Here is a 72,089-nt window from a genome sequence, read left to right on the forward strand (position 1 = left end):
CCTCTAACACTAACAGGGATCCGCAGCTGCAGAGACAGGAAGAGGAGAGATAAACATCTGAGAATAGTTTGGAATGATCCATTAATGGATCAAGATTGAGAACATTAGACTGGAATGCTGCAGCAATGGACAGGAGTTTATCCTGGGGTCTTTTCTATCTTTCGTGGTATTGGTCAACATTACAAGATCGGATAGAAGCCGTACTGATGATTATCCAGGCGGGTTACTATCCCATGCTCGCTATTATTGGTGTTCCTGGTAAGTCTTTCCATCTCTATCTACTTATTAATCCTATAAACCATGCTGAACTTTATTGTTATTTCTGTACCTATATTTGACAAAGACGGAAACTATTGTCTTCAGTTTCAAATACAAATTGCACTCATTACCATAAACGTCTGAACCACCCAACACCCCCAGTCCTCACAACCATCTGAGAACTAGACTGTACACCATCACAAATTAACTTTTGCCTTGAATTGATTTATTTTTCTTTACTATCTCCATCACTAAACATACCCACTACCAGATCCGTAATATTCCCAGTCCCCAACTTGACGTCAGTGCAGGTCCCAAATAAATCATTATCTATGCCTTGATACAATTCAGACTTTATCTGTCAAGTTCTCTTCTAAGCGCTCTGTCTGTTACAAAAGGCCATCAGAACCTTGTTTGTGTCTCTAAAGTAAATTCATGACGGGGACAGTGTCAGAGAAGGAATGCCGCTGGACATGTAATTCAGAGGCCCAGATTATTACACTAAAGACACTGTTTCAAATCCAACCTCAGATTATGTCAGAGCTTAAATTCAAATCACAGGAATTTGAAATAAGAGCTAATTTCACTTATATCAACAGTAACAGCACCAGGTTTTGGTCATTAAGTTTATCTATTTCATTGATGCTCTTTTGTAAAGAAATCTAGCATTATTACCTGGTCTGGTTGAAGACTGATGTCAGACCCAAAGCAATGAGCTTGGCTGTTTACTGCCTAAAGTAATGACCTGACAGTAACGGATATTTAGAGAGGTCAACAAATGCTGTCCTTACCAGCGATGCAGACATCCCATGTCATAACAATATTGAAATTTAAACAAAACAAAGAATGCTGCAAGAGATCGGAAACAAAAAATAAATCGAGAAACTGCTGCAGAAACTGAGCAGACTTGGCAGCCTTGGGTCGAGGGAAAAATAGAATTGACATTTCGAGTCCAGTATCCATCCATCATAACTGAACACAGCTTGAAAAGTTTGTGATTGATGTTGGTGACAGGGATGTCTGTTATGAAGGGGAGAAGGAGGGAGTTGAATAGATAGAGAAAGAGAGAGATAAAAGAACATCTGTAGTAAAGGGGAGAAGGAATGAGTTGAATAAATAAAGAGAGGGAGAGAGAACAAGAAGCAAACAACGGAATTTTTGATGATCAGCTGGAAATGAAATAAAAAATGAGAGTAATCTTATTTATTTTTTCTTCTGTTCCTATATTACTGAAAATCATGCCATGTCGGGTATAGACCAAAGTCGCTGTTTAAAGTGAGTTATGTCCCTTTGTCTCTCTTCCCTGAGTGTATTCGTTATCTTCCCTTATTCATTAGTGGGATGCTGGGCCAGTATTTAATTCGCTTTCCTCATTATCAATGAGAAGGTGTTGGTGAGCTGCCTTTCTGACCCACTGCAGTCCGTGGGCTGCAAAGAGTCAGTGCTTAGGTACGTGTGGTTTCATTTCTTTGAGACTTTGTAGTGAGTAATGTAGCTGAGTGGCTGCCTTATTAATTTCAAAGGGCAATTGAGAGTTAAATGCATTGCTGGAGTCACATGTAAGCCCGACCAGCTGAAGGTGGTAGATTTCATTCCCTGAAGGACATTAGAGTGCTTGATAGGATGTTCTGACAATTGACAATGGTTTCATAGCTTCACTTGATTTTATTGAATTCAAGTTTCACCATTTGCCGTGGTGGGATTCGATTCTGGGGTGGGGATCAGCACATGGGTTCCTGGATTAATAATATCACAAAGACATCACCTTCCCTGCATCTCCAACCATCGCCATTAGCAATAGTAATGTTGATGTATGTGTGGCTATGATTGAAACACAGCTATTCGCGATGCGAAGGGATGATTTTGCAAAATATACCTTCCTTCTTAATTTTGTCTTTATTAGAAGATTAGAGGATCGGAAGAGCCCTTGGCGAAAGTGAGTGGGGTGTCTTTGATCATGAGTCACTAGCAGAATTCACACCATGCAGCAAGTAATCAACATAGTATATTGTATACTGTCCGTCATTGAAAAATGATTCAAGTATAGGAGTGAAGACACCTTCCTTCTGTCGTAGAGAGTCGTTCAGAAAGTAATTGGGGCACTATGTATAGATTCTTTCTCCTTTATAAGGAATTATCAGCTTGCCACAGAGAGGCAGTGTAAATGAGTTTCACCGGAATAAGCTGTGTAGTGATGGCATCACGAATAGACTGTGAAAGAAAGGATCTGTATCACTACAAAAAAGAGATGCTTGTATTAAAACTTGAGGGTTATGGATCAACACTCATTATTTTCAAAACGGAACATTGCCAGCGCTAAATAAAACACGTGTTTATCTGCGATACATACTTTCACAATTGGGCAAATATATAGAAAGGAAACGATTTGAAGGACAGGGGAAAAGTGTAGGGAAACGGGGTTACCATGGATGGACATTTTGGTCAGCATGAACCAGTTTGGGCTGAACGGCCTGTCTCTGTTCTGTCGGACTCTATGATACTATACTTACCTGAATGGGGCCTCATGTTCGTGAAGTGAGAGCTCCAGGTTCTGAATGAATTCTCACTGCCTCAATGTGCAGCTGGTATGTGACCCTGTACTGAACGTCATGCTGTTCACAAATCTGTAAGTAGCCACACTCTGATAGAGTTTGCCATTAACACTAGCTTCTGATCTCCATACAGAACACTAGCCTGTCTTCTCAGCGATGGGAGAAGCCTCCTTGAGACTTGGCACAAACCATCCACTGTCCCTCCTCACTGTCAGCAAAACATGGTATCGTTAATGTAATACATGTGTACTATTAGCAGTGGAACCAAGAGGAACAACATGGATCAGCCTGTCTGTGCAGTCTATGCTTCATTGATTTGTCATGTTGGAGCATCAATGATACCCTTCTTTGTATGACAGTCTGGAGGGGGTGAATGTCCTCTTCTCTTCATGCATTAGTGTTTCGAGGTGCGGAATGCCCTCCTCTTGGTCCCAGTGAAAATATTCATGGACATTATTGGGCGACCCTTGGTTCCAAACTTACCAGTGTGATGTACTGACTAGACTCCTTATCTTCCTCGGTAATAGTAGACAGGAAGGGGGCTGGAAGAACACAGCGAGCCACACAACATTGAGTTCTCCAATTTCAGGTGAACTTTCTTCTAATCCACCAACTCACTTCCCAGCCCCTCCCCTCTCTTCCATTCCACTGATCAACCCTTTTCCCAGCTGCCAAACAGATTCAGTCCTCCCATCATCCAACCGAGTGGTACCCCTTCACCTGTGTCCACCTATCCCCACCTCACCACCCTGCCTCCTCTTCTCTCGCCCCGCTCCTTTATCTTTAGCCCCTTTACTGTACCCACAGTAATGAAGAAGTGATATATCCAAGGCGTTGCCTTATCCATCTGCTGATGCTGCCTGGCTTGTTGTAATCTTCAGCCTCCTGCATGTCTACTTTGGATTGCAACATGTGTAGATTTTTTATTTAAAATCTCTTCCTGTGTAGTCGGCTGGAGAAAGCGAGTGGGCTGTGCTTCTTCTTACCAATAGTTTTGATGGGTTGAATGGCTTTCTCACATTCCTTTGAAACCAGCTTGAGATGCTGCATGAGTTTCCTTTTTTTTAACCATGGAAATGTCCAGGTTCTGATCGCACTATTACATGAATGTTGCCAACACTTTAACAGCACAAGTTTGAATGCTGTCTGTTATTGATACTTTAGCACCTGTGGAGGAGACGCAATTATCTGAACATTGTGTGATCTTCACTGAACATCCCCACTTCTGATCGTATGGTAGAGGGATTGATGAATCAGCTGAAGTTGTTTGTGCTGAGAAACTTTCCCTGAGGATCGCCTACAGAGATATCCAGGGACTGAGAGGATTGATCTCCACCAGCCACATTGTGTTTTGAATGACCCAAACAGTAGGGATTTCAATCTTGTTCAAATCCGAACAACTCTCTCAATAAAGAAGTTTTTCCTTATCTCACTCCTGGTTCTTTTGCTGACAATCTTGGAATGATAACTCCTTGATGCTGTAATGCCAACTAACGGAAACAGAGTATTCCTGTTTTACTCTACAACTTTTTTCATACTTTTGGACACCGCAATAAGTTCACATATTTGTCTGTTCTTCTCCAGGAAGAAAAGCCTTGCAAGAATTGTAACAAGCACTACATTGGAGAAACAGGCAGAAAACTAGCCACCTGGATACATGAACAACAACTAGCCAGAAAAAAAGACATGACCCAATATCACTAGCATCCCTACATACAGATGAGGAAGTACACTATTTCGACTGAATCTGCACATTCATCTCGGACCAGCCAAACAGAGACATGCACGGGATTTCCTGGAAGCATAGCATTCCAAAGTGAACTCTACCAACAAACACATCGAATTTGATTCCATCTAACACTCTCTGAGAAAAAGAACCGGACAAAAAATCACCAATACTTGAAATTACATCACTGACTCAAGGAAACATAAACACATAAATAGCAAGTGGGACACAACAGCAGCACTTCACCAGAGGCTCACTGATAATGTTCCCTCGTATAGTGATGAACCATCTGAAAATGAACTCTCCAGCTCAGCGAGCAAACTGACATCCAGAAAAAGCGCAATTTGTCTCATCATCCCTTTAATTAAATCCTTCATTCCAGTTACCTTTCCGATTTTTTTAAGGTTATTTGTATTCTTCTGAGAAGTAAAGTGGTGTCTGTGTGTGCGTGTGTGTGTGTGTGTGAGAGAGAGAGAGAAAACAATCCTCTGTAATCTCTGAATTACTCCCCGTGCCATGTGGAAAAGGGGGAAGGATGAGGAAGACAGTATAGCTTGACATGTTGTTAAAAAGCTAGTTCAGAGATGAGGGTTTCAGAGTGTGGGATCATTTGGATCTCTTCCAGGATAGGTGGCGATCTGTACAAAAAATACAGGTTGTATCTTAACTGGACGAACACCAATCCCCTTGTGGGGAGGTGTGCTAATACAAGTCAGATGGATGTGAATAAACCAGGAGAGTGAGAACCAAAGCAGAAGATCAGGATCTAAGCAGAAGGTAGAGGTGAATAGGACATCAGGCACTTTCCCAATCTAATGACCATGCCGAGAGAGGGAATCAAATAAACCCAAAATGTGAGTTGGGAGTTGGAATAAATTATCAAGATGAGGCGCAGTGTTTTCAGAGATTAACAAATAAGGATGGAGAGTGTGGGGGGCGTGAGGGAGTGAGGTGTGTGATATAAGGGAGACAGTGCAGAAGAAAATGTTAAAGGTAAAAGAGGTTGGGGTGGGGAATTCTGTGATTAACAACTGGCAGAAAAACACAGGAAAACTTGCTGTTTGTCAAAGTGATTACCTGGGAAAGAATTTATTATGCTTCAGAGAAATAACACCCTTCTTGCTTGAGGTCTGCATTATAATTTAGGAAAAGCTGTGTTCATATTATGGCTGTAGCTATACTAATGGTGGCAAACAGCTAGAATAATAACAGTTCTGTCGTTGGACAATGCTTACACTCAGCATATAAATTACCCTGGATGTTCCCAGAGATGGATGGCTGCCTTTGGTTGAGTAAGTGCTGAAGCTGCATGAGATGATGCTGGTTTGTAATATAGATACTTACTGAGTACAGTCAAAGGAACAAAGCCGTAACTGCCATTACTTATTGTTTCAGGACATATCAGAGTGTTCATGGCTGCCACTGCAAAAAATCATGCAATGAAAAACAGTCCGATAACGCCTGTGCCAGCAAGTGAATATCCAAAGGCTTTTTAAACGTTTGTGAGGTTACCTGCCTCAAACACCCTCCCAGACAACGCATTCCAGATTCATACCATTCTCTCAGTTCGAAACAGATTCCACAAATCCTCTCTCAATCCCCTGCCTTTCACTTATAAGTGTATCCTTCATTTTTGATCCTTTGACAAGGGAAATAGCTTCTGGATCAGTGGTGCTGGAAGAGCACAGCAATTCAGGCAGCATCCGAGGACAGGCAAAATCGACGTTTCGGGCAAAATCCCTTCATCAGGAATAAAGGAAATAGCTGCTGTCTGTTCATCCTCTCCATACCCCTTACGCTCTTGTACACCTGTACCAGGTTCCCTCCTTAATTTTCCCTGCTGCAAAGAAAAAAACGAGCAAATTTAGCCCTCCTCTTTCATACTCACTTTTGAGTACTCTCTTGTCTTGTTACTTCTGACTTGCATCTTCCCAATTTTTCGATGTTAAATTTCATCAGGCCATTGATCTGACTATCTGAATTATTTGTTTATATCCTCCGGTAGCCTAACACTTTCCTCCTGACTGTGATCCACTCAGCTCATCTTTGTGTCATTCATAATATTGCTCATCATTCCACTGCTCCCCACATTCTCACAATCGTCATTTCTGAATATCACAAACAAACCGTGATTTCCTTCCTGTTCTCCAGATGTTAGTCAGATGATGATTTGACAATTCCAGTCTCTTGCTTTTCCTATTTTGGTGAAGTTATGAGTGATGTAGTTAACACATTTTATGAGGGAGCCACAAATAGAATTTTCGACACAGTTGAATTCACCTTTTACACTCTGCCCCTCTGCATGTTTTATTTATAAGCATTGTAAATAATTTAGGATAAACTAGGGTTTGGCACCTTGCGCTGGAACATTAGCAATTTGTGTGGCACTGTTCTTTGTAACATTCCCTGCATTAGCCAGAGCTGAAGAAATTTTTCATCAGCAGGATGGACATGGACTCATTCATTGCTTGTTTAAATCACCGAGTGTGATGAGGATAAATATTCAAATAAATTCTATATTATGGGCAAACTGCAGAAGATCAAATCATATTCTCATATCCACCTTGAATTGGAAGCAAATATATACTGTAAAAAAATCAAAAATATTGAAACACCACGTAGGGGAGAAAGAAACATGTCATCTGCACTTGATGGAGATATAGAAATATACAGTACATGTCCAACCTGAACAAAAATCAAGTGATAGAAGAGAATGTACAAGGAATCCTTTCGATATTTTGAATGGAATTCAGATCCCGGTTTTCTTGTACAGTGATGTTTTCTCATCCAATCTAACTTCCTCAAATACAAGCTTTTCCCTGACACTAAAACTTCATCTGCCGTTCTTCCTCCTCCGTCCTACTCTTTTCTTCCACTCCTACTTCCCTTGCACTACCCTTTCTGCTGCTACATACTCTTCCACTGATGATCTCCCTTCACACTCTTCTTTTGCCACTCCCACTGTAAGTTACACCAATTCCCCAGTTACTTCCACTTTCTCTCGCCATCCCTTCCACCTTTTGCTTTCCAACTGGCTTCTGGGCTGCTATTGGTCATCAGTAAATGAGATTAAGATGATCAATGTCTAATAGGAACAGACAATAGTGTGTTTCTGTCATTGTCTGATGCACCGTGAACAGGCTGGTTTTGTTCCCCATGGTACAGAGTGGAGTGTCTTTCTGTCTCTCTGTTGCAGCATTTAACCAAACAGCCTCATCACAAATAGGACAAACCTCTCCTCAGAATCAGGATTCCATGCATCAGTTTTGCCTTAAACATTGTGAGGAGAGTGAGCACATTGTTCAAACAGGCCGTGTACTATCCTTTTGTTCTTTATTCATGTAATTGATTTTCCAATGTCAGTTGAGGTGAGGTCAGAGTAACTTGCGTTGCCTCAAAGTAGTATTTGACTGATGTGACGTCTGGGATCCTGAGTAAACTGTGGTCAATGGGAATCGCAGGAAATCCTGCGCTGGTAATTTCCTCACTGAACAATGACACATTCCCCAGAGCTATTGGGAATGACAAATAAATTCTGCCCTTGCTGGTGCCTTCAAAAACCATGGATACATTTGTCCTGTTAACAACATCAAGATCTATTATGTTTTCAGATTGGACTAAAGTCCACAAAAAGTAAGACCTTGCTGCTTGAATGTCACTCCAGTGAAATCAGGACGTTACAATAAGATTACGTTCCCAATTATTTTCAGTCAGTTACTTTCTGAGGACTGATCGTGCGATATCAGTACACTGAGATCAACGTTTTCTCTGTCCAGCAGCATCGCACCATATTGTCTCAAAGCTGTACCACTCCACAATTCTAATTTATTCACTGGCTTATTCGTCGTGCTAACCAGGTATACTGGGCACACAATTTTCAACAACGTGGAGATGCCCTTGACCCTCTGGAACCTTCCTCCCCTCACATATCCTGCCCTCTGACTCCATGCCCTCCCCAAACTCTACCTCCTGTCGTTTATTTACCATCCCTCCTGAACTTCCACTCTCTGATGCTGAATGTTCTGTACTTAACAAATATCTGAATTTTGCCTCTCTGTGCCCCCACTTTAATGAATTTTAGGCATTACATTAAGTTGAGCTCTTCCTCTGTCTTCGCCTCAGTGCCTGTTTCTTTTGGCAAGATTCCTCTCCCTGTCCCATATACCCCATTACCCAGCTGCAACTCTCTCCCTCCACCTGGACCCCGCCCTCTGGCCTTTACCTGAAGTAATTGGTTCATTGAGAAATCTCCACATGACATTGGTTGTCTTAATTTCTCTGCACTCCACTCACCAAAACCAACCTATCGCTGTCCGAACATCCTACACTCCATGTGCATAGATCCAACCCTGACTGTGTTACTCAGCCTGTCCCGATAAGTCGGGTGGACTGGGTTCGAAATTACAGAGGTTGAACACCCACTCTCAGGTACCTCCTCTAATCTCCCCCTGCACCATGATCCTATCATGGCATATCATGCCATTGTATCAACTATGATATTTCATCTGGAGATTCCTGCCCCATTCATCCCTCCCCCCAACTGCCCCCAAGTTGATGGTCCTCTGATAGCAAAACTCGCTTCTATCTCCCCCCCAAAAAAATCACACACTGAACTGCCTGGGCAGACCCATTGATAAAGCGTGCTCCTGCCACACAGAGGAAGTGCATGGATACACACTTGGGCCCCAGTTATTCCAGTTTCGTCTTGGGGGACGTCGACCATTCCCTGTTCCAGTTCTACTCCAGTACCCATCCACATCTCTTTGTCCGATACAGAGATGATATCATCGCTGCTGCATCTCTCTCTTGTCCGGAATTGGAAAAGTTCACCGATTTCGCTTTGAATTTGAAACTCTCCATCACTTTCACCTGGTCGATCTCTGGCTCCTTCCTTCCTTTCCTCAACATTTCTGCTTCCATTTCTGGGGATAGCCAGGCCACTGATATCCAGTATTAACCCACCGACTCCCACAGCTTCCTGGAGTATACATCCTCACACCTGGTTTCCTGCATAGACTCAATTCCATTCCCCCAATTCCTCCGTCTCCATCACATTGCTTCTGATGATATTAAATTCAACAAGGAAGCCTTTCAAATGTCCTCCTTGTTCCTCAATCAATGGATTCCCCATCACTGTTGTCAACAGGGTCCTCAACTGAGTCTGACCCATCTCCTGCCTGCACTTCTAGCCTTCTCCTCCCCTTCACTCTCACAACAGAGTTTCCATTGTCCTTACCTACTATCCCAGTAGCATTCACATGCAGAGGATCATCAGTCCACATTTCCCCCACCTCCAGCGAGATGCCCCACCTGCACATATTCACTTCTCCTCCATTGTTCATCATCTAGAGGGATTATTCCCTCCAGGACACACTGGTCTACTCTTTGTTCACTCCCACCTCATATCCACTTCATTTTCCCCTGCCGGAGGTGTGACACATTCCCATTTACCTCCCTACTCATCAGTATCAAAGGGCCCAACTATCCAACCATACCTTCGAGTTGAAGCAGCACCTTACCAACATTTCCCACAATCCAGTCTGTTACATGCGCTGCTCACAATGTGGTCTCCTCTACATTGGGGAAATGAAGGGTAGACTGGGTGACCGCTTCACAGAACATCCAAGTTGGACCGCTGCAAAAGTCTCTGAGCTTTCAGTTGCCTGCCAGTTTAACAGCCCATCCTGTTCCCTGACCAATATCTCTGTGTCAGGCTTGCTGCAGTGTTCCAGGCAAATTCAGCGCAAGCTGAAAGAACAACACCTCATTTTCCATGTGCGGACTTTGCAGCCCTTTAGACTCAAAATCAAGTTCAATAATTTTCGGGCCTGAACTCCCCAAAGTCCTATCCCCCTACCCATACACCAGGCCGAGTTGTCACATAGCCTTCCATTACTCACACCCTAATGTTAGCTACTAGCAGTCTCCATTAAGAGCTATCCAGTCTCTTCTGCATATAAGCCACTATTTTCCATGTTACTATCAGTTCTGAGGAAGGTGCACTGGTCCTGAAACTTTAACTCTGATTTCTCGGCACAGATGCTGCCAGACCTGCTGAGCGTTTACAGCAACTTCTGTTTGGTTTCAACATTTTCATCGCAAGTTCTCACAATGCAATACGTCATCGATATTTAGAGCCCTGTCAAACATAGGAACCTTGTAATTTCTCATTTAATGTCCATAACAAATTACTCGAGATTCAACTGAGATAACAGTTTTGCTGCTATCATTCAGATCAGACACTTTGTCACAGTTCAGAAAGAAGAAAGAAATCAAAAGAGCTGGAGCGAAACTCAGTAGATCTGGCAACATCTGAGCAGAGATGCAAAAAATTAACCTTTGATTCTAATGGGACTTTTCAGAACAGTGTCACGTCATATGACATATGTCAATTCTGTTGCTCTCTGCAGACATTTCCTCAACTTTTTTGTTTTTCCAGCATTTTCTGTTTGCACTTCATGTTTCCATTATCTCGATATTACATGTTTCTTGACAGGTCTGCACGTTGACCTTGGTAATATTTGGACAATGTGGTACTTTCATGTTTCTATTACAGTTGGTGTGTCAATGACACCTGAATTACAGCCGAAATCTGTTTCTTCTTTAAGATAGAAAGTAAAAGGAAAATCTGAACATCTTGTAGATCTCAGGAAATCAATTTTGTTTGAAAATACACTTTAGAGGCAGCTGAACTTAATGAAATAATAGGGATAGATTTTGAACACTTGTGTCCTTCATTGAACTAGCTTGTCTCCCCAATCTCCAAAAGCTTTCAATGCATAACATAGAATTATTACAGCAAAGGTGGTGAAAACTCAGCCCATTGTCTCTTCCAGTTTGGAGTGAGCGATATTTCTACCATTATTCTCCTGTATTGTCCCCGTAGCCCTGTACATTTTGTTATTAGCATCTGCCTTTAATTGCCAGATATGAACAACATGATCAATCTCAAACAAAAACAGACTTTGGAGGGAAAGCTCAGCAGGTCTGGCTCTATCTGTGTAGAGACATCAAAGTTAATGCTTCAGATGCGGTGACACTACTCAATCTGTATTCCCAATGATTAAATGGTGTGTATATAAAATATAGTTCACTTTATCACATTTAAAATTATCCTGTTCAGTTCACATTGTCATTGAGCATTACATATCCCAAACGTTGGCTCGTTCCTTGTTGTGAACTATATTTAATTCTATCTGACGTTAAGAGTGATGATGACTGGGGAATATCATTGTACTCCCCATGCAGTCTCCACAGCCACTACCCCCATTCTGCCCTATCTACTAGCTAAACCTGACTTATTAATTCATAAGTCTTAATTAATAAGTTCACTTTTGGTTTTGGACTGAGGGGGAGAAAGTTGAAAAATTATTGCTTTACAGCAAATAAAACTGCATTAAGATGTTTGTCAATTTGTATAAATTAATTACTGAAGCATATTCTATATATAAGGTCCAACGTTTCTTTATTAGAGCAGTGAGAGGACCATTCAGAGAAGTTCACACTTCCTGTCTATGTTCAGGGCAAATGTGCCCAGTGACATTCTGTTGGCTGGGGTTTGTTCCGTGAAGGAGAGATCAGCACAGTAACAACATCCTGATTGTGTTTCTTTTTTTCTGTGGAGGGGCGGAGTTTCGAGGTAAGATGGTGGCAGCATTGCAAGCATACAACAGGGCAGAGTCATCTAGTCTGCGATAAGAAAATGGCCATCATTGTCCCTCACAACTGACTTCACTAGAGGAATTGGTAATGGGAGATGTGACCAATAGCCAGCAATGTCAGCATCAAGTCCAGTCCAGTCCAGATATATTGTGAAGTTAATGTGCTGTATTGAAAGCAAGAGCTGTTTGCTCAGTTACTGCGATTGATGTCACTCTCCATGCATTGTAACTGTGTCCTATTGGTGAGGGGCTTCACTCAGTGCGCTATCCCAACCTCGGAGCTGATGCATCAGCTCCAACAGTAACAGAGATCAGCAGCTGCACAGACGTGGAGAGGACAGATCTGAATCTGCGAATAATGGACTGGATAATTACACAAATGGAGAGGAGGCTTTCCTTGGGTCTTTTCAACATTTTGCTCTTTTGGAAATTTCTACCTTATCGGATATTAGTGGTGCTGATTGGGCGGAGTGGAGAGTGTGTTACTAACCTATGGTGGAGGAGCGACGCTCCGAAAGCTAGTGTGCTTCCAATTAAACCTGTTGGACTATAACCTGGCGTTGTGTGATTTTTAACTTTGTACACCCCGGTCCAATACCGGATTCTCCAAATCATAACCTATTCTCGCTATTGTTGGTGTTCTCTACTTCTGTCCACTCATTAATCCCATTGACAATTTTGAACTTCATTGCAATTTCTGTTATCTATATTTGTCAATGAAAGAAACGATGATCTTCAATTTCACTTGCACTTTCAATTCATCTGATTTGCAGACCACGCCCTTACACACATCTGAGAACAAAACTGTGCACAACCTCGAGATCAATTTTTGCCCTGAACTGGTTTATGTCTCTTGTTCTCTCTGTCACTAACCCTGTCCACTACCAGCTCACAATATCCCCAGTCTCCATCTCTGCGTCAGTGCTGTGGCTGGACAAACTATTGTCTGCACGATGGTAAAAGTCAGACTTTATGTTTCAAGCTCTCTTCTAGCCACTTTCCCAGTTACAAGTATTTCAATCACAAAATTGTTCTTGTCTCGGACGTTACTTCATGATTAGGACAATGTATCAGAGTAGGAACGTCGCTGGATGTAATTCAGGAACAACGCTTATTAAGCAAAAGACATTGTTTCAAGTGACTTGTTTCAAGTCCTACCACAGCTGATGGCAGAACTTAAATAAAAATGATAAGAATTGGAATAAAAGTGAATTTCACGAAAAGCAACTATAAAACCCACATTTTGTCTGAAAATTTTCCTGTTTCACTGATGACCTTCGGTAAAGAAATCTAACGTTACTACCCGGTCTGGGTTAAGTGTGACTTCAGACCATATTAGTTTGTGGAATGGCCTCACAGTCAGGGCAATTAGTGATGATTAACAAATGCTGCCCTTGGCAGAGATGCCGACTTCCCATGGAATAACAAATTTGAAGGTTAAACCAAATAAAGAAAAATGCTGGTGATCTGAAATCGCATAAAAATGCAAATAAAAGAATAGAAAGTGCTGGGAAGCTTTTCTGACCTGAAAGCAGCTGGAAAATAGTGTGAATAATGCTGGTGATAGGGAAGTCTGCTTTGAAGGAGAGGAGGAGCGTGTTGAACCGATAGATAAAGAGAGAGATAGAAGGTATAGAGCAAACAAAGGGAATGATGATCAGCTGGGATGAAAATAAAATGTGAGAATCACCTCATTTATTTTTACCATTTCCCATTTTCCTGAATATCATCCCCATGTCGGTACATGCATTCCCCACTTTCCAAAAATTCGCCTTTTGCCACTTCACTTTCCGAAAGACCTCCATTAAGTCCTGTGTTCACTAATCAAAAGAAATCTGAAGAGCATTTTCACTTTTACCACGAAAGGTGAATTTTTCCCACATAATTTAATGCTACTTCGCTTTACACCAAGATACCGAGGGAAACCTGTATATATCTAAGATCATGTTTAAAGTACATTGATTATTTGAAAAGTTAGAGATGTCAATCCACCATCTAATTACGGTAGGGGAGAAGGTGTTCCTGAGCATGCTGGTCCAAGTTTTCAAGCCTCTGCATCTCCTCCCTTTTGGAAGAAGTTGTCGGCGATCATTACTAGTTTGGGAGAGACATTTGATGTTGCCAGCCTTTCGCTGACAATGAGAAGTATAAATGGACGGAAAGTTGTCTTCCATGACAGTCTGGGCTGTGCTCACAACTTTCTGTAGTTTCTTATGGTCCTGGGAAGAGCTGTTACCGTCACACTATTATGCACGTGAATAGAATGCTTTCAGTTGCCAGTATGCAGAGCACTGGGAGAAGGCAGTTCCAAAATATTTGGATGTAACAATTGGCCGTTAAATGGATATCCAATTTCTGCTTGCTGTTTTGACAACAATTGAAATTTAACCAATAAATTTAAATTATGTCCAAGATACCAAAACACAATTGAGTTTATTGTATCGCCAATATCCAACCGAAGAGCGATCACATGCTTCAAAAGAATAGAGAAGCCATCACCATCACAACGAGGGAGGAAGAGACAGACACGTATCAGGACAGAGAGAAAAAAAAAACATAGCGAGGCAAACAGAATGGCAGTCAGTAAAACAGAGAAAGGAAACAAAGCAAGAAGCAAACAGACACATGGACAGGGAGAAGGGGAGATAGTAAGTTCAGGGAAAGAAACAGAAGACAGAGAAAATGAAAACACAGGGAACCAGACAATGTGAGAGAAATAGTGAGATACAAAGCACACAGGGAGCTGTGGATGGGGTCACAGTGAGCTGGGGATGGGGAATGGGAGGTGCTGGGGGTGAAGACCGGAGAGAGCTCAGAGTGAGCACTGGAGGGAGCTGGGGGAGGGTGGTGAGGATTTATTTTGACCTGTACTAAGATGTACAGGTAAACCATAGTAAGCAAGGATATCGAGAACAATGGCTGTAAAACATGTCTGACAGGCATGTAAGTTACACTGCACAGAGCGTGCGCAAGGCGAGATCAACATGAACAAGATCAGCATTATCTGAGATTAGAGAGTACATTCATCAGCCTAATAACAGTCAGGAAGAAGCTGCCCCTGAACCAACTGCTCTGTGTTTTCAAGCTTCTGTACCTTTTAGCCTGATAGAAGAGGCTTGAGGAGACCATTACTGGGGTCTTATGGGTCTTTGATAATGTTAGAACAAAGAACATCCCAGCACAGAAACAGGCCATTTGGTGGTCCACGCCTGCGCCGATCCAAATCCTCCATCTCAGCCTGACGCCTATTTTCTAAGGATCTGTATCCCTTTGTTCCCTGTCCATTTATGTATCTTTCCGGAGACATCTTAAATGGAACCATTAGTCACAGTTTTCCATTTTGAGAAACTCCCTTCCCCGACAATTCTCTGCCTCTGTTGCCCAGCCAGTTCTTTATCCACCTCGCTAACGCACCATGTGACTTCACTTTCGCCATAACCCGACCGTGGGGAAATATACCAAACGCCTTCCAGAAGTCCATGCATATGACATCTACAGTCTCTCCCCCATCAATCAACGTTGGCATCTTTTCAAGGGGGCAACTAGGGACGGACAAGAAATGATGGGCCCATCCAGCGATTCCTGTATCCAAAACAGAAGTTTAAGAAGTTCCAAGTTGAGTGCCTTGATGGGACAGGTTGTCTGATTTGAGCATGAACAGAAAAGCAGTGTTTCTGATGATGAACATTTTCGACCTTTCTGTTATTAGCAGGGTGTTCGGTGTTCCATGACGTATTGTTGCTGAGCGCTGTAATAAATTGCACCAGTTTGATTAAATTCAACAATATTAGCGTAGCAGGATCGATCCTTCAAAAATACCAGATTGAAAATGACAATCATCGTAGAGACTATGTACTCCCGCTAGATGAGACTCACAGATAGCAGCTTATATTCAACATATTATTGCGCTACTGTCTGACACTGATTCCTGGCACTGTCCATATTACAGGGGTTACCATTGACCAGAAGGTGAAGTCAAATCAACGTACAGATACGAGGGCCACAAGAGCAGGTCTGAGACTTACAATTCTGCACTGAATAATAGACTGTATGACCATAAGGGCATGAGATACAATAGGAGAAAGTGAGGTCTGCAGATGCTGGAGATCAGAGCTGAAAATGTGTTGCTGGAAAAGCGCAGCAGGTCAGGCAGCATCCAGGGAACAGGAGAATCGACGTTTCGGGCATAAGCCCTTCTTCAGGAATCCTGAAGAAGGGCTTATGCCCGAAACGTCGATTCTCCTGTTCCGTGAACAAGGTGATGCAACGCACAGAGTAAGTGAATAGTCAGAGACTTTTCCTCCTATGGAATAAATGGCTATTACAAGGCGGCATAATTTTAAGGTGATTGGAGGATGGATAAGAGCATAGAGAATGGTAGGTGGTTGGAATGCACTGCCAATGGTGGTAGTAAAATTAGATACTTTCGAAACATTTAATAGACTCTTGGATAGACACATGGATGAAGTGTTGGCCCATGATGCCCTTTTTGCTGGGGTTCCTTGATGCCACATTTGAAAGAATGCAGTCTTGATGTCACGGGCTGGATTTCAGTTCCTTTTTCTATGTTTGAAACAAGGCTATGATTAGGTCAGGATCTGAGTGTCTCTGGCAAAACCCAAAAGGGGCGTCACTAAACAGGTTATTGCTGAGCAAGTGCTGCTTGATAACACTATTGATGACAACTTCCGTCACTTTACTGATGATGGAGAGTACACTGATGAGGCGGTATTTGGCTGGGATGAATTTGTCCTGCGTTTTATGTACAGAACATACTTGCGCAGTTTTTTTTCCCATTGTCAGTTTGTAACTTTACTGGAACGGCTTGTCGAGAGAAGCCAGAAGTTCTGGAGTACAAGTCTTCAGGACTATCAGGACTCATAGCCTTTTCAGTATCCAGTACCTTCAATCGTTTCTTGACATCAGTCAATCGAATTTGCTGAATACTGCTATCTGTAATAATGGGGACCACTGGAGGAGACCAAAGTGGATCATTCACTTGAAACTTCTGACTGAAGATTTCTGCGAAAGCTTCAGCCTTATATTTTGCACTAATGTGCTGGGCTCTTCCATCATTGAGGATGGGGATAGTTGTGGCGACTCCTACTGCAGTGGGTTGCTTGATCGTCCACCACCATCCATGATTGGATTAGGAGGACTGCAGAGCTTAAATCTGATGTATTCGTTGTGGGATAACTTAGTTCTGTCTGTCCCTTGCTGTTTATATTATTTGGCACGAAAGTATTTCTGTTTGGAAGGTTCAGCAGATTAATATTTTATCTTTGCATATTCCTGGTTCTGCTCCTGGCATGCCCTCCTGCATTCTCCATTGAACCAGAGTTGATCCTTTGCCTTGATGGTAATGGTTGAGTGGGGGGTATGATGGGCCGTGACATTACAGTTTGTAATTGAGTACAGTTCTGCTGCTATTGATGGCCCACACTGTCTTATGGACGCTCAGTCTTGAGTTGCTAGATCTCTTCGATGTCTGTGCCATTTAGCATGGCGATAGTACCACACAACACAATAGACTTATTCTGAATGTGACCGCGAGACTTTAACCGATACTGTCATGGACAGATACATCTGCGGTTGGTAGATTGGTAAGGATGAGGTCATGTATGATTTTTTTTCCGTCTTGTTCTTTCCCTCACCACCTGCTGCAGACCCAGTCTAGTAGCTATGTACCTTAGGACCGGACCAGCGTGATCAGTAGTCTGTTGCCAAACCATTCTTGGTGGTCGACTTTGAAATTCCCCAGCCAGAATACACTTTGTGACCTTTCCACAGTCAGTTCTTTCTCCAAGTGTTGTTTAACATAGACCAGTACTGATTCAGATGAGGAACGACGTTACATGGTAATCAGTAAGAGAATTCTTTGTCCATGTTTAATCTGAAGCAATGGGAATTCATTATGTCTGGAGTCAATTTTGGGGCCTCCCAGAGCCTATTGACTCTATCTCACTGAGCTGCCCCGTCTGCTGGATCGGTCCTGAATTTGGGGCAGGACATACCCAGGGACGGTGATGGTGGTGGCTGGGTTATTTTTGTAAGGTATGATTCCATGGGTATGACTATGTCGGGCTTTGCTTGACTCGTCTGTAAGGCAGTTGTCCCAATTTTGGCACTACCCCTTAGATGATAGTAAGGAAGACTTTGGAGGTTCTACAGTGATGTTTCTAATGTTGACTTTTCCAGTGCAGTTTGATGTCAGGTGGTCCAGCCAGTTTCATTTCTTTGAAACTTTGCAACGATTGGTACAACTGAAGGACTCACGAGACCATTTCAGGGGGTGATTGCGAGTCAATGACATTGCTTTGGGTCTGGCGTTGCATGTCAGCCAGACCAGGTGAGGATGGAAGATTCCTTCATTAAATGATTTAGTGATCCAGATGGATTTTTCTGAAAATCTGCAATGATTTTATTCTCATTTGTCGATTCTTAATTAGAGGGATATTTTAAAAGTATTGAATTGAATTTCCACCACCTGCAATGGCGGAATTTGAACCTGGGTCCAAATAACAGGAGTTGATTTTCTGGATTGATAATCTATTGGTAATACAATGAGGCCTACTTAGAACCAAATGTTGTACTCAACTGCCATTTCTTGTGTAGCCCTGTTTTTCATTCATTGCTTATATTTTTCTGGAATCTTATCCATCATTGAATCCTGATTGAAATACACAGTCATGAACGTCCTCTCGACTCTTGAATTTCATTCAATCTGTTTCGTTTGAACAGACATTTCAAGGGAACTGCACATCAGAAAAGAACAGGAAGTAAGAATGGCTGACTGTGCACTGTATGTGTCACCAGACCAGCATGTCTGTCAAGGCACCCAAAGTATTTATTGTGGGTCAGAGAACCTCAGATTTATTAGAGCACAGATGGAGGCCATTCAGTCCAGCCAGGAGTCACAAGCTCTCCAACAGCACAAACGGAGAGAGAGAGTGTGTGTGTGGAGATAGATGGTGTGTGAGAGAAATAAACAGAGAGAAAGAAAGTGAGGGGGATAAACTGAGGGAGGATAGAAAGGGGAGTGACTGACTGAGTGGGAGAGGTGTTAGATGAGGGTGAAGTTAAATAGATCAGGAGACCGCATTAGGGTAGATCAATATGGACAGACAAAAGTTAGAAGCTTTGTTTAGAAATTACTCTGGACTGTAAGCCCTTTTGTCTGGGCACCATACCCTGTGAGCACTATGCTGATATTGGCTGTTAGCCCAGAGTATTTATTTCCAATAATATCACAGAATTTACTGACAGCTAAACAGAACCCAAATGGGCAATAAATTGGTTCCATGCAGAAAGCAGAGTTTTTAAATAGACTGTGCCAAGAGTAGCAGAAAATGATGACCCCCCCATCCCGCCCCGCCCCGCCAGACTGTGTGAGAGTTTGGGCCAGAGAATCACAGTGAGGAGGATCACTGACAGTGAGGAATCAGCATCTCAGCTGTCGGTGAAATAATGATTGATAAAGTTTGCACACCACTTACCTAGTTTTATAATCTACATTTCAGTTTATAATGCACAGTATCATGAGTGCATTTTAACAGCCTTATCTCTTTGTACTTTGCATTTATTAGTATGTGCAGAAAATCATTTTGTTTCTGGATTTTATATTGCATGAATGCATTTCATTAATATTGTCTCTGCTAATGCCACATTGCAAATGTATCCTGGAATCTGTTCCTCATGTAAGTCATAAAGTGAAACGTTCCAATACTGGTGAGTGGAGAACATCACTGTCCCTCCATCCAGTCTAAACATGCATGTCACCCAGTCCTCTCCATTTTCTGTCTTTCCCCACTGTCATAATCACAATGTAATTGAAGTCCATTAAATGACACTTCATCAAAGTTCGTTAACATGGATACCATCAACAACATGACCCAGACCTGCCCTCTCTGATTCTGGAATAACAATCTGAATTGTGTTTGTCACGTACAATTCTCTGTTGACATGTTCATGCGCTTGGTTGTTATAATCTATGTTTTCTTAGACACATTTTGCCATCAGATCATGGACGAAAGATGTTCTCTCAATGTTTACACATATTGCAATGACTGATCTGTAGTTACAAGATTTATTTCTCTATTTATGAGCAGAGAAGCATGTTGATGTTCGGTTAAACCTCTGGCATTACTTCCATATCCAATGCAGACTGAAAGATTGCACACAATCAATCTGCCATCTCCAACATTCCTTCCTTCAGTCACACTCACATATCACACCCAGAATGCACAAACGTTCAAAGTTATTTTGAACTTTAATAAAACAGTATTGAATTCAAATCGGTTAACTGGAGCTATTTCTTCAGCGATTGTGATTGTGTCAGTCTCGATGGATCCTCAGCGTCCCTAGAGAGTTTCTCTCTTCTATCAATAAGGGAATGCTTTTAGTGTTTTATCCCATAGTATGAGCGGGAGCATCATCCACACCAGTAACAGGGATCAGCAGCTCCAGAGAGAGGTGGAGGAGAGATCAGTCTGTGAGAACATTAGACTGGAATGTTCCAACAATGGGCAGGAGTTTATCCTATGGTCTTTACTGGCTTTCCCAGCCTTGGATGCATTAGCATATCAGATTGAAGATGTACTGCTGGTAATTCAAGCTGGTTATTATCCTATTCTTGCTATAGTTGGTCTTCCTGGTAAGTCACTCAGTCTGTCGATTGAACTGAATTGATGCTGATGATATGTAAATTTTGGAAAGGTGCAAGTCAACACTTTCAGTTCCAATCAAAGATTCCATTCGTTAGAAATAATACCTAGCAAATTATTATTTACAAATTACTCCCCAGTATGCGAGGATGAAACACACTGTTCGCATCCATATTGATTTATTTTCTCCTGCAAAGTTTACATCTCCACATCCTCCCCACATGCCAATCCTGTCCAGAAAAAAACATTAAGACGCCCCAGTCTCCTCCTCAGCCTCTGTACAACTCCTGAATAAACCATTGTTTGCACCTTTGTTAATTCTGGATACATGTTTCAAGTCCCTTCTTACCACGTGTCCATTGCAAAATAATTAAACTTGAGATGTTTAACTTGTTCTCTGTACAGAATCCGAAAGATGCGAAGATAGTGTATGGTGGTCACGTCATTGGCTCGTAATCTAGATGCACGGAATAATAATCTGTTAATATCGGTTTGCCTGATGCCCATTAAAGAAGGCAGTGGGTCATTCTTCCCTCGTCAGGTCTCTGTTTAATGCAAATTTACAGCAATTTGTTTTACTATTTACTGTCCTGTGGAACAGCTGAACCAGCCACTCAGTACAAGATCGGTTTAACATGCTGGCCTGACCAGGGCTGCACACATCCCGTGAGGGAAAAACAGAAGTGAAGGCAGCTCCCTTCCTTTGCCTATTTCACATTATCCAACAGCTGATTTCCATCCAAGTAGGTGACCATTCACTGTTTTAGGTGCATTCTTTGTGATTGGGTCTCTCCCCGAGAGTTATATCCATCTCGATGAGCACCTCTGGTGCTGGCTTTATTGATGCTGACCTACAGATGTAAGGATGTTTTACATTCCACATCAGTGGCAATGGATTGTAAATGAATGGCTTCCTTTGTCACATGAAGGAAATGGAGCCAGCTAAGTGAGGGAAAGGAGTTATTGCGATCAAACCTGAGTGTGTTGTTGAGGCAGTATTTGGGGCATTGTGGACAGATTTTCTCTCCTTTATAAGGAGGGATCTCCTTACCACAGAGAGAGTGAAGAGGTGTTCGAACAGATTAAGCCCTGGGATAATGGCATCATGAGGAGTGAGTTACGTTTGATCTGTAGTGTTTTCAGATAATAAGAGGTGATTGCATTTAATCCTGAGCGGGATGGGCAATCACTAATTATATTCTAAACAGATAATGAGAAAGTGATAAATTCCATGTCTGCTGTTTCACTCAGAATACATGACTCTGGATGGTTTAAGTGCATCAGAGGACATTACAACCACCCACCCCAACCTTCACTCTCCGTGGTGACTGAGAGAGACAGAGAGGTCCAGGTTTTGAATAAACTATCACCACATTAATATAGTGCAGTTGGTGTGTTATCCTGCACTGAATGTCATATTATCCCCCACCCCGACAGCAGCCACAATACCTTCATTCTAAAACAGTTAACTAGTCCCACCAGCTACTGACCTTCATGAAGAACATGAATCCATCTTCTCAGAGAAGTCTATCAGACACAGGAGCAGAAATTAGGCCAGTTAGCCTGTCAAGTCTGCTCATAATTCAATAATCGTTGATAGGTTTCTCAAATCGATTCTCCAGCCTTCTCCTCGTAATTCTTCATCCCCTGGATAATCAAAAACCTATCTAAATCCGTCTCAAATAGACTTAATGACCTGGCTCCCACTGCCTTCTGTGGCAATATTTTTTAAAGATTCGACATTCACTGGTTAATTACATTTCTCCTTATCGCCGTTTCATCTAAATCTCTGCCCTTGAGCTTTCGTCCAATGGAAACATCTTATCAACATCAATTCTGTCCATGTAATTCATTACTCTGTGCTTCCATTACATTCCCTCTCATCCTTCTAAACCTTACAGATGATAGACCCAGAGTCCACGAACATTCCTCATACGATAGTCTTTTCATTCCTATGACCATTCTCGTGAAAATATTCTGCACAAGCTCCAGTGCCATTACATCCTTCCTGAGATATGGGGCTCAAAATTTCGCACAATATTCCGAATGTGGTCTGACCAGAGATGTATTCAACCTGTTTTATATTCAATTCCTCTCGTAATAAATGCCATCAATAATATATGCAATTGCCCTCCGGACTACTGCCCTCAACCTTGGGAGAACCCTGCACTAGAACTCCTAAGTCCCTTTGCACTTCAGATTTCTGAATTTGATCCTCATTTACAAAAATAGACCATGCCTCTATTCTTCATGCCAAAATGCACGACCACACACTTTTCAATGTTGGAATGCATCTGCCAATCTCCTTCTTCAGCCTCTCCGCCTCCTCAATACGACCAGTCCATCTGCCTATCTATGTATCATCTGCAAACTTAGCCAGAGTACACTCAGTTCCATCATCTCGATTGTTAATGTAACAAGTAAAAAGTTACGATTCCAACACTGCGCCTTGTAAAACACCACGTGTCACCGGCTGCCATCCTGAGAAGGACTATTTTATCCCCACTCTCTGCTTTCTGCCAGACAGACAAGCTACCATTCATGCCGCTACCTTACCTCTAACACCCCGGATGCTTAAAATACTCAGCCATTTCCTGTGTGACACCTTGTCAAAGGCCTTCTTGAAATCCATGTGGATAACATCCATTGGCTCTGTTTGGTCGAGCCTGCTCATTTCCTCTTCAAAGAATTTCAACAGATTTGTAAGGCATGACCTTCCCTTGAAGAAGTGATTTTGCCCTATTTTCCCAAACACTTACAAGTATTCAGAAATCTCATTCTTCACAATGGATTCCAGGATCATACCCACGACTGAAGTTAAGCCATTAATTGCGGATATTTTTTGTCTTTTTCCTCACTCCCTGGTTACAATGGGGTGTCACGATAGTGGGTCTCCAGTGCTCTGGGATCGTTCCTTACTCTAGTGATTCCTGAAAGATCACCACTATTCCCCACACCTTCTTCAGCTATCTTCCTTATATCTCTGGGATGTAGTCCATCCGTTCCAGGATAATTAACCTTCTGCTGGCCATTCAGTTTTTTCTGGCACGCTCTCCATGGTGGTGGCCGGCATACGCAGCTCTGGCCCCTCACTATCTTGAATGTTAAGGCATTACTCGTATCTTCCACCGTGAACTAATGTTTCAGTTCCTCAGTTTCTTGTTCACCACTCCTAACTCTCCAGTATCATTTTCCAGCAGTCCAATGTCCACTTTTGCCTCTCTTTTGTACTTTATAAATTGAAAGAAGCTCTTCCAGACTTCCTTTCTATTAGTGGCTAGCTTACCCACAGATTTAATAATCTCCCTCCTTATTTCATTTTTTTGCTCTCTGTTTTGTCTGTTGAAGCTTCCCAATCCTCTGGTTTCCCACTGCCCCTCGCCACATTATATGCATTCTCATTTACTTCTATGCTGTCCCTGATTTCCCTAGTCAGCTATGATTGCCTCATCCTCCCTCTATCATGCCTCTTTTTCCTCAACACAAATCTCTGCTGCATCCTGAATAACTCCAAAAATCTCCTGTCATTGCTGTTCCACTGTCTTTCCTTCTGGGCCCGTCTCTCAGTTAATTCTACCCAGCTCCTCTCTCATGCCTCTGTAATTGCCTTTATTCAGCTGTAATACCATCACCTCTGATTCTAACTTCTCCACCTGAAATTGCAGAGTAAGTTCAATCATATTATGATCACTGCCTCCTATGATTTCCTTCATCCAAAGTTCCACTCACCTCGTCTGCCTGTACAAGCTGCTACAAAAAGCCATCTCATAGACATTCCACAAATTCCTTTTCCTGCAACCTACTATAAATCTGAATTCCCAGTCCACCTGCATAATAAAATCCCACGTGATCTCTGTAACGTTGCCTTTCCCACAGATCTTTCTATCTCCTGGTTTATCTTACACCCCAGCTCCTGACTACTGTTTGGTGGCCTGTACATAATTCCAACTGCATTTTTCACCTTTTTAATTCTCCAATTCTACCGACACAGATTCTACACCATCTGATCTCACTTCATTTCTTCTAATTGATTCAATTCCATTTCTTCCTAATGAGACAAATCTGTCTCTCTGCCCACCTGCCTATCATTTCGACGGGATGAATATCCTTGAATATTCAGGTCCCAATCCTGATCCTCTTGCAGTGGTGTCACTGTGATGCCCTCCATGTCATACCTGCCAATTTGTGTATGCGTCACAAGCTTATTTTCATTATTCCTTCTACTGCTTGCATTCCGATATAACAGTTCAGTTCTGTATTTACCGTGCCTCTTCTCATTGTCATTTGCTTGTCCAGCTGTTAATACCTACACGAACCCTGGCCACTGACTCATTCCCCTCGCACTCCAACTTCTTCTGCACCCCAGATGGCATATCCCAAACCCAAGCACCAGGTAGGCAGCACAACCTTCAGGACACTCAATCCTGGTCACAGAGAATATTATCTATGCCTCTAACTATACTACCCGCAATTATCCATAATTGGGCATCACAGTGGCACAGCAATGCTGCCTCACAGCGATAGGGATTCGGGTTCAATTCCAATCTCTGTAAACTGTCTTGTGGACTTTGTACATTCTTCCCGTGTCTGCATTAGGAGCATTAGCTCTTTTCTCTCTACAAAGTATGTCTCTGTATTTGCTTCGGATTTCTACAATCTACATTTTTTTTTCTTTTATTTGATGGAGAAATGCTGCAAATGTGGCAGTTTTGTTTGTGAAAGCAGCACACTTACGTTTTTATTATCATGTCTATCAACTTTAAAGAAAAGGCCTTGCTGGAGTTGTGCTAAAAGGTAATTTGAAGTTTGGAGACGTTAGAATATGTCACTTGCGAGTGAGATTAAGAATAGGAAGGTAGAACAGTTAAATACACGGCCAAAGAGCTGGTAGCACTTCTGATATGTTGATCATGGGGATTCCCGACTCGGTAAGATATACCCAAGGAGGACGGGTTGGACCTGAACTGGCAACAATCTCTGATATGTGGATCATTGGGATTCCCGGGTTATTAGGATATACACAAGAAGGACGGGATGGACTTGAACTGGCAGCAATCTCCAATATGTGGATCATTGGGATTCCTGGGTTAGAGGGTAACACACAAGACGGACGGGTTGGACCTGAACTGGCAGCAATCTCCAATATGTAGATCATTGGGATTCCCAGGTCGGTAGTACCTACACAAGAAGGACGGAATGGACCTGAACTGGCGGCAATCTCCTGGCACACAGGTTTGCTATTGTCTCTCAGGAGTGTTGATACTCGTGTGGCACTGGGGAGTGAGAACCAGAGCAGGAGGTCCACAATACAGTGACTGAGGAGGAATTGGAGACTAAAACCAGTGCATCTAAGACCAACAACAAAAACGCGGAGGGGACTGAACACAATGGGACTGGCAACCTGAAATGTTATTAGATTAATGTGAGGAATCTGGCAAGTAAGAACTTGGAGATTGGATGAGTACATATAACTACAATGTAAATATTACAGAGATTTCGTGAGAGAGGGACAAGAGAGCAATCAATCCAGTGGGTCCAGAAATAGTTGCTGAATATGCAGTGAGTGGTTGGAGACAGTCGTTTAACGTGAAATAATTATCCAGCACTTTATCGAAATCGGACCATGTGTAATGCAATGTACAGATTGAAGTAACACAGGAGGAAACTGGAATTATCTTTCTACAATATTTTCTGCTTTACTGATAGTCTTTTGTGATCTCCTGTCACCGGAAAATAGCAGCAGAAAATACTTCAGGGAATCTAAAACCAAATATCACGTCAGTGTCCGATGTGTTTGGCTGAAGTTTATTTATTTCAATGCAAGTATTATTTGCATCTAAAACAGATGAATTTAGAGCCTGAATCCCTACATGGGACTACGATGTTGCAAACATTATAGGGACTTGGTTGAGAAAGAGAAAGGACTGGCTGCTAAAATTTCCAGGGTTTTGTTGTTTTAGATGAGATAGAGAGGAAGATAAAAGAGGTGGAGGAGTTGAATTACTAATCAGGGAGGTTGTTGCATCTGCACTTGGGACGTATTAGAGGACTCATCTACTCAGTCAACATGAAGACAGCTCAAGATATGTGTTAGGATTGTACTGTAGTCCCTCCAACAGCAACCGAGAAATTGAGGAACAAATATGTCGGCCGATTATGGAAAAGTGTATTAAAAACAGAGTTGCAATAGTGAGTGACGTTAACATCCCCAATATTGACTGGGAATCCCTTAGAGGAAGAGGCTTCGACGGGGTAGAATTTCTTAAGTGCATCCAAGCAAGTTCTTTGCACTGGTATGGAGCTTATCCAACTACAAGAGATTACCTCGTATTAGAAAATGAGTCTGTCCAGGTGAATGACCATTCAGTAGAAGATCATTTTGGAAACAGTGATCACAATGCCCTCAGGTTTGTGAGAGCTACGATCATGGAATAAGTCAGGCCCTTATGGAAGTTAATAAATTGGTGCAAGGCAAATCCGCATCTGGCAGAAGCGAGGGGCTATTAATTAGGAGGAGCTGCTATCAGGCAAATTCACATTTTGCATGGTGTAACTGTTTATTAAATCCTGATTTCACTATCGTCCGGTGGATGTCCTCCCAACAGCTCGAATTTTAATCTATTTTGTTTGAACAGATATCTACAGGACAGCGCATGTCAGAAAACAGGAAGAGACCATGGATATTTGTGTACTGTGTCCTTCGCAGGAGCAGCTTGTTTCTCCAGGCACTGAAAATCTTTATTGTGGATCAGAGAGCTTCAGAATTAATATGGCACAGATGGAGGCATTTTAGCCCATCCTACATCCACAAGCTCTCCAACTGCACTATCCGAAAGCAGAGAGAGTTATTGGAGATACACAGAGAGAGAGAGAGTGAGAGACAGAGACAGAGACAGAGAGACAGAGAGAGAGAATGAAACAGAAAGAAAGAATGTGACGAGAGATCAACAGAATGGGTAGAAAGTGGAGCAACTGACTGAGTGGGAGAAAAGGGTGTTAGAAGAGAGTGAAGCTGGATAGATAGGAGGCACCATGAGGAAAATAGACAGAAGATGGAAATTTTATTTAGATATTCCCATGGACTGAATGCCTTTGTCTGGTGCAATACCCTGTGAACACTGTGCTGATATTGGCTGTCATCCCAGATCATTTATCTCCAATAACATCACAGAGCTAGGTTGATGACAGTTAAACGGAATCCAATAGACCAATTGATTAGTTCCAGGGAGAAGGTGGATTAACTTAAATAGACTGGGCGAACAGCAGCAGGAACTGATAAGCCCCCGAAATACTGTGTGTGGGACTGGACCAGAGAATCCCAGTGAAGAAGATCACTGACAAAGGGGAAATCAACATCTCAGCTGTGGGCCGAAGAATGATTGATAAAGTTTGCACAGCACTTCCATGGTTTTGTAATTCACATTTCAATTTATATAGCTCAAGGTCATGAATGTATTTTAACAATCTGATCTGTTTGTTCTTCCCATTTTTTTGGAATGTACACCAAGCCATTTTGTCCCTGTATTTTATGTTGCATAAGCATATTGTATTACTGGAAGAAGGGACCTGTTCTGATGTCATGGTCTGCTGGGACCAGAGTCGTAACAAATCAGATAACTAAGGCTGCGGTCAGATCTTTCAACAAATTTTTAGGTTTGGGTGGGGTTTCAGTTATAGGGGAAATTAGAAAACTCGAAATCAAATAGCAGGTAAGAATGCAGAACGCAGGAGAGTTTATTAAAATCTCCACCACAGGCACAAATAGGACAGAGTGTATTGAAAGTGTAAACAATCAAACTTCAAGCACACTGGACAGACAAATGAAATTGAGAGGAGGCATGGATAATACAGAACTGAGAGTGTTATATCTGAATGCATGTTGTATAAGAAATAAGGTAAATGAGCTTGTAGCGCACATTGAAATTGGCAGAGACGTGCTGAACGGGGATCAGGATTGACAATATTCAAGGGTATGCATCCTTTCGAAAAGATAGGTTGGTGGGGGGAGTAAGAATGAAAATAAATCAATCATAAGAATCCTGGTCTCCTTGCTATCGGAAGAATGTTGTGAAACTTGAAAGTATTCAGAAAAGATTTACAAGGATTGGACTATTTGAGCTACAGGGAGAAGTTGAACAGACTGGGGCTGTTTGCCCTGGAGCGTCAGAGACTGAGAGGTGACCTTATAGCGGTTTAGAAAATCACGAGGGGTATGGATGGGATAAATAGACAAAGTATTTTCCCTGGGGTCGGGGAGAACTAGAGAGTATAGATTTAGGTTGAGAAGGGAAAGTTTAAAAGGGGACAAAACAGCAAGTGTTTTCATGCACAGGGTGGTGTGTGTATGGAAACAACTGTGGGAGGAAGTGGTTGACACTGCTCCCATTCCAGTATTTAAAAGGCATCTGGATGGGTATGTAAATAGGAGGGGTACGAAGGATATAGCTGGAAATGTGTTGCTGGAAAAGCGCAGCAGGTCAGGCAGCATCCAGGGAACAGGAGAATCGACGTTTCGGGCATAAGCCCTTCTTCAGGGCTTATGCCCGAAACGTCGATTCTCCTGTTCCCTGGATGCGGCCTGACCTGCTGCGCTTTTCCAGCAACACATTTCCAGCTCTGATCTCCAGCATCTGCAGCCCTCACTTTCTCCTACGAAGGATATAGGTCAAGTGCTGGCAAATGGGACTAGATTAGGTTGGGTAATCTGGTCGGCATGGACGAGTTGGACCAAAGGATCTGTTTCCATGCTGTACGTCTCTCTGACTGAAGAACTGTCTGACTGTATGACATGAATAGGGTCAGATGGCACAATACCAGTGTGGGTAGAATTCAGTATCCCCAAAGGTTGAATAAAGACACATAGATGGCGTTATGTTCAGGATTCCAAAAAGTACTCAGGAGCTACGGCACAATATACACCAGGAGATAGAAACGATGCGTGGAAAAGGCAAAGTACAGTAGTCATGGGAGATTTCAACACACGGGGGGACTGGAAAAATCAGGTTGGTAGTGTTTCACAAGAAAAATAATTTGTGGAGTATCTTCGATACGGCTTTTGGAGCAGCTTGTGGTGGAGCCCACGCAGGAAGAGGCAATAGTGGAGTATGGGTGCAGTGTACTGCAATGAGGCAGATTATTTAAGAGAACTTAAAGTGAAGGAACACGAAGGAAGCAGTAATCATAATATGATTGAATTTATTCTGCAATTTGAGAGGGAGAAGATAGAATCAGAGGTAATTGTATTTCAGCTGTATAAAACCAACTACAGAGGCATGAGGATGGAGCTGACCAGAATTGACTGGAATGGGGTCTAGCATGAAAAACAGTAGAATTACAATGGCAGGAGTATCTGGGATATAATTCAGGAGACACAACGGAGGTTCTTCCCGAGAAAAAAAGAAGAATGTTAAAGGGGAGGATGAAGCAACCATGGCTGACTAGGTTAAAAATCTGACAACACCAGGTTATAGTCCAACAGGTTGAATTGGAAGCACACTAGCTTTCAGAGTGCGGCTCCTTCAACAGGTGTTTGTGTAGGAAATCAGGGACAGAATAAAAGCAAAAGAGCAAGCCGATAATGTGACGCAGGGCAGAGGAAAACTAAACGATTTGGAAGCTCACAAAGACCAACAGAGGACACGAAAATAAAAACAAAATGGAGGGAGGAAATTAAATATGAGGGTAAGCTTGCCAGTTAAATCAAGGAAAATTGTATGATTTTCTTTTGATATAAAAAGGGTAAAGGCGAGACAAAAGTGGACATTGGGCTGCTGGAAAATGGCACAGGGCAGACAGTAATGGGGAACAAAGAAATGGCCGAGGACACAAATAATTTCCCAATAGTTCAAGAATGTGAAGGGGCAAAGCTCAGTATGTCACCCATCGCCAAGGCAAACAGGGTAGAAAAGCTAAATCAGCTGAAGATGGATAAATCACCTGGACCATAAGGACTACACCACAAAGTTCTAAGGGAGAAAGCTCCGTGGTTCTGGAGGAGTTAGTGGTGACCTTTCCGGAATCATTAGAATCAGGGAATGTCCCAGAGGACTGGAATAACGCTAATGTAAAATCCCTGTTTAAAAAGGGAATAAGGCCGAAGATGGAAAATTACAGACCAAATAGCCGAACCTCAGTCGTGGGTAAGATCCTGGAACCGATCGGGAATAATAAGATGTCTGAATATTTGGAGGTGTATAGTAATATAGGGCAAAGTCAGCATGGTATCATCAAGTGGAGGTCATGGCTGACGCATCTGCTCGAACCTTTTGAAGAAGTAACGAGCAGCTTAGACCCAGGAGCGCCAATGGATGTTATTACCCAGACCTCAAGAAGGCTTTTGACGAGTGCCACACAGAAGACTATTGATTAAGGTAAGGGCCCATGGGGACTGGGGCAAAGTGCTAGCATGCATAGGAGTTTGGCTGTTTGGCAAAAAGGAGGTAGTGGGGTAAAATGGTCCTTCTTAGGATGGCAGCCGGTGACAAAATGTGTTCTGCAAGACTCAGTGTAGGCACAACATTTCACATTGTATATTAATGATTTAGAGGATGAAACGAGGGCATTCTGGCTAAGTTTGCAGACATTACAAAGATATGTAGAGGGACAGGTAGCACTGAGGAGGCAGAAAAGCTGCAGAAGGATTTGGACAGGTTAGGAGATGGGCAAAGCAGTGGCAGATGGAGTAAAACATGCACTAGCATGAGGTCATGCAATTTGGTACGAAGGCATGGAATATTTTCTAAATGGGGAGAAAATTCAGAAGTCTGAAATGCAAAGAAACTTGTGAATCCTAGTCCTTGCGTATCTCAAGGTAAACTTGCAAGTTGAGTCAATAGTTAGGAAGGCAAATACAATGCAGGGACTTATTTAGAGAGGAATTGATGTTAAAAACGGGGATGTCCTGACAAGGCACTAAAAAGCTCTGGTCAGGTCACATTTAGATTAATTTGTCCAATTTTGGGTCTTATACCTCAGCAGATATGTACTGGTCCTGGAGCGTGTTCAGAGGAGGTTCACTGGAATGGTCCCAGGAATGAAATGCTTAACATATGAGGAACATTTGAGGGCCTGGGTCGATATTCGATGGTGTTTAGAAGGATGAGGGTGAATCTAATTCAAACTTACAGAATACTAAATGACCTGGACAGAGTGGATTTTGGGGAATTGTGTCCATTGGTAGGAAAGGCTAGGATCCGAGGCACAGACATAGACCACAGCGAAGACCTTATAGAACAGAGATAACGAGCAACTTCGTCAGCCAGAGCATTGTGAGTCTATGGAATTCACTGCCACAGAAGGCTGTGGAGGCCAGGTCATTGAGTATGTTTAAGCCTGCGTAGGATAGGTTCTCGATTGTAAAGAGGATCAAGGGTTATGGGGAGAATGGGTTTGAGAAATTTATCAGCTATGATTGATGTTTGAGCAGACTGGGTGGTCTGAATGACCAAATTTCTACTCCTATGTCTTCTGGTCGTACGGTCTTTTGTATTATTTGCTCTCCTCAGTCCTCTTTGTAGATTTACATTTGCACCTGATCTTCGAATGATTTCTAAAGAGAAACGTTCTAATATTGATAAATGGGCAATATCATGTTCCCTCACTCTCGTCTCTGCAGCCATGTCCCCCAATTCTTAATGTTTTATGTCTCCTCCACAATGCCAATATCACATTGTAATTGAAGTTTAGGAAGTGGCACTTCAGCACAGTTGATTGGCAGTAATAAATCAACAGCATGACCCTCACCTGCCCTCTCTCATCTTGGAGTAACAATCTCAATTGCATTTGTCAGGGACGATTCTCTGTTAACATATCCATGCCGTTTGTCTATTATAATCCCATGTTGTCTTAGGCACATTTTCCTGTCAGATTATCGACTATAAAAGTTGTCTCAATGTTTTATATATATTGTAATGACTGATCACTAGTTGCAGACTGTATGTTTCCAATTATAAACAGAGAAACTCATTTATGTTCTGACAATCCATTGTATTATTCCCATATCAAATTCAGATTGAATGATAACACACAATCAATCTACCATCTCCAACATTCCTTTCCTCAGTCACCCTCACATTCCCACTCCGAATGTGTAACTTTTATACGTTATTTTGAAATTTAATAATAACTGAATTGAAAGGGGCTAACTGGAACTATTTGTTCAGCGACTGTGATTAATGTTAGTCGCTGTGGATCCTAAATGTGTCAGTGGAGGATTAGCCTCTTCTTCAAATAAGGACTGGGTTCGATGTGAGATCCCATAGTATGAGCAGGAGCATCACCGACAGCAATAACAGGGATTAGCAGCTCCAGATAGAGAGGAAGGAAAGATCAGAATCTGAGAACAATAGACTGGAATGTTCCAAAAATAAATAGAAGTTTATCCCACGGTCTTTACTACCTTTCTCAGCCTTGGATATCATTCGCACCCCAAAGCGAAGATATGCTTCGGATGACTCAAGGTGGTTACTATTCCATCCTCGCTATAGTTGGTGTTCCTAGTAAGTCATTCTCGTTGTCTATTAAACTGGGCTGATCTGTGTTTCTGCTCATATTACGTAAATATTGGAAAAGGGGAAATCAGAGTCTTCACTTGCAATCAAAAATTCCTTTCCTGATAAATTCTATAAAGGAAATTACTATTTATAAATTGCTCACTGATATGCGAGAAGGAACCAGACTGTTCTCAAACTCCATAATCCTTCTAGCCCTGCACAGATCTACATTTCCATATCCTCCTCACTCACCAATCCTGCCCAGTACCACCATTGTGATGTCCCCGTCTAATCGTCAGCCTCCGTGCAACTTCTGAATAAACTTCTTTATTTGTGCCGCTATGAAATCTGGATTCATCCGTTTCAAGTCCCTTCTAACCACATGTCCATGACAAGATAAATAAACTTGAGATGTTTAACTTATTCTCTCCATAGAATCTGTCAGACAGGAATATAGTGCATGGTGCTCAAGTCATTGACTCTTCATGTAGAGGCACAGAATAATAATCTGTTGATGTCTCATGAAGCACGTTGATGGAATTTAAAAGAAACCATCTTTATTTGAAATAAACTGAAGCCCATCTGCTTGCGTCATGTCCTTTAGAGAAGACAATGGGTTATTCTTCCTTGATCAGGTCTCAGTGTATCTGCAAACCCACATGTGGTTTATATCTTCACTGTCCAGTGGAACAGCTGAACCAACCACTCAATTCAAGATAGGGATAACATGCTGGTCTAACATGGCTTAATATGCCTCATGAAAAAGAACAAAAGTAAAGATAACTCCCTTCTGCTTCCTGTTTCCCATATTCCTACTGCTTATTTCCATCAGGTAGGCGACTATTCCTTATTTTAAGTGCATTCCATCTCATTGTGTTTGTCCCCGAGAGTGATGTTCATCTCGATAGGCACCTCTGGTGCTGGTTTTATTGACACTGACATACAGATGTAAGGAAGTTGTAAATTTCGCATCAGTGGCAATATATAGAGAATGATGCTTTTTACGCCATAAGAAAGAAATGGAGACGGCGAAGTGAGGCAAAGTAATTAATGTGATCATCCCTGAGAGTTTTGTTGAGGCAGTATTTGGGGCATTGTCCACAGATTTTTTCTCCTTTATAAGGAATGATCTCCTTACCACAGAGAGAGTTCAAAGGTTTCACCAAACTAATCCCTGGGATGATGGTACCATGAAGAGTCAGTGAAGATTAATCTGTCGCACTGTGAGAGAATAAGATGGGATTGCGTTAGACCTTCAGGGGGATGGACAATCACACATGATGTTCTAAACAGACACTGATATGCTGAAAAATCCCACGAGTTCCTTTTTTTATACTAGGTTTATGAAATTCTAGGTACTTTTAGTACCTCTGAGAACATTCCCGCCAACCACCCCACTCCTCATATCAATGAGAGAGCAGGAAATCCAGACTTTGAATAAAAACTCCACATATTATTACAGTGCATTTGATGTGTGATCCTGCACTGAACGTCATGTTATCCACAATCCCAACATCAACCACAATACCTTCAATCTAAGACAGTTAACTATTCCCATCAGCTTCTGATCCCCACGGTGAACATGGGTCTGCCTTTTCGGAGATGGAAGATGTCTCCCTGAGACTTGACAGAAAACATCTGGCGTCCCTCCTCACTGCCAGCAAACCACGTTAAAGTAGCACATGCTCCACAGACAATGAAGCCACGATGAACATCATGATCTGCTCCTGTGATTTGTCATGTTGGAGCATCAGTGACATCCTCCTGTTCCTGTATAAGCCTTTGCGATGCTTAATAGCCTCTTCCTGGTCCCATGGAACAGTTTCGAAAGACTTTTTGGGCTCCACCTGTTCCTGCTTAATATTTCGATGTGCTGACCAGACCCCCCTCTTCCTATGTAACAGGCAGGAGTATTGAACGTACTGCCACTCTTCCTGTTCAGTAGTATTGATGGGCTGAATGCTAGCTCATATTCGTGTGTGACAAGCTTGAGATGCTGAATGAGCTCCTCTTTTAACTGTGGAAATGTGCAATGTCTGGCCCTGCTATTACATAAATGTTACCGACACTTTAACAGCACAAACTGGAATGCTGTCCGGGTCTTGCTGCACATGGACATAGACTGCTTCAGGAGTTGAGGGGGCAAAATGTTCTGAACATTGTGTGATCTTCAGTGATCATCCCCATTTCTGATGTAATGATGGGGAAGGACATTTATGACGCAGCTAAAGATGATTGTGTCGCGGAAACTACCCTGAGGATCTCCTGTAGGAATGTCCCGGGACTGAAAGGATTGATGTTCACTAACCATGAATATCTTCCGCTGTGCGATGGCTGACCCCCAGTGGAGAGATTGTGGCTAATTCCTATTAAATTTAATTTAGTCAACGTTTCTTGATACCATCCTGAGTCAACTCCTGCCTTGATATCAGGGTCTGTCACTCTTACATCAGCTGCTGTGTTCACCTCTTTAGAACATACAAATAGGTTAGAGTGTATGGTTGGGGAGTGTAACCTTCTCACAGAGGATAGTGAATGTCAGGAATTATCTGGTCAAGAGAGTTCGGGGAGCTATATCACTGCAAGTATTTACAGATGAGGTAGGTGGGTTTTTGACCTGACGTAGAATTGAGGGATGTGAAGAATTGGGAAATAAAGCAGAGTTGATAACAACAGTGGATCATCCATAATCTTATACAATGGCACGACAAGTCTGACCATCCAAATTACCATCCGATCCTGTTCCTTATGTTCTCATATTCTGTAATTAGAAAGTTAGTGGCTGTAATTTTCCTGAACATTCCGTTATTGGAAGTTGCAGTTCGAGAGAGCAAAGCATTTTATGAGTCATCTCTAGGTGATGTATGGGGACTGTATTCACAGTTAATCTTAGTCTGCACCATGACCAACAAATGAAGCACAAGTTGCAGAGAGGAGACACTCTATAAATATGCCAGAGGCGTCTTTTGAGCCAAGCCTGGGTTTTGAATTAACATTTTCCAACCCACACCAAACTGTGCGTGACAATTGTGAGGGATAGAAGGAGATCCTGTATTACTGTTGACCAGGCATTTCGAGCAAATGGCCTCTGTCTACTCCTGTGCAGGAGCTGTGAGGGGCTGAATGGAATATAGAAACATTAGACTGAGGAGTAGGAGTGGGCCATTAGGCACTTTGCATTTGCTCTGCCACGCACTAAGATCGTAGCTGATCTGATTGTGGTTTCAGCAGTACTTCTTCTGTACGTTCACCATTTTCCTACATTCACTTTTCTATCAAATATTTAACAGACACAACTTGGAACAAATATAAACATCCAGGCACCACAAACTTCTGGGGAAGGGAACTCCCACTTGAACAGCCCTTTTAGAATTTGTCATTCGTGCTCCAATCAATGTTGCAGGGTCAGTGTTTCCTTTTACAGTCACACAGCTCCACTGTTTCCAACAAATTTCAAAGTTTAGTGATATGGCTAATGATATAAATGCCAGCCTTGGTCAACTTCTAGAAAATTGTGAAACATACACATCTTAAGACAAAACAGAAAAATGAAAGCTTTCCCGAGTTTCATAATAGTTGAACTCATAAAAAATGGATAGATGATAGACTGTCCCAAATGTTATTCTGTCCTCAGAAGTTATTAGATTAGATTCCCTACAGTGTGGAAACAGGCCCTTCAGCCCAACATGTCCACACAGACACTCCGAAGATTTACCCACTCAGTCCCATTTCCCTCTGCTAATGCATCGAACACTATGGGGAATTTAAATGCTAATTCACCAGACCTGCACATTTTTGGACCTGTGGGAGGAAACCGGAGCACGTGGACTAAATCCACGTAGACACGGGGAGAATGTGCAAACTCCACACAGACAGGGCGCCCGAGGCTGGAATCAAACCTGAGGCCCTGGTGCTGTGAGGCAGCAGTGCAAATCACTGAGCCGCTGTGCTGCCCATTCCGCTCAGACAAGCTACTTGTGATGTGATTTCTCCCCAGAATAGATGGATTTAGCTGAATTCCCTTTGCTTCAGACGGTAGAGAGATTCCAATGAATCTCTCATCAGGGATACTCCACGACTCATCAGGTAGAGGTGAGTCAGAGATTTACTGTTGTCAGGTGGAACAAAAGAAGATAGAGGGATCAATCGGCTGCTGCTTCTCAGGCAGGGAGCATTGTTCTCCCTCTCTGTGTTGAAACATGCAATCATGTCAACTGAACACCAAACTGGACCGCGTGCGCTCGTCGTGAACATTCTCTGGAATGGATCATAATGGACGATATGCAAGTCCATCATTACTGTTGTTAGACACAGTGCCTTTCATTAGCAAAAGAGAAACTTCTTGCTTTATAATCTGATGATATGTTGGTACGCATATGCTTAATTTTTAAAAATCGTTTGATGTTTTCACAATACATTTTATTCTTAAAATTTAGTTTTTGTCTCCCTGAGAAGAGAAAATATACATCCAGCTGATTGTTCTCAAAATTGTGTATGCTTCAAAAAGATTTCTTATCTAAGACCAAAACTGATAATGTTTCAGAACAAAAGGCCTTCATTCCAGGAAAGTGTGAATAAAACATTGTTGATAAGCTTCTAAAACCTTTTTTTACGTTAAGGGATCAAAACTGCACATAACGTGCCAGATGTGGTCTCAGCAACGCCCTGTACAGATGTAGACTGGAAAAATGTGATGCTGGAAAACCACAACAGGTCAGGCAGCACCCAACGAACAGGACGCTCGATGTTTCGGGCATATTCCTGATGAAGGACTTATACCCGTGACGCCAATTCTCCTGCTCCTCGGATGCTGCCTGATTGGCTGTGCTTTTCCAGCCTCACACTGTTCGACTCTGATCTCCAGCATCTGCGCTCCTCACTTTTACCGATACAGATGCAGTAACATGTTCCTGATTAAACCTGGTACCCTTTGCCAGAAACAGTTATTCCACTTATCTTCCAAATGACTTCCAGCAAGTGCAGACTAACTACATATGATTCGTGTACCAGGATCATGAATACCATCTGTATCACAGAGTTCTGCAATCTCTCTCCACTGAAGTTGTTTACCATTGTTTTATCGTTCCATCAAAAATAGACAATTCACATTATGCTATATCTGGTGAAGGTTTGCTCACTAACCTCCCTTTGCCTATATCACATTGATCACACACGACCTCCATTTGATGACATACTGGATGACCAGCTTGGTGTTTAAGCTAATTGGGCTTAGATATATCCAGTCCCTTCCTCCAGATCTTTGATACAGATATTGATCGTTGATGATCCCATAGTGATCTCTGAGGCACTCCACCAGTTACAGATTTATAATGTGAAAATAAGCATTTATCTCTATGCTTAGCAACAGCTACCCAATGTGTTGTTCCCTCAAGCCACCCTCGATGCTGTTACACGGATATACTGCTGCCACTACCCTATGTATTGTGCCATCCATCCACCCCTCGAAGCTGTGACAGACATAGGGGGCCACCTCATTCAGCCAGTCATTATCGTTACCATGAGACTGGAGGAGACCATTCTGTCTTCAAAGTTTGTTAGCAACAGCTTCCTGTGTAGCAGCTCAGATGTTTACATGGCGTCCTGTGCAGTAAAATGTACTCAATGAGCTAAAATGATTAGTTCTAGCTTCCTCTGTAACTCGTTAAATAGACAGAATGGTTGTTGTGGTTCTGTTCGCCGAGCTGGAAGTTTTTGTTGCAAACGTTTCGTCCCCTGGCTAGGCGACATCATCGCAGGAGCCTCCTGCGAAGCGCTTCTTTGATGTTTCCTCCGGTGTTTATAGTGGTCTGTCCCTGCCACTTCCGGTTGTCAGTTTCAGCTGTCCGCTGTAGTGGTTGGTATATTGGGTCCAGGTCGATGTGTTTGTTGATGGAGTTTGTGGATGAATGCCATGCCTCTAGGAATTCCCTGGCTGTTCTCTGTCTGGCTTGCCCTATGATAGTAGTGTTGTCCCAGTCGAATTCATGTTGCTTGTTGTCTGCGTGTGTGGCTACTAAGGATAGCTGGTCGTGTCGTTTCGTGGCTAGTTGAGGTTCATGTATGCAGATTGTTATCCTTAGTAGCCACACACGCAGACAACAAGCAACATGAATTCGACTGGGACAACACTACTATCATAGGGCAAGCCAGACAGAGAACAGCCAGGGAATTCCTAGAGGCATGGCATTCATCCACAAACTCCATCAACAAACACATCGACCTGGACCCAATATACCAACCACTACAGCGGACAGCTGAAACTGACAACCGGAAGCGGCAGGGACAGACCACTATAAACACCGGAGGAAACATCAAAGTAGCACTTCGCAGGAGGCTCCCAAGCACTGATGATGTCGCCTAGCCAGGGGACGAAACGTTTGCAACAAAAACTTCCAGCTCGGCGAACAGAACCACAACAACGAGCACCCGAGCTACAAATCTTCGCACAAACTTTGAAGACAGAATGGTCTCCTCCAGTCTCATGGTAACGATCATGACTGGCTGAATGAGGTGGCCCCCTATGTCTGTCACAGCTTCGAGGGGTGGATGGATGGCACAATACATAGGGTAGTGGCAGCAGTATATCCGTGAAACAGCATCGAGGGTGGCTTGAGGGAACAACACATTGGGTAGGGGCAGCAGTATATCTGTGTAACAGCATCGAGCGTGGATTACAAGCAGAACACATGGCGTAGGGACAGCAGCATGTCTCTGTAACAGCCTCGAGGGTGGATTGAGGGAACAACACATGGGGTGGGGGCAGCAGCATGTCTCTGTAACAGCCTCGAGGGTGGATTGAGGGAACAACACATGGGGTGGGGGCAGCAGTTGTCCATTCGGCGCCACCATTCAGAAAGATCATTGCTGATCCAATTGTACTTGACCATCCATCTCCTGTCTGTTCTCAATAAATATTGACTCTCCTGTCCAGCAAAGCTCAGTCGCGCTCAATCTTGAATATCTTCAAAAACTGAGTCTTCACTGCTCCCTGAGGATGAGGACCCGACAGATAGTACAACACTAAAGTGAAAGAGGCGACCTTATTTCAGTGTGGAACCTGTTATTTTAAACTGTGTTGACATAAAATGAAATCGCCACCTCTTTTGAAACACAAGGACAGAATAATTAGGCATAGACATAAACCATTCAGCCCTCTAAACCTGTCCAATAGGACCATTGACACTTTACAATCAAATATGCATTAAACTCATTCTCTGCTCCTGTCCCAGAAAGAGAATAACTGATAGCATGACATCACACGAGCATTAAAAACACAGAATTAGGACATTCGGCCCATCGACTCTGAAGTCAATTTAATACTGGCTTAGAGATTTCTCAACATCATTCTCCTGACTACTCTTTGTAACTCTTGACATGCTTATTCATCAAAAACCTACCAATGTCTGCAGAATCTGTCTTATAAGCACTAGTGTCTGTGTCTCTGTGTGTCCGTATGTGCACTTGGATGTGTTTGTTCATGTGTGTGTGTTTGTGTATTTATGTGCTGACAATGGTTCACCTGTGTATTAGCCTCTGCTTTTTACTTGTGCTTGTGTCAGTTTGTGTGCGACTGTCTGTGTCTCTGTATGCCACTACACATGTGCGGGTTCACCTCCATATATGTACTGTGAGTGTCAGTATATTGGCGCGGTTACATATGTCTCTGAATATTTTTGTGTCTGTATCTCTCTGCAGTGAGATATTTGTTGTTTTGGCAGGGAGAAAATTGTGAGAATACACAGATTGGTTAAAGCGCGAATTGCCCTTCACTGAACATTGTTTGTTACTCAGTTGTGGGGGGCATGGATGTCATGGAATCTCCATACGACACGTCCCGGTCCACTCTGGCTCATACCACGGTCCTCCCAACATGGCGGGGGAGGGGTGGTGGAGGGATCAAATATCGGGTGCTCCACAATCTGGTCTGGCCCTTTCTCTCCTATTACAGTCCGTTTCTCCTGGAATGGGAGAAAGGGGGAGGGAGTGATGGTGAGAATGTGTGGCCCTGCTGTTAGTGCTGGTGTAGGTGGAGGAGGAGGGAGATTGGTGAGGTGTCCGGCGGGAGTCAGTCCACAGTGCTGTATCCATGCAGGGTTATTAGTGTTGGGAGTATAATGGATGGAGAGAGAGCGCGTGGGGTGTGGGTTGGGTTGGGAGGGTGCTGAATTCAATAGTGAGAGTGGTAGTGCGTGAGCCTTATTTGGAGATAGAGTGTGAACCTTGTTAGGGGGTAGGTGCTATAACAGGTAGTGAGTGTGAGGGAGCAGAGAGAGTACGGTGACAGTTAACCTGACAGAGTGGGGAGGATATTGATACTTGTCCTGTGATGCTGGTCATTTCTTTAGATCATGTCAGCGTCGAGGTGACCCTCCCACAGGTTATTTTGGATTTAGTTTTCTGTGGTCAGAAGGACTCATTAGTAACCTTGCTCTGAGGACTAGATACGTTAATATGTTGTATTTTATGCGGCGCCTGCGTACAATATAGAATGTTTGAGCATGAAGTGGTAGACACGCCATGGCTGTTAGAGTCATAGAACCATGAAGCCCCGCAGCATGAATACAGGCCCTTTGGACCAATGTGGTCCGTGCCGACCATAATGTCCATCCTGCTAATTCCATTTCCCTGTCCTTGCTCTTATTCTTCTAAACCTTCTCTATCCGCGTATTTGTCTAAAAGCCTTTTGAATGTTGTTAATGTACGTGCCTCAACCAAACCGCTGTCTGCTCATTCCCATACGTGTACCAATCTCCGCATAAAAAAGTTGGCGTTCAGGATCCTTTTTATTCTTTCACCTCTAACCTGATGTCCTCTAGACCTGGATTCCCAAAACTGGCAGAAAGAATGATTGCATTCACCTTATCCATGCATCTCATGATCTTATACTTTTCTATCCGATTTCCCCTCAGTTTCTTACACTCAAAGGAAAATGTTCTGGCCGGTCCAAACTCTCCCTACAACCCAGACTGTCGAGTACTGGCAACATCCTTGTAGATTTCTTCTGTCCTCTTTCCAGTTTAATCACATCCTTCCTATGGCAAAGTGAACAAAACCGAACAAAATACTCCAAGTACATGCCTCATCAGCGTCCTGTAGAACGGCAATATAACTCGCCAACTTCTATACTCAATGCTCTGACTGATGAAGGCCAGTGTGCCAAACGCCTTCTTCACTGCCCTGTCTACATGCAACTACTTTCAGAGAACCACGGACCTCAGCTCCAAGGTCCCTCTGTTCCTCTACATTCCTTCAGGGTCTAACATTCACCACTAAACTCCAACCTGGATTTGACTTTCCAAAATGTAACACCCCACATATATTTATATTAATCTCCATTTGCCATTTTTTGGCCCACTCCCCAGCTGATAAAGGTCCTGCTGCAATTTCTGATAACCTTTCTCACTGTTCACAGTATTGCCTATTTTATTGTCATCAGCCTAATTACTAATCATGCCTTGTACATTCTCATCCAAATCATTGATATAGATAACAAACAGTAATAGGCCCAGCACCAACCCCGAGACACTCCACTAGTCACAGGCCTCAAGTCCAACAAGCATCCTTCCAGTATTAGCCTCTGCTTTCTACCATCAAGCCAATTGAGTATTCAATTTGCCAAATCCCCCCGGATTCCATGCCATCGAACCTTTTAGAGCAGCCTATCATGTGGAACCTTATCAAGGGCCTTTCTGAAATCTAGATAGACTACGTCTACCACACTACCCTCATCAACATTCTAGGTCACTTCCTCAAAAGAACGCTGAGGAATTGTGAGCCATGATATCCTATGCACAAGGCAGAGCTGACTGCTCTTTATGAATCAGTGTCTTTTCAAATGCATGTATATGTTATCTCTCAGAAACTTCTCAAGGAAATTACATGTCACAGTTGTTAAGCTAATTGGTCTACAGCTCACAGGTTCTTCTTCGCATCCTTCCTTGAACAAGGGCACAACCCTTTAGGCTTCCCGGACCTCCCCCGTGGCCAGCGATGATGCAAAAATATCAGCCAGAATCCCTGCAAAATCTTCTCTCGCCTCTTGCTGTGTTCTTAGATATATCTGGTCAGGACTAAAAGATCTACAGAAATACTGCAATGACTGACAAATATGTCTATTTCTTTAAGGTAGAATCACCAAAGAAAGGGCAAGTGACTTAATGAGGGTTAACATCATAAATTAAAGATTATATAAATCATAGGAAGTGAGTTCAGAAGAATTTTAGACATTGTGGAAACCGGAGAATTCTCAGAAATTTGTTTGTGTGGAGTTTGCATATTCTCCCCGTGTCTGCGTGGTTTCCTCCGAGTGCTCTGGTTTCCTCCCACAGTCCAAAGATTTACAGATTAGGTGAAATGGACATGCTTATTTGCCCAAAGTGTTCAGGGATGTGTAGATTAGGTGCATCAGTCGCAAAATGTAGAATTGGAAGGGAATGGGTCTGAGTAGTTACTTTTCGGAGGGGAAGGGTGGACTTGTTGGGCCCAAGGGCCTTTTCCACACTGTTGGCTCTTAATGATTCTGTGAAAGAAGAGCACGAAGACTGCATAAATCTACAATCTGTATTGCAAAGAAAACAAAATAAAAGCAAGGTCAAATGTGGAATTTTGTAATCGGGAGAGGAGAGGTTATTGTGGAGAACAGGGAAATGGCCAAGAAAGTAACCAGTTACTTTGCATCTGTCATCACGAAGGAAGATCCAGAAAATCGCTGAGAAATACCAAATGATCACATGGAACTTGTGGAACTAAAGACATAAAGTCAATTCATATCAGTAACAAGGTAGTAGTTGAAGGCTGGCATAGTAGTGTTGTAACTGGATTGAGCATTGCTAAGTCTGAAGAGCCAGTTGTACTTCGTATCAAAATATTAGAAATAAGTCAGCAATAGACGCATTAATTGTGCTGTCGATGAATGTTTTATTTTCCTGTACATTCTGCAGAGGCTGAAAGTTAGTAAATGTGCTCCAAGCATTGTAGATGAATGGAAGGGATTCAAGCATCTGCAAAACGAAGAAGAGATAGTGTGGAGAACTGCAGACCAATTAACTTGACATCTGTAGGGAAACTGATAGAATCTATTATGTAGAATGTGACATTGGATATTTAGAAATTAACAGCAACATTGGAGAGAATCAGTATACACTGACAGAGTCTGACAGAGTCTTCATACTTGACAAATTTCAGAATGATTTGAACTTACTTGCTTATTGCAACATAGAAATGGCGTATTTCGATTTTCAGAAGGCTTTTTATAAGAGCTCATGCAGTGAATTCATAAATAAAGTGAATGGTAATTGGAGGAATATATAACAGTGGAATTTAAAGTCACGTTCACCTTCATTTAAGAGAATCAGAACATAGTCGGAAGGTCATGTTGAAGCAGTTTCACAGCTTGCTAATGAAACTGTACATAAAGTATTGAGTCCGGTGTTGGTGACCCAATCTGAGAAAAAATATACTGACCACGGAAGGTGTGCAATGGACATTCTCCAGATTAATCCCTCAGATGGTGAGATTGCCTGATGTGGAAACTCGGTCTGTGTTCTTTAGAGTTTCAAAAATGAAAGGTGATCAGAGTGAAATTTAGAAAAGTTGCTAAACATATGAGAAGGTGGAAATAAACAGGATTATTCTCTGGTTGTCTACTCTACGTTTAAGGCAAATAATGGCAGGTAAAGGATGGACCATTTCAGACTGCAATAAGAAGGCAATTCTTCATTTGAAGGTGACTGACTAACACAGTGACATGGAAACCTGCTGGCAGGACAAGATTAGGGAGAATCCCCAGATATTCTACTGGGACATCAATAACCAGGGAACAGGTAGGACTCATTAGTTACTTGCCAAGTTGCATCCAAATCAACTTATTGGTAGAAGACAGAAGGTAGAAATCTGTTTGACTGGAGACCAGTATCCAATCGTGTACCACGGGGATCAGTGCTGTGTCCCATATTATTTATGATTCGGAGATGGGCAAAGTTTAAAAGTTACAGAACACTAGATGATAGTCCACCAGTTTATTTGGAGGCACGACCTTTCGAAGAGCATAATCACGTGATGAAGAAGCAGAGCTGCGAAATCTAGTACGAGTGAATGAAACTGTTGGATTATAACTTGGTGTTGTGTGATTTTTAACCTTATTTTTTGTAGTATTCATAAATTATGCAGCTGTGAATATGGAGGGGTTGGGGTGAGAGTGATAAATCAGATTGCGTTTGACACAAAGTTTGGCTGGTGAGTTGGCAGTGAGGAGGAAGGTGTTATATTACAGGAAGATACAGATAGAATGATCAAATGGGTGGATCAATGGCTGGTGGAATGTAATCCTGATAAATATGAGGTGATGTACTTTGGAAGAAGGAACCAGACAGGGGAGGACTCAATGAATAGCAGCACACTTGGAAGCTCAGAGGGTGCTTCTCCACATATCCCTGAATGTGATTAAACAGGTTAATGCACAAGTTGACAAAGCATAGCGACCATAAACATAGCTTTTATTCATGGAGACACAGATTATAAGAACTATGTGGAACTTTGGTTAGACCAAATGGAATACTATGTACAGTTCTGGGAGCCACATTAAAGGAAGTATATGATTGCACTGGAGAGGGTGCAGTGGAGATTCACCAGTATGTTCCCTTGGATGGAGTAGTTCAGCTCGGGTTGTTTACTTTGAAGCAGAGAAGGCTGAGAGGGATGTGCTTCAGAAGGATAAAATTACCAGGGGCATGCACAGGATGGATAGACAGCAGCTGTTCCTTTCAGTCAAAGGGCGAAGAACAAGGGAGTATCATTTTAAAGTGAAGGGTTTGATTTTTAGTGAGGATTTGAGGATTGGTTTTCATCCAAAGGCTGTTGGGGTCAGGAATGCACTTCCTGAGAGGGCAGTTGGCAAAGGTAACCTCACAACCGTTATTAAATACATGGTCCTGCCATTGAAGTGCCATAACATACATGGTTATGGGCCATGTATCGGAAAGTGGGACGAATGTAGATCGTGCGGTATTTATGACAGTACAGAGTCAGTGCTTCTGTGATTGTATGGGTTGGACAGTCAATCATTGAGCAGCATAAGACAGGAATTGATCAGTTTCTGAAGAATGCATTAACTAGGGTTATAACAGTGAACTTGTCTCCATGAGCGAGAACAGGGAAAGCTAAAAGTGTCTAATGCCCTGCTCCCTTCCTGATGTTTCTGTGCAGTGTGCGGGAAAGCTCTGTTATTGTTGTCACAAGCTCTTAAACATTAGGAAGGCAGCATCTGTCTGGTTGAAAGGACTGTGTTTCCCGTTCCCTTTTCCAAAGCTCGTTGCCGGTGTTCTGTCTGGTTTTATCCTTTAAGAACTCAGAGCAATTTGATACAATTGAATGTTTTGGAGACCATTGCAGAGTTTATCACGTCTATTTTTGTCAGGAGACACTTGTAGACCAGACCAGGAAGCACGGGAGATTTACTTCCTGAAAGTACATTGGGTAAGTAAGAGATGTTTACAATGGACATTAGATTCAAGGACAATATTACTGGCACCAGATTTTATGTTTCTATATTTTGTTAATTGTTTTTAACTTCCATCAGCTGCCAGAGTATTATCCCGGTCTGGATCAGTAATCCAGTGACATTTCCACAACAGCACCATCTCCACATGGGGACCTATCAGAAACCACACTGAGCATATTATTTCTGTGCTGCTTGAGAGCTCTGTCAAAAATAACTCCCACCGGTGTGATGATCGCGACGGACTGAGGGCGTGGTAAATGGTCAGACTGTAGTCATTCCCTTCTTATAGGACTGGATATAGTTGAGGAACTTTCCATGTGGCCAGGCAGATGTCAGAGTTAGAGCTGGATTGACACAGCTTCCCCAGGGACACGGCTTGTTGTGCAGCACAATCTTCATTCCTATTGCAGGAAAGGGGTCAGGGCCCATTGCCGTTATCATATTTACTGTGTTCGGCTGTTTCTTCATGTCACGTGCAGCGATTCGAACTGGTTGAAGACTGGCATCTGTGATTCTGTGAGCATCATGCTGAGGGTGAGGTGGATTATCGACTCAACACTTCTGGCTGAGGATGGTGCAGATACTACATCGTTGTATTTTACATTGATGTCCAGGGATGGGGATATTTGTTGAGCCCTCTCCTCCAGTAAGTTGTTTATTAATCCATCGACATTGATGACTGGATGTAGCTTGACTGCAGAGTTTCGATCTTATCTGTTTGTCTTGGGATCATTTCCCACTCTCCACCAGAAGGTGGTTCTGCTGTTTGTAATTTCACCAGTGAAGTGTGGTACCTTTAGTGGGTTGTCATCAGATTTAGTTACACATGGTTCTGACTCTGGCATGTTCACCCAAACTCGGCATTGAACCATCACTTGGCTTGATGATAATGGTAAAGTGATGAATTATCCCCGGGGAAAAGTTATGGATTGTGATTGAATGCAATTCTTCTGCGGCTGATCGACAGCATCACATGATAACCCAGTGTGAGCTGCAATATCTCCAAATCAATTATACTGACTTTCCCCAAGTTCACACCCAAACCATTCACCCATCAGTCCTGTACTCAGTGACCCAACCTGGTTTCTGACGTGCAAACACATTCAGTTTCATAATCTTATTCTGCTTAGGGTTTCTCCCTGATGTCACGCCTCTAATTTGTTACATTACTCAGATACTTTAACATATTAATCTGAATCATTTTCTTTCCCATCATAACATCTTCTATGTTTGAAGTGAATGTTATTTTCCTCTGTTTTTCTCCCTGACCATGATTAAGACGTCGGTCGTGTCAGTGATGCCAGCCTTATATGGTTTCAGAGCCAATGAACTTGTGCATTTTGCGTTTTTGTTCCCTTCCCAATGTACAGCGCCCTCTGCTGGACAGGGCGAATGAGCAGATTCGACACACGTCTTTGGAAAATGTTCAAAATCAGAAATTGCTGAAGAAACTAAGGAGGTCTGGCTGCATCTTATGAAGTGAAAGCTGAGTTCATCTTTCGTGTCCAGCGACCCTTCGACAAAGCTCCCATTTTCTACATCAATTTGTGCATTTTTATTTCTAGTATTCATAGTTATTTGTTTAACTGAAAATTTGTGCTGTGCCTATTCATTTCCGGAGAAACTTAGCAGGTCTGGCAGCATCTGCAGAGACAGAGAAACAGAGTTAGCGTTTCAAGTCCAGTGTGACCCTTCAGAACTGAAAAGGATTGGAAACTGCGTATTTTAGTTCCTTGCCAGATGTGGGGAGTAGGTGACAGGGAAAAGAGGGTGTGACAACAGATAAACAGGCTTTTAGCTGTAATGAAAAGGGAAGATGGTATAAAATGAGTTTAAATTAGGATGTGAATGGGGGAAAGGGGTTCTCTCTATTGAGTGCAAGATAAAGAAGACACAACCACATAAGGTCATACGGAGGCCAGGAGGGAGAATGTTGAACATATGGTATTATATAGATCTGGCCAGAGATACATTTTCACTGTAGAGGTCACTGCTGTCAGGCAAAGGAATTCAGGTGCTTGCCAGCTTATTGGCACTAGTAAGATTTTCATGCTGCCTTAGTATTGTAACATAAAGAAGAAAACAAATAACAGTATGAAGTTTGGGCTCAGCATTGTTTACCTGTCACTTTTAACATTGTTTCAAATTTACAGTGCTGATCTTTAAATGCTTGTTCTTGAAGTTAGTATCAGATGGAGTAGGAGGTTGAGGGGTGACGTTATAGTAATTTACAAAATCAGGGGAGGTTTGGGCAGGGTGAAAAGCCGAGGTCTTTTCCATAGGATAGGAAAATAAAATCAGAGAGCCATGGGTTTATGTTGGAAGAGGGAAGATTGAAATGGGAGGAAGAGGGAACTGTTTTTTGCACAGAGGGTGACGTGTTTATGGAATGAGCTGCCAGAAGAGGACTGGCAGATGCAAGTACAACTCCAACATTTAAAATACATTTGGACTAACATGTGAATGGGGACCATTTACAGGCATATGGGCCAAATGCAAGAAGATGGGAATAGTTTAGTTTGGAAAACCTGGCCCGCATGGGCAAGTTAGACCAAAGATTGTGTTTGTATGCGCTATGACTGTATGAATATAGAAAGCGAAGAAAAGGGAAGAAAAGATGTGATATAAGTAAATTGGCAAGTAATATAAAAACATGCAGCACGAGCTTTTCCATGTATGTACGAAGAGTTAAAGAGGTATGTGTGTGTGATCTATGATAAAAAGGAAATCAGGAAAGTATACTGAGGATATTTGGAGGGTGTGACTGAGGAACTGGATACAGCAAACAGACAGATAATTTACACCTGTATTTTACATCGTTACTCACAGGTAAAGGTGCTGTAAATATTTCAATGTCTTAAGCAAAATGGTAATAGGAGGGAAAATCTTGAGTTGTCTTTAACAGAAGGAACAAGGCAATTCTCAAACAGATAAGACCAAGGGTAAACAGGTCATCAACAATTCAGAGCTGGTTTTAAAAGAAGTGGTCACAGAGTGGCTGGTGGCACTGTGTGAAATATTCCATAGCTCTCTGGATTAAAGGAGTGATCCAGTGAAACTGGAGACCTTCCAATGTGGCTCCTGTCTTCAAGAAACGAACGAGACTGAAAGCATGAAACACTTAGCCTAACCATTATTGCTGGGAATCTGTGAGAGTCTGTTATTAAGGGAGGGACTGCAGGGCATTTAGAAAAGCTTCACACAGAGTCAGCATGGTCTTGTTAAAGACCATGCAAAATCATGCAAAGTTTTTCTGGAAATCCATGAGAATATAACAAGTGGCCTTAATAAAGAGGGACTGGTAGACACGAGGCTTTCCAGAGATTTTCCACAAGGTATCACAAAATAAAGGTTCTTACGCAAGACAGAAGCTCATAGTATGATGGGTAATGCATTAGCATGGGATGACACTTGGTAAACACTTAGAAATCGGAAAGTCAGGATTCTTTGATCTTTATGAAAAAATGTATCTACTGGAGTACCACAAATATCAGTCCGATGGCAAGAGCTGCTGACAAGAGCTGCACTCAGCTCCTGACGGCGGGAGCTGAGTGCAATAGACATTCGAATTTGAGGATGACACTGACAACCAAAAGGCAGGCTGTTATTAAATGGAGAGGACTCCCAAAAAAAGGAGCAGTACAACGAATTATATTGTTCCTGTATATGAAACATAACGTCAGCATGCTGATGCAGAAATGTTGGTTCATTAGACTGGTTCCTGGGATGAAAGGATTGAATTATTGAATACATCAAAAATGCTGAGGTGATTATTCATTGTGGTTTAAATGAATGAAAATGTCATTACTGAAACGGATAAGATACAGAGGGGGCTTGACAAGGTCGGTGTTCAGAATGTGATTCCACAACCAGGGCAGAGTCTCGAAGTCAGATATGTAGATACAGAATAAGGAATATCGATTTCAAACTGTCTTCTTTCAGAATGTAGTGAATGGCTGGAATTTCCTAACCCCGAGAGTTGTGGAGGTTGGGTCACTGATTTTATTTACAGGCGGGTGGATTGATTTGTGACATTTCAGCGAGTTGAGGGATGCAAGAGGTTAGCAGGAAAGTGGGGTTGAGCAGTGGAGTAGATCAGCCATGTTCTTATTGAATGGCAGCGCAGGTTCCTATTTCTTACGTTCTTATTTCTGTTTTTAGAAAATACTTGATTATTTTCCTGGAAATCATGATATAAAATGTTGCATTCAGAGACGGCAGAGGATTTGTCTGAGTTGACTTTGTGTGGGGAATGGGGGCTGTAGTCAATGCGAATCTGGGCCTGTAACATGACCTACATCAGGAGCAGAAGTTACAGAGAGGAGAAGCCTGTAAAGAGCGATTGGGCGAGGGGGTCACTGCCTGACCCAGCCTGGATTTTCCTATACATTTGCCAAACAACACCAAACTATCATAATGGCCTCAATCTGCTCCTGCACAGCAGGACCGAAGGGCTGAATGGAACGGATACTTCTGGGCATTCAGAACTTTGACACTATCCCACCAGTCATTAAGGTCATGGCTCATCTCATTGTGTTCCCAGCTGCACTTTTCTCTGATTTCACAATGATCCTTGATTCACCTGTCTATGGAAAATCAGACGAAGTCAGCCTCGCTATAATATGAAGATTCAGCCCTCCCAATCTTCTGGGTGAGAGAATTCCCACTTGAATGAATTCCCACTTTGTGAATTTATCCTCAGTCCGGTTCTGACTGAGGTTGGAAGGTGTCACTGTTTCCATTTCTAGTCCCACTCCTCCACTGCTCAAACCAATTTTAAATGTAACTAGGTTGGCGATATGGCCGATGATAAATTTCTAATATTGGGTCAGGTTCAGTTATCAGAACAAGCAATTTGGATTTCTTCAGTCAACTACAAGTAATTGACAAAACTAACTGAGGAGTATGATGGATATGTGGTTAGCACTGCGGCCGCACATCACCAAGGAGCTGGGTTCAATTCCAACCTCAGGTGAGTTTGAACATTCCCCACGTATCTGTGTGAGTTCCTTCCCAATGCTCCAGTTTCCACCCAGAGTATAAAGATGTGCAGCTTAGAGTGGATTGGCCATGCTCGATTGCCCAATGTTGAGACAGCGTCCCCTTCATGGTAACCCCTGTCAGTGTGGGGGAACTTAACCTGCGCTGCTGGCCTCCCTCTGCATCACAAACCAGCCGTCCAGCCAACTGAGTGGAAGACAGTGTAACTGTTACAGACAGAAACAAGGACAGGCAAAGGGCAAGAGAAACTTTCATAACATGGAAAATGGAACATTGCAGATAACGGTCAAGATAACAGCTGAGGATAAAATATTCTCTGCTCAAAATTATATTTCATAACGTGACAAGTGTTGAGAAGCAGTGTTTGGCTGAATACAATAAAGTGAGACAAAGTGAAATAGCCAGAATTACTAACTGTGATTGGATATAAAATAAGTGCATATTTTTGCAGGAACCCAGGGGGTTGAATGACTGAAAGTTCCTGTATCTGAAAATGGGAATTCTTTGGAACACTATCTGGAATTTTCCATATTCAAAGTGTGTGTGTGTGAGAGAGAGAGAACGCAGATACTGCACTGAGCTGGGTGGTGAGCTCAGACCATGCTCGGTGAGGCTGGTGGTGAGGCCTCCTCTGGGAACAGAATGGACCCCTCTGTACTAGCCCATCTACTAGGACCTCTGTGCCCCTGTTGAAAAACCGTGGTGTTAGTTCCCCTTACCTGCCATGTTCAGGGTCAACTGTGCAGGGCGGCTTAAACTGAGGAAATACAACAGTGTGCCCATTGGCCTTTGAAAGATGGCACCAGTGTCAGTGATCATAGAATAGCCAGGGGCATCAGTGCGATGGTGAATCCCTCCAGCCATATTGGGTTGGAGAATTGGGGTGGCTTTGAATGCGAGGAACACAATGAGATTGAGTGGGTAGTTAATGTGGTGAGTTCGATAAGATAACACCATGAAACTAGTTCAGTCTCGTACAGACATTCCCTCAGTCACACTCAATAAAAATGTCACTGAGACAAACTATTGTTAGATTCAGCCCAATGAGTAGAAGACGCTGCTGACCCCACACCCAGTTACAAAGTTGCAGAATAAATGTTCATCTAAAACTCTCCCTCATCTTTATTGACGCCAATCCCGCCTCAGGCGACTGACTGTGTGGAGTTTACACATTCTCCCCGTGTCTGCGTGGGTTTCCTCTGGGTGATCCGGTTTCCTCCCACAGTCCAAAGATGTGCAGGTCAGGTGAACTGGCCATGCTAAATTGCCATTACTGTTAGGTAAGGGGGAAATGTAGGGGTATGGGTGGGTTGCGCTTCGGCGGGTCGGTGTGGACCTGTTGGGCCAAAGGGCCTATTTCCACATTGTAATGTAATCTAATTTAAATCTATTCAATATCCACTTCACCAATCATCCTGGGAATACTGGCTCATGTTGTAGGATGCTGTCGAAATGCCTTCATTTCAGCATTCTGAAACCTGTGATCTTACATGAAATTGTCTCTCAATCTCCCTTTCGCTTTTTTCCGCAAAATCCTTTTTATTGTTGGTAATTAAACTGATTTCTCCGCCATCTCTCTCTGGCAGGAACTAGGGAATACGGACTAGGCAATAAGGGCTCTGTATCGGAGTGATCTTGTAACTAGACGGGTAATTCAGAGGCACGGGCTGTGACTCCAAGGCAGTGTTTAAAACCGTATCACAGCCGATGACAGAGCTTAAATTCGAATGACAAAAATTGGAATGAAACTTAATTTCACTCATGGAAACCAGAAACCGTTAAGTTTTATTTTTATTATTTCACTGATAGTCTTTGCTAAAGAAACTTAACATTATTGCCCAGTCTGAGCTCAGTGTGACTCCAGACTCACAACAAAATTGTTGGCTCCATTTTGTCTTGAAAAATGGCCACATAGTCAAGGACAATTAGTGATGGACAACAAATGCTGCCCTTGCATGTGATGCTGGAATCCCCTGAAACAACAACAGTAAAGATGAAATAAACCAAGGGACGGTGGGTGCTAGAGATCGAAAATAAAATTCTCCAGCGTCTGAACGTGTTGGAGAATCTTGCAGGTATGGCAGCATCTGTCAGGAGAAATGCAGATAACGGTTTGAGTCCAGTGACCCTGCTTCATAACTGAAAGCAAACTGGGAAATAATATTATTTATCCTGGTATCATGGATGGTTGGGGTGGAGAGAGAGGTGGGGGCCAGGTTTAAATTGAATGGATAGAGAAATGGCCGAAAAAGAGAGGAAAAGAAATTAAAAGTGAGCAAAGGGATTGCTGATGATGAACTGAAAGGAAAACAAAATGGCAAGTTATTCTCACATTTGCCCGTTTTCCCATATTCCTGTATATCGTGTCCATTTAGATTTGTCCCTGATTAAAGTGAGTTAGGTTCCCTGTATCTCTCTTCTGTGAGAGTGATGATAAAATCCATTAGCAATGCTGGTGCTGCCCTTATCGTTGCTGAGATATAGAGAAAGGTAATGTTACATTGTCAACTACTTCTTTGGAGAGAGATACAGTTACTGCGGGAGTGTGCAGAGATGCAACGGCCTTCTCAACCAGGAAGAGAAACTGAGGAGTGCAAATAGTTTTCAACACTGAGCGCGTTCACGTTCCGTGTTGGGAATTGACTTGTTCCTGTCATTGGAAAATCAGTGGAGTTTCTGTGGATGATTATCTCGGGTTTGTATCGTCAGCTGCTGGGTCTGGTGACCCCACTCTATACACTGCCTTTTCAGAGTGTCTGGGTCCATGGTAAATAAATGGAGATGAGGCTCTACAGCAGGGAAGCTCTATAAATAGGGAGGTGCAGGAGAGTGCAATATCTTTCCTGGGATTTTCCGGGACATTTGACTAAGCTGGACCAGGTGTCAGGTATGAAACCAGTTTGTTTCAAAATTGAGGTTGTTACTGAGCTGTGCCCCCTCCTTCAGTGTACTGTGTAGCCTCACACCAGTGACAGGACTGTGCTGATGCTCACTATGAATTAAACTGGATTAATTCTGGAACTTTCCAGGCAGGAGTGAGTAACATATCCATCACCACCGGAGTGCAGTCCTCCGATATATTCACTGGCTGACAGAACCCATCTGTCCGCTGAGAGCAATAAATTGTGTCCATCTCACTGAGGAAGGTACAGAAAATAACTTCCAGAAATACAAGGGAACAGAGTGACTGGTGAAAATGGGCAACAGCAGGAAATTAGAATTAATAAAAGGTACGTCCTTCAAAATCTCATTGAATTTATGGTTGGTATATTGCTGCATCTGATGAGCTACATCCCAGAATATTGAGGAGGTGGCAGTAGAGCTTGTGAAAGAATTACTGATTATTCTTCAAAGCTGGTTAGATTCTGGAAAGGATCCTCCAGACTGGAAAGCAGCAATTGTAAACTTAAATATTTAAAACAGGACGGAGAGAGCAAACAGCAAACTAAACAGTGGTTAGCTTGATGTAAGCTGTGAGAAAAACGTTGGAACCTTTTGTGAGGAATGTGACAACTAGAACCTTGGAAAATAATGACATGATACGGTAGAGTCAATCTAGATTCAGGAAGGGGAAATGATCTTGATCTTTGATAAACCTGCTGGATTTTGTGGAGTTTGCCCTTGTGAAATCGACAATTGAGAACCAGTGGGAATGAAGTATTTGAATTTTCAGCAGACGTTTGACATGGTTGAATACAGGTGAGTGGGGAATGTTAGAGTCCATGGGCAGGTAGGGGTGGAATACACCGAATGTATTAAAAGTTGGATAATCGAGAGAATGAAGAGAGTAGTATAATTATCTGGAGTGAAGGCTTTGTGGTATCAGAAGAATCAGTGTTTGGGCAATAGCTCTTCACAAGATATAAAATGTTTCAGATATGAACAACAAATATCATCATTCACATTTATGTTCATTAAATAGTGAGAGGTTGGGAAGTGCTGTTGTTGAAACAGACCTGGATGTGTTTGGTCATAAGTCACAAACTGAATTTTTACGTAGCAGGAAGTAAATGATATGTGGCTCATCATGCAAAATGATTAAAGTACCAGAGTAAATGTATCTTTCCCAATGATAGAGTTTTGTTGACAGACTGTGAGGTGTATTGTGTACAGGTTGAATCAGTTTTATAAATAATGATCTTGTCAGCGATTCAGTCCAAAGGGGTTTCACTAGACTAAACCCTGGCATGATGTTACCATGAGGAGAAAGTGAAGAAACGTGTGCTTAATAAAGTGTGTTAATGTGTTTGTGAATTTATATTTTTTAAAAAGTGCTGAAGCACATTGAGTGTTGAAGATACAAAATTGCCTTATTAGATCAATTAAAGGAATACCCAGGCAAATTCACATTTCCTATGTATTGAAGCGCAAATATATCCACTGTAAATGTATTGGCTGGTGCCTTTTCTAGCCGACGAGACAACTGCACGTAAAAGCATGTAGATTGTGGTTTTTGAGGGTGGTGGTGGGAGGTTCAGCCGATTACAGTATTGCAAACGGACAACGCAGCAGAATCATCTAGCTTGCGATACGAAACCATGCATCATTCTCTCTCACTACTAACTTCATGAGAGCAATGGATGATGGGAGATGTGATCAGTAGCCAACGGTGCCAATATCCAATCCAGTCCAGTAGTTTTTGTGAACTGAAGGAACCATAATGTAAAGGTGTTGAATGGAGGTGTCTGTTCAGTGACTGTGATTGATGCCAGTCTCCATGGATCCTAGTTATGCCACTGGATGTTTTCCGTCTCCTATTAGTAAGGGGCCTCTTGCAATGATTTATGCCATTGTAGCAGCAAATGCATCAACTCCAGCGCTCAAAGGGATCAGCAGCTGCAGAGACAGAAAAAGGAGGTTTAAACATCTGAGAAGAGTCTGGAATGATCCATTAATGGATCAGAATCTGAGAACATTAGACTGGAATGCTGCAACAATGAACAGGAGTTTATCCGAGGGTCTTTTCTATTTTTCCTGGTCTTGGTCAACATTACCATATCGGATACATGGTGCCCTGATGATTATCCAGGCGGGTTACTATCCTATCCTCGCTACTGTTGGTGTTCCTGGTAAGTTTTTTCATCTCTATCCATTTATTAATCTCTTCAACCATGGCGAACTACGTTGCTATTTCTGTTATCTATATTTGACAAAGACGGAAACTATTGTCTTCAGTTTCAAATGCAAATTCCATTGATTATCCACAAATTTCAGAACAGCCCACACCCCCGCCCTCACAAACATCTGAGAACGACACTGTTCACAATACCGAATTTAAATAAATAAAATTCATTTATGTCTCGGTATTCTGTCCATCACAAAACCTATCCACTACCAGCTCAATTATATGCCCAGTCACCATCTTGGTTTCAATGCTGACGCTTAATAAACCATTATCGATGCTTTGGTAAAATTCAGACGTTATGGCTCCACCTCTTTCAGTTGCAAATTTATCCGATCACAACTTTGTTCTTGTCTCTAAAATAACTTAATGACAGGAACACTCTCCCAGAGCAGTAATGTCTGAAGAAATGTAATTCAGATTCATAGGTTATTACACAGAAAGACACTGTTCCACATCCTACCACAGACGATGTCAGAAAGTAAAGACAGGAATTGGGAAAAAAGCAAGTTTTACTAATAAAAACCATAACATCTCCAGCATTTTGTCCATACGTTTATCTATTTCACTGATGTCCTTTGGTAAATAGATCTCGGGTTATTATCTGGTCTGGCTTAAGATTGATGTGAGACCCACAGCAATGTGCTTGGTTCTGTACTGCCTGAAAGAATGACCTCGCAGTAAATGACATTTGGTTAGGTCAACAAATGCTCCTGTCAGCGATGCAGACATTCCAAGTAATAACCAAACTAAAGGTTAAATAAAGCAAAGAATGATGCAACAGATCAGAACCAATAACGAATGAGAAAGTGCCAGACAAACTGAGCAGATTTGGCAGCCCCCTCGGGTCGATAGAAAAATAGAATTGGCAATTCGATTCTAATGACCATACATCAGAATTGAACACAGTTGGAAAATAGCGTGATTGATGTTGGTGACACCGACATCTGTTATGAAGGGGAGAAGGACTGAGTTGAATAGATGGAGAAAGAGAGAGATAGAGAGAAAGAAGCAAACAAAGGAATTGTTGATGATCAGCTGGGATGGAAATAAAAAAATGAAATTAAACCTTGCTTATGTTTCTCCTGTTCCCATATTACTGATAATCATCACCATGTAAGGTATATGTCAAAGTCCCTGTTTAAAGTTATTTATGTCTGTTTTTCTCTCTTCCCTGAGTGGGATCATCTTCCTTTATTCATTAATGGGATGCTGGTCCAGTATTTAATTCCCTTTCCTCATTGTCCTTGAGAAGGTGTTAGTGAGCTGCCTTCCTGACCCACTGCAGTCTGTGGGCTGTAAGAAGTCAGTGCTGAGGTCCATGCGGTTTCTTTTCTTTGAGGCTTTGAAGTGACTGATATAACTGAGTTGCTGGCTTGGCTATTTCAAACTGCAACTGAGAGTTAACCACATTGCTGTGGGTCTGGAGTTACATGTAAGCCCGACCAGCTGAAGATGGTAGATTTCCTTTCCTGAAGGGCATAAGGGTGCCAGGTAGGACAATCAACAATGTTTCATTGTTTCATTTGATTCTTAATTCCTGATATTTTAATGAATTCAATTTCCCACATTTGCCATTGTGGGATTCGGATCCAGTGTCTTGGTCATTACCTGATTCCCTGGATTAATATTCGGAGATAATACATCTAGATCATCGCCTCCTCAGTATCTCCAGTCAACTGCAATGGCAACAGTGATGTTGTTGTTGGTGTCACTTTGCTTCATAAGCCAAACAAATGATTGGCAAAAAAATGCCATCCTTCTCATTTTGTAGTTATGAGAAGGCGAGATGATGGGAAGTGCTCTTGATGAAAAGAAGTTGAATGTCCTTGATCATAAGGCACTAACAGAATTCATACAGAGCAGTCGGGTACTGGCAGGTGGGACGAGATTGGGTTGGGATATCTGGTCGGCATGGACGGGTCGGACTGAAGGATCTGTTTCCATGCTGTGCATCTCTATGACTCTATGACTCAGCTAGTAATCAGCACAGTAAATGAATAGGAGCGTTCATTACAAATGATTGAAGGATAAGTGTGAAGACACCGTCCTGCAGTTGTGGAGTGTACTTGACACAGTATTTCCTTTCATTTATAATCAACGATCTCCTTGGTACAGAGAGACGGTGTAATGGAGTTTCACCAGACGAATCCCTGCGGTGATTGTATCATGAGGAGAGTGTGAAGGAAATAAGTGTTTAATCTGTAAATACACAAAATGAATAAAATGTGATTGCATTAACACTGGAGTGTTATGAATCAACACTCATTATTTCCAAAACAAAACACGGATAGCATTAGATATAACATGTTTTCCATGATATGTGTCAACACATTTGGACAAATATATAGATAGGAAAGATTTAGAAGGAAATAGACCAAGCGCAGGGGAATAGGGTTAGCATGGACGGACATTTTGATTAGCATGAACCAGTTTGTGCTCATGGGCCTGTCTCAGTGCTATAGAATTCTATGACTCTATGATAGTTTACAGATCTCTATGGAGCCCCCATGTTGGTTGAGAGAGACCTCCAGGTTCGGAATGAACTCTCATCGTCTGGATGTACAATTGGTGTGTGACCCTGCATTGAACGGCATGTTTTTCAGAAATCTGTCATCAACCACACTCTGAAAGTATTAGCCATTCCCACCAGCTTCTCACCTCCATACAGAACACTAGCCTGTCTTCTCCATCACAAACCAATCCTTCTTTTTGGCTAAAAGCTGTTCATTGGCTCAAGTAGACTCTGTTCTTGTTGTTTTTCAGAGGTACAATAAAACGGGGCCAGGCTACGATCAGACACGAAAGGGATTTTCAGAGGCCTTTTATTTATATGTAAACAGATGAAACTACAGACCAAAGTGGTCATGCTTTAGAAGTGACCTGTATAATGAACGGTGAGTTGTCAGCTCTTTTAGCTGACCTAGCTGAGTTGAACTGAGCTGAGCAGTTTTCAGTTGAGTCTTGAACTGGGAAGTTCAATTGGGAGCTGTGTGTAAACGTTCTCTCTCTTCTGCCCTTCAGCTTCAACCTGGAAACATGCGTTCCATTATAAGGTTTTCTCAAGGAAGTTTGATTATTGAGACTATTGTGTGTATTTGATTTTTATATTTGGTGTGTATTTTGGCATATTTAAGTCTAGCTGGATAAGTTGAATTCTGTACGGGTTCTTTATTCTGTTCTTTATGTTTCATTGTGTAATTTTGTGAATAACGTTTTTGTCTGATTTAAAATCTAGTCGTCACCCAGCTAAATTACTCCGGTTAATTTTCATTGGATAATTACCAAAACAAACTGCAAAGTTATGCTCTGGGCTGCTTGCTTAAGAATGTTTTGAGTGGTCTGGCCTCATCCATAACAGACTGGGGGCTCATTGCTGGATTGTTAACAGCGAGTGGGAGATGCTGGTGTCTTTATTTCGGGTATTAGTTTGATTGGGTTGACAAAGCTTAGAATAGTAATGTCTATTTCAGTCGCCAAATGATTCCTGGGTGCGAATGCAGTGACTTTGGAAATTTTACGAAAAGTGAATAAGACCAAGTTGCAAGAATTAACGGAGAAGCTAGAATTGGAACTGTCTGCATTTGTAAGGAAAGGAGAGTTAATTACAGCAGTAGCTCGTCAATTAAACTTGCTGGAGAAACCATGAGAATCAGAGATGGCAAGAATTCAGTTGCAAAAGAAACATCTTGAGTTAACGTCGCGAGGTAAGGAATGGGCGGCCAAAATGAAACATTTGACTTTCGATAAAATGCAGAAGTGTTGGGGAGGGGCGGGGGGGAGGGGGGGGAGTGCAGCAGAACAGAGAGTAAAAAGAAAGAATAACAACAGGGGAGAGAGAAAGAGAGAGCTTTTGAATAGCAAAAACTGACACTTAAAAAGGAAAAGCAGTGTAAAAGGCTGTAGATAACGGCTGAGGGTGCGCTTAGTAAGGAAGAGAGTGAGGATGAGCAAGGCCCTGGTAGTCAGAAGAGGAGAAAGTGAGGTCTGCAGATGCTGGAGATCAGAGCTGAAAATATGTTGCTGGTAAAGCACAGTAGGTCAGTCAGCATCCAAGGAACAGGAGAGTCATGGATGCTGACTGACCTGCTGTGCTTTACCAGCAACACATTTTCAGCCCTGGTAGTCAGAAGCCTAGTGAGAATTTGTTTGAGTATATTCAAGCATTGCCTCAGTTTGATGAGAAGAATGTGATGCGTTTTCATCTCATTTGAAAAGTTGGCTAAACAAATGCAGTGGCCAGAGGCAATGTGGGCTTTGTTGATCCAAACAAACTTGTTGGTAGGACTGGTGAGGTATTCACATCCCTGTCAGAGGAGGTATCTGGGGAGTATGAGGAGGTTAAAAAAAACATTTTATCTGCTTAGGCAACCTTTCAGGAATCTAATGAGGGATCCTGGATTAAACAGACTAATTTCGATAGTTGGATAAGAGCTTTAAAATTCAAGCAAAGCTCTCATGCCCGAAGAGAGTTTAGTACTTGGAGGAATTCAAAAATTGACTACCTGAAGTAATGCAAACTCAGGTAGAAGAGCAGAGAGTGGAAACAGCTAGGTTAGCTGCTGAAATGGCTGATGATTATGAACTGGTCCATAGACTTGGTTTGGCTTCCAGAACCAGTTCTGGTCTCTGAGGGACAGAAATTGGAGCAAAGAGATATCCTCATGTGCAAAGGGAAAGGTAGATCACAGAGTAGATCATAAGGATAATTTGCCACAGTAATAAAGAAAACCTTGGTGGGGGGGGGGGGGGGGGGGGGGGGGGGGGAGAGGGTGGAACAAAGAAGTTAAATACTATGGTGTTTTAATTGTAATAAACTGGGCCACACAAAATCAGTGTTGGTGAGCTGGGAGAAAACCAGATGTAGGATAACTAGACAAGCCTGGAAGTTTTGTTAGACTCGTAACAAAAAGCATAAGGGAAGGTAGGCAACTGCCTCAGAGTGTACAAGTGGACGTGCCAAATCTGCATAAAAAACTTGCATGAAAGGGTAAAGTTTATTCACATAGGCCAGGAGTAATTGGTAAGGAGGTTCCAATATTAATTGACGCAGGATCTTTTCAGTCTGTAATGCTGAGGGGTGAGGCTTTATGCATTCTTGAGAGACTATTGCCAGAAAATGTGCTGGTAACAGGAATTCATATTGAGGAAAAAAGTGCTCAGTTATGTAAAGTGAGGCTAGAGAGTTCAGAAAAGAGTGGAGAATGTGTGGTAGGAGTACTGGACCCCTAACTCTCAGCTCCAGGAATAAAATATGTCCTTACAAATCATATAGCTGATTCACTGGTAGGTGTGTTGCCTAGTCTAGTTGAAAAGCCACTGGAGATGCAGGCAACTGAAGACCTGGAGAATGTTTATCCAGGAATTTCCCCTGATTGCGTGACCAGAAGATCACTGATGCACAGGTTTAAGCAGGAGAAAAGCACAGATAAGGAAGCTGACGTAGAGTTATCCAAAAGTTTCTTTTTGATCAGATAAGTGGAACAGAGAAGGAGCAAGTTGGAAAACATGAACGTATTTTTAGCTCTGCTAAGCTGATTGATTACAGCAGAAAAATGAGGAGTTACAAAAGTTATATCAAAAATATTTAGCAAGAAAGTGAATGAATGTATTCCTGTGTGTTATTACTTAACAAATACGGATGTCTTAATGCGGTCATGGAGAACAGCACACACTGAAGCAGATCAGACGTGGACAGAAATTCATCAAATTGTTTTGCCTGTTGTGTATAGACATGAGGTGCTGCGAGTGGCACATAAGCTACCACTTGGAGATCATTTCGGGATGAAATACAAAGATATTTTCACTAGCCTGAACTACACAAAGATGTAGTTGAATATTGCCAGACATCTCAAACATGTCACACAGGCAGTCATAAAACCTGCAACTTTAATACCGATTCCAGCATTTGAGGAACCTTTCCCAAGAGTGTTGATAGATTGTGTAGGTCCCCTGCCTCAAAGAAAAAGTGGGAATAAGTAATTATTAACAATAATGGATGTGTCGACTAGATTTCCAGAGGCAGACCCATTATGCAGCATTACAGCTAAAAGAGATGTAGAAAAAAATACTTATTTTTTAACTAGGTATGGACTACCAATAGAGATCCAGACAGATCAAACCTCACATCTGAACTATTCAAGCAGGTGATGGATAAATTTAGAATAAAACAATTCAAATCTACTACGTAGTATTCGGAATGACAGTGAGCATGAGCGAGATGGCATCAAACAGTGAAGACCATGTTGAGGGTTTATGGTCAGGATAATGCGATAAGGAAATTCCTTTTGAACTATTTGTGATCAGAGACGCACGGAGTGAATCGACCAAATTCAGACTATTTGAATAAATTTGTGGGCATGAAGTAAAAGGACCATTATCATTGGTTAAGGAGAAATTAATAATTCAGAATTCAGAGACCACCCATTTGAACGATGTGTCAAATTTTAGGGAACGATTAAATAGAACTGGAGAGTTGGCTCGACAGCATTTAAAAGTATCACAGCATACAATGAAACAGGAAGTGGATCAGAAATCACAAATTCGCAATTTTGCAATTGGGAATAAGGTATTGGTGTTACTTCCAGTAACAGTTGAGCCCTTAGAAGCAAGTTTTAGTGTACCTTATCAAATTGGGAAGAAATTGAATGAGGTGAACTACTTGGTACGGACTCCAGACAGGATGAAATCTCACAGAGTGTGTCATGTGAATATGCTCAACAGGTATTTTGATTGGGAGAGAAAGCAAGAGGAGAAGGTATTAATGCTTACAGCACAGAAGGAAGAAACAAGTTCAGAGGATTCTGAACTGGACATTCCTATATCAAATTGAACAATGAGAAAGTTGTCAAAAATTGGGATACATTACTGAGTTACCTTCCACATAGTGACCTGAAAGAGTTATTATGATATCATGGAGAGATATGAAGAAATAAAGTGGGAAGTACGAACATAATTGTGCATGATGAAGACACAGGAGATGCTGTTCCGATTAAGCAACATCCTGAAAGGCATTCCCCTCTAAAGTTGGCACTGATTCAGAAGGAGATAGAGCACACGCTCCAAGATGGCATAATCGAAGTGAGTTACAGTGATTGGAGCTCATGTATAGCTATGGTGGCAAAACCAGATGTTACCCAACGGCGATGTGTGGACTATCACCTAGTCAACTTCATTACAAAAACTGTTGCATATCCAATTCCATGTTTGAAGATCTGTGTCGGAAAGGTGGGAGAAACTAATTACATTTATAAGTTAGATTTGCTCAGAGGCTACTGGCAAGGATCTCTGTCAGAGAGAGCAAAGGCAATTTCAGCTTTCATAGCCAAGTGGACTATATCCGCTCAAAGTTGTCGCATTTGGTATGTAAAACGATCCAGTCACATTTCAGAGACAGATAATAAGGTCATTGCCAGATTACCTAACTATGTGGTGTACATTGATGACCTGGTGGTTTTTAGTCACTCATGAAAGGAACATTTACAGCATTTAGCGGTCTTGTTTGATTGACTTCAGAAGACAGGATTGTTGGTAAACCTAGATAAAAGTGAATTTGAGAAAGCCTAAGTCACATTCCTGGGTCACATTATTGGACATGGACCAATGGCCCCATGAGATACAAAAACAAAAGTAGTTCGGGAATGTTCCACACCGTCAACAAAAAAGAAATATGCATTACTACGGTTCCTGGGATTGACTGGATTTTACTGAAAGATTGTGCCAAACTTTAAGCAGTGTGGCTGCTCCACTCACCGAATTGTCAAGGGCAAGAACTCTCAGTGGACAGAGGGCTGGCAAGAGGCATTTTACAGCCTAACAACTGTGTTAACACTGCCCCCAGTATTAGCTAAACTCGATTATATGAAGACTTTCAAGGTGGCTATCAATGCCAGTGATGTGGGTGTCGGTCCGGTGTTCCTGCAAGAGGATGATGAGGGAATAGAAAGACCCATCAGGTATTTTTCTGGGAAGTCGAACGTTCATCAACAGAAATGTTCAATGGTGGAGAAAAAGACTTTAAACTTGGTGTTGGCATTACACCATAACTGTGTTTATATTACCAGCAATGCATCTGAGACAATCGCATACACTGATCACAACACATTGATATTTGTGGAAAAAATTAAAGACAAAAATGTCAGACTGTTTAGATGGAGCTTGCTGTTGCAGCCATTCGATCTGACAATTGTGCGTGTGGCAGGTCGTGAAAACGTGAAAGCTGATGAGTTATTCAGACTCGAATGAGATACGGAGGTGTTTGGTGGTGGGTACACCACGGCCTGAATTAGCATGGGTTTGTGCATGTTTGAATGTTTACAATTAATATAGTGTATCTGTCAGTTTTGAGACTACTAACTGGGTTTGAAGGGTTAAAAATGCAGCCACCTTTTAACATTGATGGTTCTTTTTTTTTAAGGGGGGCAAAGACATGTCACAAAGCAAGTCCCTTTTTTGTCTGAAAGCTGTTCCTTAGCGCAAGGAGACTCTGCCCTTGGTTTTTTTCAGAGGCATAATAAAACGGGGCCAAGCTCCAATCAGCCTGCTTTGGTACAAAGATGAAAATGATTTTCAGAGGCCTTTTGTTTATAAGGAAACAGATAAGACTTCAGGCCAAAGTGGTCATGCTTTATAAGTGACCAGTATAATGAACGGAGAGTGGTGAGGTATTTTAGCTGAACTCGCTGAGCTGAGCAGTTTTCAGTTGAGTCTTGAACTGGGAAGTTCAACTGGGAGCTGTGTGGAAACTTTCTCTCTTTTCTGACCTTCAACTTCAACCTGGAAGTTTGTGTTCCATTTATACTGGTTTTTATTGGGAGTTTGCTTATTGGGACAGATGTGTATATTAGGAACAGCATAATTAAGTCTAGCTGAATAGGTTGAATTCTGTAGTGATTATTTATTCTGTTCTTTGTGTTTCATTGTGTAATTTTATGAATAAAGTGTTTGTCTGTTTTAAAATCTACCAGTCACCCCAACTAAATTACTCCGGTTAATTTTCATTATAAACGTACCGAAATAAGTTGCAAAGGTATGCTCTGGGCTGCCTGCTTACAAGTGTTTGGAGTGGTCTAGCCTAGTCCATGACATCTCGGCGATGGAAGATGCCTCCTTGGGACTTGGTACAAACCAATCACTTTCCCTCCTCATGGTCTGCAAACCACTTTAACGTAACACGTGTGTACAATTAGCAATAGAACCAGGAGGAACAACATTGAGGAGCCTGCCTGTGCAGTCTATTCCTCATTGGTTTGTCGTGTTGCAGGAACAATGACATCCTCCTATTTAGTGTAACAGTTTGGAGGGGCTGAATGACTTTTTCTGTTCATGTGTCAGTGTCTCGAGGAACTGAATGTCTTCCTTCTGACCCAAGGGCACAGGTTCAAGGACTTCAGTGGGCAACCCTTGGTTTCTGCCTACCAGCACGTTGTGCTCACTAGACTCTATCTTCCTGAATTAAAGGAGACAAACAGAAGGCTGGAAGAACACAGCAAGCCAGGCAGCATCAATGAGCTGGGAAAGTCAACATTTCAGATCTAACCGTTCTTCAGAACTGGGTTGGGGTTAGGGGGAGCTGCAGATAAAGAGGGAAGGGAGTGGGGTGGGGAGATTAGAGGGATGGTGAGTTATGGCTATTTGGCCCCAATGGTTGGTGCAACCTGGTTCGGCAATGGGAGGGATGAATCCGGTTGGAAGCTAAAAGATAGGTTGTTAGGTGGAATTGAAGACCTCACATTCACTTCCAATTTCAATTCTCTTTCCCAATCCCTTTCCGACATAGTCATCCTTGGCCTCCTTCATTGCCACAATGAACCAAACCATAATTTGGAGGAACAAGATCTCATCTGTCACCTGTGCAGCCTAACCCCGGGGACTCAACATTGAATTCTCCAATTTCTAATAACCTCCCTCCCAATCCCACGACTCCCTTCCCAAGCCCTCCCCTCCCTTACATTACTCTGAGCAACCTTTTGTCCAGCCACCAACTGGATTCAGCCCTCCTATCAACAACTCGCTGATACCCTTTGTCTGTGTTCACTTATCCCCACCTCGCCAATCTGCTTCCTCCTCCCTCACCCGCCACTTTATCCATAGCCACCATTACTCCCATTCACAGCCCTGACGAAGGGTTATATTCAAGGCGTTCACTTCTCAAAGTCTTTGTGCTGCCTGGCTTATTACGTTCTTCCAGCTTCCTGCGTATGTATTTGGATTCCAACACGTGCTTTTATTTTAAATTGTCTTCTTGTGTGATAAGCAGGAGTGAGTGAATGCATTGCGCCTCTTGTTATCCAATAGATCTGATGGGCTGAATGGCTTTCTTATATTACTGTGAAGGGGTACCTCTTTCTTTTAACCGTGGAAATGTTTAGTGGCCAGCAGTGCTTTTGAAATGTTTCCTATACATTAACAGCACAAGCTCGGAAGTTGTCCAGATTTGATACTTTAGTACTTTCGGAGGTGACTCATTGTTCTGAACATTGTATAATCTTCAAAGAACATCTCCACCCCTGATCGTTTGACAGAGGGAAAGACATTGATGAAGCAGCTGAAGATGTTTGTGCCAAAGAAGCTCCCCTGAGGATTCCACACAGAGATATCCAGGGACTGGGAGGATTGATATCCACCAGCCCCATTGTGCTCTGAATGATTCAACCAGCGGGGAGTTTAAAACTGATTCCCATCAAGTTAAATTTTGTTCAGTCTCCTTGACATCTTGCTCAATCAAATACTGCCGTGATATCAGGACCAGTCACTTTACACTGTGTTCATATCTTCCATCCATGTCAATAGGCCAAGGTATATGTGTGGGGAGTGTTTCTTTCTCTCAGGGAGTAGTGATGGTTGGGACCACACAGTTAGCGGGGGCCACATCACTGAAATTTTGGGGGGGAGTGAGTGGGTTTCATTGGGTTTTGACCAGTCAGAGAGTCGAGGGCTACACAGAATTGGGCATTAAAGAGAAATTGCGGCCGAGTGCAAATCAACCCTGACTTACTGAATGGAAGGGCAGGTCTTAGGGGCTATGTAGCCTGGTTTTATTCCAGTATACCCGATAGTCCAGTCACTTTGTGGCCTCTTCCATTTCCTGTGATACTGATTCAAGCAGCTGAACAGATTGATCGTGTTGCTGTGCAACTGGATACTGGTGCTGCATGATCTGGTTACAGTTTTATAGGCCCGAGGGACTTATTGGCCTCCTCCTGTAATTGTACATCAGGCTCCAGGGGCTGAAAAGCCTCATTCTGTTCTGGTGTAACTGAAATCCATATCGACTAAATCTACCGCCCATGGAGAAAGTGAGCACAGCAGATGCTGGAGATCAGTGTCGAAAAGTGTGACACTGGATAAACACGGCAGGTCAGGCAGCATCAGAGAAACAGGAGAATCGATGTTTTGGACGTTCCTGATGAAGGGCTTATGTCCGAAACAAAGATTCTCCTGTCCCTCGAATACCTGCTGTGCTTATCCAGCACCACATGTTTTGAGGTCGACTGTCCCACCCAAGTCAATTATCCTGATCACATCATCTAATTACATTAAGAGAATTGTCAGACACAAACTTACACGCACAAAGCCACACTTACTATTCCTAATCAAAGCCTGTCTTTCCACATGCATGTAAATCTTATCCCTCAGAACCTTCGCAAGTAACGTACCTACCACAGATGTTCAACCTACTGGTCTATAGTTCTAAGGCTTTTTTTGTTCAGTTCTTCTTGAATAAGGGCACAACATTTGCTATCCTCAATTCTTCCAGGACATTACCTGTGGTTACTGATGATAAACATTATAAGCCAGGGTCCCCGCAAATTCTTCTGGAGCCCCTTGAGGTGTTCTTGGATATATCGGGTAAGGACAATGAGATTTATCCACTTTCAAACATTCCAGTACGTCCAAAATCTCCTCTACTATGATATGGATTGTCCCTAAGGTATCACCACTAACTTCCTCAAGTTCTCAAGTCAACATGTCTTTCCCCACGGTAAACATAGAATAGAAATATTCGTTGAGGACTTCACCCATCTCTTATAGTTCCACACCTACTTGTCCACATTCGTCTTCGAGGGGTCCTATTTTCTATCCAGTTATTGATTTTTCTTTTAATATATTTACAGTACCTTTTTGGATTCATCCTAATCTTCTCAGCCAAGGCTCTTTCTTGCCCCCTTTTCACCCTACTGATTTCCTTCTTCAGTAAAATCCTGTATCTCTTATATACCTCCAGGGATTCCCTTGATCCCAGCTGCCTGGACCTGAGCCACGCCCCAAGTTCGAACATGACACTGTGGACCAGTTTTGTCCCTCTCCATAACTATTTGAAAATTAATAGAACTATGGTTACTTGTGATAAAGTGCTACCCCACTGTTAACTCAGTCACTTGCCTTGCCCTATTTCCGAAGAAACCTTCGAGTTTTGCCCCTTCCCGAGTAGGACACTCTGTATACTGCTTGAGGAAACTTTCCTGAAGCTTTTATCAGATTCTATCTCATCAAATCCCTGAACGCTCTGGCCGTTCCAGTCTGTATTAGAAAAAATAAAATCCCCTATTATGATAACTCTATTACTCCCCTCTCTCACTGCATATTTGTTACTCTCATTCCTGTTGATTAATAGGGGGCCAAGAGTACATCTCCAATCACCTCACCAACCCCTTCCTATTTCTTAACTCCACTGACAAAGCCTCACTGGGTGATCCATCAGTTATTTTATCTCTGATTACTGCTGTGGCACTACCCTTAATCAGAAATGCAACTCCCCTCCCAACCTTCCGCCATCTCTGTCTCACCTAAAGCACCTGTACCCTGGCACATTAAGCTGTCAGTCCTATCCATCACTTAGCCATGTTTGTGTAATGGCTATAATATACCAGTCCCACCTACCTATCCATGCCCTGAATTGATCAGCCTTACCTAGAGGCCTTCTTGCATTCAAATAGATGCAATTTAATCTAAAAGACATTTCTCTCTGTCGTTTTCCAGCCTAATCTTACCATTTCTGATTACTGTATCTCCTTCCAGCCTCACACTTGCCTCCCTGCTCTTCAGGATACCACCCCTTGCCAAGCTAGTTTAAACCCACCCTTGTAACACTAGCAAAACTGGCCGCCAAGATACTGGTGTCCCCAACAGTGCATGCCTCGGACGTAATCCCCCTCTCAGGAGGTTACCACTGTCAAGGTTTTCTTTTTAAATGTTTCTCCTAGCTCTCTGTAATCACGCTGCAGGACCTCGTCCCTATATCTACGGGTATCATTTGTGCCAACGTGCATATGATTTCTGGCTGCTCACCAACCCCTTCAGAATGTTCTGCAGCCACTTGAAGACATCCTGGACCCTAGCACCTGGGAGGTAACGCACCATCCTGGATTCCCGTTTGTGGCCACAGAATCTCCGATCTGTCCCTCGAACAATCGACCCTCCTATCTTGAACATCCTGTTTACCTTTACCCTTTCCCGCTGTGCCCCAGAGCCAGTGGTAGTACCAACCAACCTGGCTACTGCTGCTTTCCCCTGAACGGACATCGCCCCCAACAATCCAAAATGGTCTACTTGTTATCGAGGTGAATGGCCACAGGGGATTTGATTTCTGCACTCTCTGCCTAATCTCTCTGCCATTCCTGGTGGTCTCACAGCTACTCTCTGCCTGGAACATGACAGGAAGCAAGGAACGCCTGTTGGATTAAATTGTGTTTATTTAAATACAACAGGACTGAGAGGTAAAGCTGATGAACATTGGACTGGAATATTACAGTCATTAAAGAAACATAACTAGGGGCGTGTCTTGGGTGTGGCCACCACACTAAAGCACTTATCTATGAAGTTCTCAGTATCTCGGATGACCCTGAGTGCATCCTAAATTAGATTACCTACAGTGTGTAAACAGGCCCTTCGGCCCAACAAATCTGCACTGACGAGCAGCCCACCTAGACCCAATCCCCAACACTACAGGCAATTTAGCATGACCAATGCACCTAACCTGCACATCACCCAGAGGATCCCATGCAGGCACGGGCTAGAATGGGCAAACACCACACAGACAGTTGCCCGAGCCAGGATTTGAATCCTGGTCCCTGGTACTATGAGATAGCAGTGCTAACCACTGAGCCACCGTGCCTGCCGCCCAGCTCCAGCTCCCTAACACGGTCTCCCAGGAGCTGAAGCTGGGTGCACATTCCACACGTGTAGTCGTCAGGGACGGTGGAAATCTCCGTGAGCTCCCACATCCCACAAGAGGAACGTGTGACTGCCATCTCGACTGCTGTAACAATAAAGTTAAAATGACTTTATTTCAGTTTCCCTGTACATTTTGCTGAGCTGGAGCTGTCCGAAGCCTCTTGTGTCAAAGCCTTACTGCTTACTCTGCTACAACGGCATGTCTCTCTACCCCTCCATACACAGTTTTGGTCAGGGAAGGAAGGAGACACGACAGTGATGTAGTGTTTAGCCCTTCAGCACTCCTTGACATCTGGCCCCTGACGACCTGCTCCCCAGTGCAGGTCTCTGCTTGGCCTTGGAGGGTGTCTTGCTGAAGTCTTCCTTCTGGTAGTGGAGACTATGTCGATGCAGATCCTCACCCCGACAGGCAATCCGTGTTATCGCAGTCCTCTCGTACTTTCTATCTATTAGTATCGCGTTTATGAATTCCTTGAATCCCTCGCTTGCATTCCAAGCTATGTCTCACTCCATAGTGAGAGAGGTGGATGTTCCTGTGAATACAGGGCTATTGGAAAAGAACACCATTAGACCTAGGGGCAACAATATGTCTGTCCTCTCACTGAGTCTGCTTTTCCTTCAATTAGGTTATATTTATTTTGCTAATCCCCCATTCCATTTTCCTGCGATTTCCCCGTAACATTTGTATAAAAATCTTTCTGTCTCAGCCTTGAAGATATTTAATGATCCAGCCTCAACAGCCCTCCGAATTTTCTACAATTGTTTCCCTCTCACTGATGTGAGACTTAGTGGTCTTTAATCTGGTGATTTGCCCACGCTATCTTGCATAAACTTCCAATTCTTCCTCAGCTCCTGTGTCAATTTGCTCAAGTGTCAAACGGTCACTCTCCCTGAACCCAGAAACTGTTTCTCCAAACTCAAGATCGATCCGTAGAATGTATT

The sequence above is a fragment of the Chiloscyllium plagiosum genome, unplaced genomic scaffold, assembly GCF_037043375.1.
Source record: "Chiloscyllium plagiosum isolate Xiang-an unplaced genomic scaffold, Cpla_swu_hap1 HiC_scaffold_33, whole genome shotgun sequence".
Taxonomy (NCBI): Eukaryota; Metazoa; Chordata; class Chondrichthyes; order Orectolobiformes; family Hemiscylliidae; genus Chiloscyllium; species Chiloscyllium plagiosum.